This window comes from Paramisgurnus dabryanus, chromosome 24 (genome assembly GCF_030506205.2).
Source record: "Paramisgurnus dabryanus chromosome 24, PD_genome_1.1, whole genome shotgun sequence".
Taxonomy (NCBI): Eukaryota; Metazoa; Chordata; class Actinopteri; order Cypriniformes; family Cobitidae; genus Paramisgurnus; species Paramisgurnus dabryanus.
The window spans coordinates 266,838-325,147 of record NC_133360.1 but is presented as its reverse complement, the minus strand read 5'-3'; the positions used below and the strand labels follow the sequence as shown (position 1 = coordinate 325,147).

General features: G+C 40.4%; 3 protein-coding genes across 4 annotated transcripts; 1 reads left to right on the top strand and 2 right to left on the bottom strand.

Annotated features, from left to right (window-relative positions):
- The first annotated feature begins 843 nt into the window (after positions 1 to 843).
- Positions 844 to 15,029, top strand: dstyk (dual serine/threonine and tyrosine protein kinase). Its single transcript, XM_073813606.1, is given in 15 exon segments — positions 844 to 1,611; positions 4,321 to 4,724; positions 8,517 to 9,014; positions 9,095 to 9,290; positions 10,706 to 10,944; positions 11,024 to 11,107; positions 11,196 to 11,372; positions 12,260 to 12,389; positions 13,337 to 13,493; positions 13,650 to 13,704; positions 13,706 to 13,810; positions 13,878 to 13,970; positions 14,059 to 14,173; positions 14,292 to 14,426; positions 14,529 to 15,029. Coding segments are annotated over 15 exon segments (2,763 nt in total). The 5' UTR covers positions 844 to 1,421; the 3' UTR covers positions 14,714 to 15,029.
- A 2,102-nt stretch (positions 15,030 to 17,131) lies between these two features.
- On the bottom strand, positions 17,132 to 48,370 carry celsr2 (cadherin, EGF LAG seven-pass G-type receptor 2). The gene is made up of 34 exons (XM_065243131.2): positions 44,682 to 48,370; positions 36,611 to 37,300; positions 33,629 to 33,851; positions 32,010 to 32,125; positions 31,524 to 31,612; positions 28,977 to 29,134; positions 28,721 to 28,884; positions 28,515 to 28,640; positions 28,272 to 28,435; positions 27,909 to 28,082; positions 27,717 to 27,830; positions 25,592 to 25,766; positions 25,364 to 25,505; positions 25,162 to 25,282; positions 24,894 to 25,077; positions 24,704 to 24,805; positions 24,527 to 24,621; positions 23,234 to 23,443; positions 22,852 to 23,035; positions 22,409 to 22,727; positions 22,167 to 22,334; positions 21,963 to 22,092; positions 21,646 to 21,846; positions 21,374 to 21,548; positions 21,161 to 21,273; positions 19,373 to 19,455; positions 19,169 to 19,295; positions 18,979 to 19,089; positions 18,774 to 18,892; positions 18,627 to 18,691; positions 18,383 to 18,541; positions 18,149 to 18,301; positions 17,877 to 18,069; positions 17,132 to 17,812 (listed from the first exon to the last, which is right to left on the bottom strand). Exons 1-34 carry the CDS (start codon positions 48,208 to 48,210, stop codon positions 17,806 to 17,808), a joined length of 8,883 nt encoding a protein of 2,960 aa, XP_065099203.1. The 5' UTR covers positions 48,211 to 48,370; the 3' UTR covers positions 17,132 to 17,805.
- Positions 48,371 to 49,473: 1,103 nt separating this feature from the next.
- Positions 49,474 to 57,868, bottom strand: capzb (capping actin protein of muscle Z-line subunit beta). 2 transcript variants are annotated; one of them, XM_065266046.2, is made up of 10 exons: positions 57,713 to 57,868; positions 54,269 to 54,358; positions 53,399 to 53,520; positions 53,130 to 53,243; positions 52,903 to 53,044; positions 52,614 to 52,730; positions 52,287 to 52,352; positions 51,461 to 51,537; positions 51,199 to 51,300; positions 49,474 to 50,266 (listed from the first exon to the last, which is right to left on the bottom strand). In XM_065266046.2, the coding sequence occupies exons 1-9, from the start codon at positions 57,713 to 57,715 to the stop codon at positions 51,207 to 51,209; spliced, it is 825 nt and encodes a 274-aa protein (XP_065122118.1). In that variant the 5' UTR covers positions 57,716 to 57,868; the 3' UTR covers positions 49,474 to 50,266; positions 51,199 to 51,206. The 2 variants fall into 2 exon arrangements, with proteins under 2 accessions (XP_065122118.1, XP_065122120.1); XM_065266048.2 differs by lacking the exon at positions 51,199 to 51,300.
- Between the last annotated feature and the right edge of the window lie 442 nt (positions 57,869 to 58,310).

The following is a 58,310-nucleotide window of genomic DNA, read 5'->3' as shown; positions in this document are numbered from 1 at the left end:
TTTAGAAAGCATTAAAAATATATTTAGCCTTCCATGTATTTCAAACCAAGGAAATATATTCATCTGACTTTAGAAGAAAAACTTTTATTTTATAAACCTGTAAACATAACGGGGACAGGGGATTAGACTAGTCCTAAAACTAGTCCTAGACTAAAAAAAATATAAGAGATGTCCAAACTGAAAACAACTTGCACTGACATCTTAAAATACATCAATGCTTTTTATTTTGCTCAAAAAGCAACAAAAGTAATGTTTTTAGTAAGGCATGTTTGTTAAAACTAAGTTATATTATCTAATTAAACTAAGGCCTAGTCCAGGTTTAAGATAATCCCTGTCTGGGAAACCACCCAAACAACAGGTTTGAAAAGGTTCAAATGAAATATATTTTTAACAAAAATGTTTTACTTGTATTTAGCATATATTCAAAATATATTTAGGCAAAGAATACATTTTTGCTGTAGGGTTGTAAAATTAGAAATGCATTTGTCCTTAAAATACATTTTTAAATATATTCTCATATATCCAAATTGAAAAATATATTAAATTGAGCTTTATTTTCTACAAAATGTATTTTATGCATTTATTTTAAATTATTTTTTTGCCAGATAAATGTATTATTATTATTTTATTTTTTTGGCAGAAGGGCAACTTACTCTTAAAACATTTTTCACCCCCCCCCCCCCCATTATTACTATTAAATCTCATTAGTGGTCATTTAAATGTAATTTTTTTCCAATTAGTTAAAACTATATCTTTGTGTTTTGTAAAAGTTTTTATATCGTGTCACAGTCTATTATGGCCAGACTGCATTTCCCAGCATTCATCAGTCGCGCATTAAGCCCCGCCCACCGCTCATCCCTCCTGCCAAATGGACGAGGAGCAGCAACGACTGGCGGAGCGATTTCCACGAATTTGGTCTGAAATCTGAAACATTCACAACCGAACCGAGTCCGACAGCAGGATTATCAGATCTACTCCTTATTCTGACAGATGATCGACGCTCGTCTGTGTGGATAAACCCGACGAACCTGAAGAAGAGAACCCGGTTCGGCCTCCGGTCCGACCGAGTGTCTGTGTGTGTGTGTGTGTGTGTGTGTGTGTCAGTCTGTGTGTGTGTTTGTGTGTTATTGATCAAAACTTTAGCCCGTGGATTATTCGTGTTTTGATATCTCTCTGCTTAATGTGAGACTGTTGTTTGTTTGTGTGTGTTTGTGTTGATGCACTGACACACACACACACACGCGCGCGCACACACACATACATGTGTTGTTGTGTTGTGGTGGTTCGATCCAGTTATCTGTGATTCGGGCCGTTCAAGTTTATTTTGTGTATTGGGGGTGTAGTTGTGTAGTTTGTATGGATATGCGATAGACACACACACACACATACTGGGTCGGTCCGGGTTCTGCTGCAGAATCAGGATGGAGAACCCGCAGAGATCCGGTCCACTGGTCCGAGACCTGACACGAGTCTTCAGCCACTACAACAAACATAACATCCATCTAAAGAAGAACCTGAAAGAAACCACCTCCTTCTTCAGAGAGATCCGACAGAACCACAGTAACACCTGTACTGGATCTGGATCTGCTCCGTATTCTCCTGTTGAGTTAGGTGAGTCCGGTTCTGATCCAATAAGAATTCAGTGATCCGCTGAGTGCTGACGTCATCTCTGTGGATATCAGATGTGTGTTTGTGTGTTGTTTTCTACTGATCAAAGTCTATATGTTGTTGTCAGTGATTTATGAGTGTGTGTGTGTGTGTGTTTTGATATGAATATGTGTTGCTTTGATGATTGTCATCTGTGTTGTGTTGTGTTGTGTTGTGTTGTGTTGTGTTGTGTTGTGTTGTGTTGTGTTGTGTTGTGTTGTGTTGTGTGAGGGTCAGTGAGTTTGTTGTCATTTCTGCAGGAGATTTTCTGTTAACAGCATAAAGAGTCTGAATTAGGATTTGGTGCAGAATTAAGAAGCTTAATGCCCGTGATCATTAAACACACAACAGACTCACATTCAGCTATAACAACAACAACACACAATCATTATGTTTACATGGACAGCAGTGTGTTATTATACTGAAGTGTTTAGATGAAGTTTTCATCCAACCAAATCTTAAGGCAAGTCACGACTTGCCTTAAGATTGGGTTGGTTGAAAACTTTACAAAATATTTTATTTATTTATTTGTGTTCATGGACAAGATTTTTTCATGTCACTCAGCTCAAATTTTTATAAATAGTTTTTCGTGTCCGTAGCACAACTTTCTTTTTTATGTCATTTTTTACCACTGTCGCTTGGGGTTAAAACGACTTTCTTTTACCTTTCAGACATCCTAACCCAAACCCCAAGCGAAAATAGTTTAAAATTGGAAGAAAAACAAGTTGAAAGTAAACCAATACAAAAAATGACATCCTAACCCAAACCCCATTTCTAACCCCAAGCGATAATGATTTAAAAATAGAAAAAAAATACATAACATGACAAGAAAAAAGTTGCGCTAGGGACAAAAACAAAAACGAATGACACAGAAAAAAGCAGAAAATTGTCTATAAACACAAATCAAATATTTTGTGACTATATCATGAAATTCCTTGATTATAGGGTTGTTTCATCACAGCGTTCACATTCAGTCCCGAGTGAATTCAGTTTCACTCTTAATCCTCTCTGGTTTGTTGGATGATCTGCTGCAGGATTGAATCTCAGTTTATGTTCTACCACAAAATTAAAAGTCAAAGTGATCAGAATGTAATTTCTCTGATTTACTCATTTGTTTTGGAGTTGAATGAGATTCACATGTGAAGAAGATTGTTTGATGTTTCACTTACGTGAGACTCAAGCGTGTTTGTGCAGGTGTGTGTACTGTAGTGTGTGTGTGTGTGTGTGTGTGTGTGTGGTTGTGTAGGTGTGGTTATAATCTTTCCTGTCAGAAAGGAGTTTTGCTTGTTAGGATGACGCAAGTTTCCTTTCTGAATGAAATCATTTTTCAGAGCCACAGAAGAACTCAAATCAAAGCTGTGAACTCTCTGTTAACTCTGTGTTGTGGGGTTTTACCGTGGTAATTATTAGGGCCTCATGACGATATATAGCAAACATATGATACATGTAACTAAACACTATATGTATTGTGTTATATACTTTAGATGCCATCCCAGAGCTTTACAAGAAATCCACCGCATAAATTGATACAGCTTTTTATTTTCCATGAAGATGCATTTCCTTATAAAAACTTAAAAGTTAAAATCATCTTATATATTTGATTTCGCATTTTATTTTATTTCCCAGTTTATTCCCAGAATTGTGCAGCTGTAGTACTGATGAGTGTTGATAAACATCTGATGTTTCACTAAGGTTCTGTCTGGAGAACCCTGAGCTCTTGCAGAACTCTCACGACATCATGACATCATTGATCCTGACTCTCATGACCTTTGACTTTGACCTCTGATCTCAGTTAGGATTTCCCTTGACCCCTCCTCCTCTTATATATTTATACACATGATAGATTTATTTACCCTGCGTAATGTCTGTCATGTATGATGTATGTGTATCATTCTTTAGGGAACTAACTGATCTCAGACCTGTCTGATCTTTTCACAGATGTGCTCAGGTCTGTTTTGGTCATGTTTGCTGTTGTTGTGGGGAAACATTCAGTTAAAATCATTTCTGTGATAAAGAGCAAATCCAGACCTGCTCTGTCTGACGTTCCTATGTACATTTCTGGAGTTTTCCACATAATAAGATGATTAAATGTCATGGAAAACATTACAGCTAATAAAGTTTTAGTCGAGTTTAAGCGGTGAGATCGGCCGCCAGTTCTGAGTTAAATCATTTAAATCTATTCTGCTGTGTGTCTGTGTGCTGAGAGGTGATCTGATATCCCTTCAGAAAGATAATGACAGGTCAAAGGTCACCGCTGGTTTCAAGCCTGTATTCTGATGGATTATATTGATTATTATTGTGGATTATGGGATTGAATCCAGCGTGTGTGTTGTATAACAGAGTGACTCAGCAGCATTCAGTACTCCGGATTATGACCACTTCCTAATAATATCCCGGATGACTGGCGGCTCTTTGTGTTTGTGTGTGTTTGGTCCGGCACAGGGATGGGTCATGAGATGCAGGCCTTAGGACACACGGATCCACAACTACTGGAGAACACAAACACATACAAATTGTCCTTTATTATGTGAATCTGCTCTCTTGTTTGTGTTGATCACATTTTTGAAATATCTAAGAAGTATTTTGTGGATAAAGGGATGAATGTAACTCGTCTCTTGATGTTAGTTTATTTTACACTGTGTAATTGTGTTTCATCTTCTCTCTGTGTCTCAGGTCAGCTCAGCTCTATCTCATTGCCACGCCACGATGAAGAACATCTACAGAATGTTGTCAGCAGCACCCCTTATATTCTGATCCTGGGTCAGGACTGCGCAGCCCGATACCGACTCCTAAACTGTCTGCTGGGCGAGAAGCTCCTCCCACTCGGACCTGAGGCAGGTGGGGCGTGCGGAGAAGAGGGCGGAGCCTGCAGGAGAAGGAAGTTGTGTTTTACGCACGGCCGACAGACCCGTCTGAGTCTTGCGTTACCGGGTCAATATGAGTTGGTGCATCAGCTGGCGGCTCACTGCGGGCGTTGGGAGACGGTACCGCGCGAAGACCTGGAGATCCAGGAGTGTGAAGATCCCGCGCAGCGATTGGCCGAGCTGGAGATCACGCTTCATCATCCACTGTTGCAGGTCAGAAACAGAGAGACTTGTGGGAAATGTAGTTCTTCCTCTCTTCTCTTTCTCTGATGTTTATGTAACTGTTCTTCGGGTCTGGTGCTGTTCACATGACCACTGGAGAAAAAACAGCTCTAGTGTTGCTATGGTGAAGTGTGTCTCCATGGCGATGGGAAAACTGTGTCCCGGGAAACTCCTGTAAATACTTTGTGGATTTGGTCACGGCTGAGTTTCTTGATTTCATTAGTTAGTTTATTTTTGTGTTCCTGTCATCAGTTTGATAGATCAGAGTATCAGCAGTGAGTCTGATCTGTTTTCACAATGTCACTTTGGATTAAAGTGATGAAATGAAGTCAGATCAGTTTTATTAAAGAGGTCTCAGGTCAAACGAGTCTCAGATCAGATTTAATCTCAACCCAGATGTTTGTTAGCTCATATCTCATTTTCCTTCAATATCGTGCAGCCCTACCTCAAGTTGTTTCAAACCTGTATGAATGACGAATGAAGATTTAAAAAAAAGAATGTTTGTAACCAAGCAGATCTGGGGCACCATTGACTTCTATAGCAGGAGAAAATGATACAATGGAAGTGAATGGTGCCCCAAATCTGCTCGGTTTTAAAAATAGTTACAAATATCTTGCATTCAGCAGGACACAGAAACTCAACATGAGGGTGATGAAATGTTTTCTATTTTTGGGTGAACCATCCCTTTAAATATTTAAGTTGTTGACTCATCTGATACTCAGTTGTGTGTTTCTCTCAGTCATCGCACACATTCATGTTTAACTGCTTGTGTGTTCATGTTTACTATCACACACGTGTGTTACAATCACATCTGCTGTCAAATGAAGTCGCTCTGTTTTTGGACGGCACACACTTTAGTACTGAGATGATAATAACACCTCAAACCTCTGCGGCGGTGTTCAGCGTTCACTTACTGACCTGAGATCAGATTCTTTGAATGCCAAGCACACACACATTGATGTTTTGTGTTAAGAGCTAAAGATTGAGCATGTATATTTGATGTTGTTGAATCAGATCTTTGTTGAGTTCAGGTCTGATCCGCCTGCGACTCAGACAAACTCAGAAATCAGACGTTGTGTTTATGAGCAGCTGTGTTTGTAGGCCATCTTTGTTCCAGAGAGACTTCAGCTTTCTTTTACTCTTGTGTATGAGAGACGGCACTGACTGACCCTATTGTCCTACTCTGATTGTGCTCGCTCTTTCTTGCTCACTCGCTCTCACTTTCTCTCTCTTGCTAGCTCGCTCAATCTATCTGTCTCTCACTCTATCTTGCTCTATGTCTCTCGCCCTATCTCTTTCACTCTCTCATTTTATCTTGCGCGCCTGCTCTCTCTCTCGCTATCTCATTTTATCTATTTCACTCACTCGTTCGCCCACTCTCTCTATTTTGCTCACTCTCTATCTTGCTCACTTGCTCTCACTTGCGATCTCATTTTAATTCTCGCCCTATTTCTCGCTCTCACTATTTCTCATTTTGTCTGTCGCTCTCGCTCACTCGTTCGCTCTCTCGCTCGTTCCATCTTGCTCACTCGCGCTCTCGCTCGATGTCTCTCCCCCATCTCTCTCGCTCGCAGTATCTCATTTTATCTTGCTCACTCTCTTTCTCGCTCTCATTTTATCTCATTTTATCTTGCTCACTCTCTATCTCTCTCGCTCACTCATTCACTCACTCGCTCTCTCTTGCTCGCTCTATCTTGCTCGCTCACTGTCTATCTCGCTCTATCTCTCTCCCCCTATCTCTCACGTTCCCTCTATCTCTCTCACTCTATCTCATTTTATCTATTTTACTTGCTCGCCCACTCTCTCTATCTTGCTCACTTGCTCTCTTTCGCTATCTCATTTTATCTTTCGCCCTTTTTCTCTCTCTCACTCTCATTTTCTCATTTTGTCTATCTCTCTCGCTTGTTTGCTTTCTCGCTCGCTCCATCTTGCTCGCTCTCGCTCGATGTCTCTCGCCCTATCTCATTTTGTCTTGCTCTCTCTCTCTCGCTCTCTCGTGCTATCTAATTTTATCTCTCTCACCCTATCTCTCACTCTCTCATTTTGTCGATCTCTCTCGCTTTATCTCGCCCTATCTCTCACGTTCGCTCTCTCACTCTATCTCATTGTATATATTTTACCCACTCTCTCTATCGCTCACCTGCTCTCTCTTGCTCTCTCTCTCGCTATCTCATTTTATCTTTCGCCCTATTTCTCTCTCTCACTCTATCTCATTTTGTCTATCTCTCTCGCTCACTCATTCGGTCTCTCTCTCGTTCGCTCTATCTTGCTCGCTCGCGCTCGATGTCTCTCCCCTATCTCTCTCGCTCGCTCTCTCATTTTATCTTGCTCGCTCTCTCTCTCTACCCATCTCATTTTACCTCTTTCGCCCTATCTCATTTTGTCTATCTCTCTCGCTCATTCGTTCGCTCTCTCTCTCATTCGCTTGCTCTATCTATCTCACCCTATCTCTCACGTTCGCTCTATCTCATTTTATCTATTTCACTCACTCGTTCGCCCACTCTCTCTATTTTGCTCACTCTCTATCTTGCTCACTTGCTCTCACTTGCGATCTCATTTTAATTCTCGCCCTATTTCTCGCTCTCACTATTTCTCATTTTGTCTGTCGTTCTCGCTCACTTGTTCGCTCTCTCGCTCGTTCCATCTTGCTCACTCGCGCTCTCGCTCGATGTCTCTCCCCCATCTCTCTCGCTCGCACTATCTCATTTTATCTTGCTCACTCTCTTTCTCGCTCTCATTTTATCTCATTTTATCTTGCTCACTCTCTATCTCTCTCGCTCACTCATTCACTCACTTGCTCTCTCTTGCTCGCTCTATCTTGCTCGCTCACTGTCTATCTCGCTCTATCTCTCTCCCCCTATCTCTCATGTTCCCTCTATCTCTCTCACTCTATCTCATTTTATCTATTTTACTTGCTCGCCCACTCTCTCTATCTTGCTCACTTGCTCTCTCTCGCTATCTCATTTTATCTTTCGCCCTTTTTCTCTCTCTCACTCTCATTTTCTCATTTTGTCTATCTCTCTCGCTTGTTTGCTTTCTCGCTCGCTCCATCTTGCTCGCTCTCGCTCGATGTCTCTCGCCCTATCTCATTTTGTCTTGCTCTCTCTCTCTCGCTCTCTCTTGCTATCTAATTTTATCTCTCTCACCCTATCTCTCACTCTCTCATTTTGTCGATCTCTCTCGCTTTATCTCGCCCTATCTCTCACGTTCGCTCTCTCACTCTATCTCATTGTATATATTTTACCCACTCTCTCTATCGCTCACCTGCTCTCTCTTGCTCTCTCTCGCTATCTCATTTTATCTTTCGCCCTATTTCTCTCTCTCACTCTATCTCATTTTGTCTATCTCTCTCGCTCACTCATTCGGTCTCTCTCTCGTTCGCTCTATCTTGCTCGCTCGCGCTCGATGTCTCTCCCCTATCTCTCTCGCTCGCTCTCTCATTTTATCTTGCTCGCTCTCTCTCTCTACCCATCTCATTTTACCTCTTTCGCCCTATCTCATTTTGTCTATCTCTCTCGCTCATTCGTTCGCTCTCTCTCTCATTCGCTTGCTCTATCTATCTCACCCTATCTCTCACGTTCGCTCTATCTCATTTTATCTATTTCTCTCACTCACTCTTTATCTCTCTAACTCTCTGTCTGTTTGTACTGCTGTTTTAGATGTTGAGCACTCATAGAGGGTCTATACTGTCAAGTAAACTGTAGCGCCCCCTAGAGTCCTGAGATGCTGAACACATGAAGTGTTAATAATGCCTGATGTTCATAATGTCTTATTTGTGTTTAGGATGTGAAGATCATGGTTCCTCCCTGTCGTAACGTTCAGCCCATCGAGGAGGTTTTAGAGGATTGTAAACACGGCATCCTTCCCATAATCCTCTACGCCGTCAATAAAGACACCTTGAGCTCGGAGCAGGTGAACGACCTGCAGAAAGTTCGTGAGACTCTGTTGTTCCCGGTTTGCTTCATACGAATCCCGAGCGGTCCAGCCAAACCCGAATCCCCGGAACCGTCCCGCTCTGGAGAAGTGGATCGGAGCGCGCTCTATAAGCAGCTGGTGTCTCTGGATCTCATCAGCAGTTCGGCGGGTAACTGCGCCTGCGGAGCTCCTGCGCAGACGCCCGGGGGAGCCGGCAAGATGCAAAGCATTCTGGGAGAGAGTTTAGAGCGGCTTCACCGCGTGCTGGTGCCGTTCACCAGACAAGTGCTGCAGAACCAACAGGCGGACGCCGCTAACCGGCTCAATAGTGTTCACTGTCACAGTCTGGACCTCTTCATTAACCAGGTGACAACTATTCACATCCATCACTGTATCGACCAATCAGCATCTGTTCATTTCCTAATGTAATCTGTGTTTGTGATCAGGCGTTTGACATGCAGCGAGATCTTCAGATCACACCACGCCGTCTGGAGTACACACGTGAGAAAGAAGGCGAGCTCTTCTCCTCTCTCATGGCCATCGCCAACAAAAAACAAGAGGAGATGAAGGAGATGATCGTGGAGACGCTCGCCAGCATGAAGGAGCAGCTGCTGGAGGACGCCGCTAATCTTGAGTTCCAAGGTCAGAGGTTAAAGGATGTGTGTTACATCATCACATGTTTGTGTACACCTACACTCAAACCTTCATTGTTTTTCTATAGTGTGTTGAGTTGTGGCATTAGTGTTTGTGTTATTTATGTTTAGTCTTGACACGCACAACCTTAAAAAAACCTGAATGCTGCACTTCCCACTTCTGCAAAAGCTGCATGTGTCTGCTGCTGAACTGATCTCAAACGTGACTGATTTAAAGGGGAAATCCATTGACGCGTGTGTGCGTTTGTGTGTGTGTGCGCATCTTAAAACATGTGTTTGTGTTGTCTACAGTAAATCATTATTGTTCTGTTAATGTAAAAACAACTACAGCAATTCACAGATGATGAGACTCAATGTAAACAAAAACAAAAGAGTGAAATAACTCTCTCTTTCTCTGTTTCTCTTTCTCTGTTTTGTTTCTCGGTCTGTCTTTCACTTTGTATTTCTTTCGGTCTGTTGATGTCGGCTGTATCCTGTTATATTTTTTCTCTTTGTATTATCTGGGTCAGGTTGCTTTCATGCGTACATAGTTTGGTTTAAGTCTCTCTTGAAATCTAGCAGATTAATGTTATTAAAGGATTACTCCATTTTCTTAAAAAAAAATCCAGATAATTTCCTCACCACCATGTCATCCAAAATGTTGATGTCTTTCTTTGTTCAGTCAAGAAGAAATTTCTTTTTTTTTTTAAGGAAAACATTCCATGATTTTTCTCATTTTAATGGACTTTAATGGACCCCAACACTTAACAGTTTTAATGCAGTTTAAAATTGTAGTTTCAAAGGACTCTAAACAATCTCAAATGAGGCATAAGGGTCTTATCTAGCAAAACGATTGTCATTTCTGGCAAGAAAAATAAAAAATATGCACTTTTAATTGGGCGTAGTTTCGATACATCATCCGTGACCTTTGACGTGATGACGTATTGCGTGAGGTCGCGCTGGCGCATCACAGGACCAGATATAGACGAGAAGTTGTGGTTTAAAAGTGCATGTTTTAAAATGTTTCTTGTCTAAAATGACAGTCGTTTCGCTAGATAAGACCCTTATGCCTCGTTTGGGATCATTTAGAGTCCTTTGAAACTGTAATTTTAAACTGCATTAAAACTGTTAAGTGTTGGGGTCCTGGAATGTTTTCCTCAAAAAACATTATTTCTATCTCGACTGAACAAAGAAAGACATCAACATTTTGGATGACATGGTGGTGAGTAAATTACCTGGATTTTTTTTAAAGAAAATGGACTGATCCTTTAAATACACAACACATAATGTTCACTGAAGTGTTTACTGGTACTTTAGTATTAAATGATTGACAGGTATTGACATGTGTTAAAGTGTTATCTAGGTTGATATCTCAGTAGGGTTTATAAAGAGAGCTGAGGTCTGATTTAATCTGTATGTTTGTAGATATCATCATGACGTCTAACGGAGATCCTGTGAGCTCTAAAGACATTAAGGTTTGTATAAATCAGATTCAGGATCTGATCGTGAACCGACTCAATCAAGCTGTGGCCAATAAACTCACCAGTTCAGTGGATTACCTGAGAGAGAGCTTTGTGGGAACACTGGAGAGATGTCTGGCCAGTCTGGAGAAATCCACCACTGAGTCATGTGTTCATAACGTCACATCTAACCACCTTAAACAGGTACACAACACACACAACACAACACACATCAGTCTCCAGTCATGACTGTTAATAACGCTGTGTGTGTGTCTTCTGTCAGATTCTGAACGCTGCGTATAACGTCGAGGTGACGTTTCGTTCGGGTTCCTCGGTCACGTGGCTGTTCTGGGAGCAGATCAAACAGGTACAATCACAAATACCCACAATGCACCTGAGCCGTGTCAGTCATTAAAGAGTCTGTGGACCAAATATGTTTGTTTGTCTGTGTTAAGATCATTCACAGGATAACTTGGGTCAATCCTCCGTCTATAACTCCAGAATGGAAGCGTAAAGTCGCTCAGGATGCTATAGAGAGTCTCAGCGCTGCCAAACTGGCCAAGAGCATCTGCTCACAGTTCAGGACTCGACTCAACAGCTCACATGAAGCATTCGCTGCTTCACTTAGACAGGTAACACACACATACATGCACACACATATATACACACAATCACACAAACAGACACACACATATATACATACAGGGTTCCCATGGGTCCTTGAAACCCTTGAAAGTTTGTCAATCTGGGGGGAAAATTCAAGGCCCTGTGAAGTTTTTGAAAATATCCATACATAGATACAGGTCATTGAAAGTGCTTGAATTTATTTCATGCAGAAGTTTTCTGGTAAAAAAAATCCATATTATTCCCTGTGTAGTTTAGGATAATATTATAAAAATTCTAGACTTTTTAAGCACACGTGCTAAACTGTTCGCTTTAAATGCTTATATCTTCTGTATGTGAATGTTGATTCAGACCAAAATGCTTTTTGCATATAGTTGTGTTTGACACATGAAAACGTCTCGGGTTACGTATGTAACTGTTGTTCCCTGAGAAGGGAACAAGACGCTGCATCTCCCTTGCCATACTTCCTGCGTCCCTGTAACGCCGTCTTTGGCAATATTTCAGATAGCGATATACTTCCTGGCTCCCGCGTCACCCTGTCTTTGCCATTAAGCCTCACCATTGGTTGAATTTGATATACACATTCAGACGCACTTACCCCTGGAGGCGTCCCCAAAGTGTCACCGCAGTGACGCAGCGCGAGTTCCCTCGAAAGTGAACTGTAACAATGTATCTTAAAAAATAACACGATGTTACCTTGCTCTCACTTGAAATGTGTCCCTACATTTAGTCCTTGAATTTGAGGGTATTGGACCTGGAAAGTCCTTGAATTTGAAGTTAACTAAGGTGTGGAAACCCTGTATATATACACAATCACACAAAAACACACACAGCTTTACAGCTTTATCCACATTTCACATCTCATTATTGTGTATTTCATTGTGTGTGTGTTTAGCTGGAGGAGGGTCACACCGGGCGTTTGGAGCGTACTGAAGATCTCTGGTTGCGAGTGAGGAAGGATCACGCCCCACGACTCGCCCGTCTTTCACTGGAGAGCCGATCGCTCAGAGATATTGTCCTGAATGGTACCACAAACACACAATCATAATAACAACAACACTTCAACACAAAATACTTTAAATAACAGACACACAAGCTGGGTTTCCATTCAAACAGGAAGCCAAACTTTTCAAAATTCGCAAAAAAAGAAAAATTAAAGGTGCAGTGTGTAAATTTTAGCGACATCTAGTGGTGAGGTTGCGAATTGCAACCAACGCTCAGTCCACCATTCAGCAAAACGCATGGAGAAGCTACGGTAGCCGCCACAGGACAAACATGTCATCGTAGGAGAAAACTTAGTAAAAAAAGTTTGTCCGTTAAGGGCTTCTGTATAATCATGGAGGCACAAAATGGCGACTTCCATGTAAGGGGACCCTCTGTGTATGTAGATAAAAACAACTCATTCTAAGGTAATAAAACATAACGGTTCATTATGAAAGGTCTTTATACACCCCTGATAATATAGTTTTGTATATTATTTAGCATTTCTGTCAAGAGATCCTTCTAAAAGTTACACACTGCACCTTTAAGTGGTATCGGTAATCTAGTAACCAGCAGTAAATAAAACAAAGCACGCTTAGACTGTAAGTGTTACATTGAAACACATCTTTATCTCTTCTTCATTTCTAACACTAGTTTAGTCAGACGTTAGGATTCTACTGTACAAAACCACACACACTTACACATCACAACACACCCAAACACTTTTCTCAGAAACACTTTTCCTTTCATATTAACAAACCACTCATTTCATAACCTGACAAAAAGCTCTGATTCATTCTCTCTCTCTCTCTCTCTCTCTCTCTCTCTCTCTCACTCTCTCTCTCTCTCTCTCTCTCTCTCTCCCTCTCTCTCTCTCTCTCTCTCTCTCTCTCTCCTCCTCTTCTCTCTCTCTCTCTCTCTCTCTCGCTCTCCTCTCTCTCTCCCTCTCTCTCTCTCCTCTCTCTCCCTCTCTCTCTCTGTGGTTTTGTAGGAAAGCCCAAGCTTGGTCGTGAGTTGGGTCGTGGTCAGTATGGTGTTGTGTATCTGTGTGATAACTGGGGTGGACATCACCCGTGTGCACTTAAATCTGTGGTGCCACCGGATGACAAACACTGGAACGACCTCGCGCTGGAGTTTCACTACACACGGTAACATCATCACTGCTGCCCCCTAGTGAGGGAACTACAGATGTGCACTACAAATATCATTCACAGACACCCTACACCTAAACAATCGTTTATTTAGCCTTTAGCAGTGCATTGTGGGATTGATAATGACTGAGCTGTGATGTTTTTCTCTCTCAGGTCTCTTCCTAAACATGAGCGGTTGGTGAATCTTCACGGGTCGGTCATCGATCACATCGTATGGTGACGGCTCCAGTACGGCGGTTCTGTTGATTATGGAGCGGTTACACCGAGATCTCTACACGGGACTGAAGGTACCATAACAACTAAATATACCGGCAGTATCTGAGATCAGACCGAGTCTGATAATCGTCCGTGCCTTTCAGGCGGCGTCTGTCTCTGAAGGAGAGGTTACTGATCGCTCTGGATGTGGTGGAAGGCATTCGGTTTCTGCACGGTCAGGGTCTCCTGCATCGTGACATCAAACTCAAGAACGTTCTGGTGAAGAACCGCCATCGATCGTCTCTTTATCTTCATCTCATCAACGTAAAGTTTCTCTAACGACTCTTCTGTGTGTTTGTCTCTGTAGTTGGACAGACAGAACCGGGCCAAGATCACAGATTTGGGTTTCTGTAAACCAGAGGCGATGATGTCAGGCAGTATAGTGGGAACGCCCATACACATGGCACCAGAGCTCTTCACAGGTCTCACACACACACACACACACACACACACACACACACAAACGCTTGTTTCCTGTACACTTACTCACACAAACACAATGATGAAATAACACAAGAGTGTGTGTGTGTGTGTTTTCAGGAAAGTATGATAATTCAGTGGACGTGTATGCGTTTGGGATTCTCTTCTGGTATCTCTGTACTGGGTCTGTCAAGCTCCCAGAAGCCTTTGAGAGATGTGCCAGTAAAGATCAACTGTGGACCAATGTCAAGAAAGGTAAGAGAGACATTTTCCTGACTTGCATATGAGAAAGTATTTCACTTATATATATATATACTTTACCTGTGCTAAAAAAATTGTGTGTTTGCTGTGCTTCAGGATCACGGCCCGAGCGTTTGCCGACGTTTGATGAGGAATGCTGGCAGCTCATGGAAGCGTGCTGGAACGGCAATCCTTCCCAAAGACCTCTGCTAGGAATCGTGCAGCCCAGCCTGCAAAGCATTATGGACCGTTTGTGTGACAATTCTAACCAAAAGAGCGGACAACTCGACGACTCAAACTGACATACACACTCCAACACACACACACACAGTATAGTTTCACACGAGCTGTTAGGTTTGGTATATTTGTACAAAAAAAGTGTATGGACTGAAATGTTTCTCTCTTTGACGGACATCATAGGAAATCATTGCGTGTCATATTTACAGGCAGCGAGCACAGATGAGTTGCGTTGCATGTTTCATAACTGCTGCTTCATAGAGATATTTTACATATTGTTAAGTCTGTGTGTTACATATGAAATATTAATTTTTAGATGCTGTTTAGACTGGTTTACTGTTATCCTGAGACACTTTTTTAATAAAATGATTTGGATCAAGACACTCCTGTCACTTCTTTTAAGTGTTAATTGATGTATGTACATCCTCATATCAAATTATTGCTTTGTTTTGTTTTACAAATGTATGCTTTTGTCAACGCTTTGTTGCTTTCATTGTGTCCAGTCGTATCTTATTAAAAGCTTTACTTGTGTATTTGAAAGAAACACATTTCATTAACAGTGCTGCAGGGATGATGTATTTTTTAAGTTAGCGGGACGCTGTTTCCCTTGCAAAAAAAATAAATACATTTTTCCTCATAAACTTTTGAATTATCACAAAAAATAAAATCTGTGTTTATCAAAAATGTGTGACACTATCACGTTTTGTCCAACAAGGTAATCTTACTTCACAGATGAAAATTACTTTTATGAATTTTAAAGTCTAAATTTGTGTTGTTTTTATTTCTAGTAAGCACACTTAGACTTCAAAAATAATAAAAGATGTTGATTTTTGAAGATTAATTTGTTGGAGAAAACGTGCAAGTGTCGTTAGCTTTTGTTAAAGAGTTTATTTTTTAGCGATAATCCAAAAGTCTGAGAAAAATTAATGGGCTTTTTGGCGGTTCTGACTAGAGGGGATACAGATACTGCCAAATCTCGCGAGATGTTCGGTTTAGAGGCTGGAAAACAGCGCTCACCTGGTGAGATTTTACGAGATTTTTGCACTAGCTGTATCCCTTCTAGCCACGTCGTCCCCTGCGTCACTCTATGAGGGATTTTGATGGCAGATTTGTATGAAAATTGTGTTTGGAAAGTCTGTTAGTTGCGGAGGTAGCGTGTGCACGGAGTTCTGACAGGACAGACTTTTAAGCAGATAATCATTTTGTGGGGTCAACTAACGTTAGTTTACTTGTAAGAAACACACGAGTTATGTGTGTAATGTTTGCTACATATATTTAGATGTTTGTGACATTACAGGTGTGTGTTTGTGTATGGCAGATCGAGTAAAACAGCAGATTTCTGCAGAGTGAGTAAAACATCTGAATATTCAAACGATAAGTTTATGAATACATTCATTAAATAAACACTCGACGTATTTGTGTGTGCGCGCGTGGGTTTAGTGTTGCTCAGATTTCAGATCCTGCGGAAAGGCACGTGAGGTTTGTTGACGTAACCGATGATGATGATGATGATGAAGAAGACGAGGAGGAGGTACAGGCTTTATTATTCATCAGCTCTCACTGTAAAGCACATTTTGGGTTTTTTAAACGATACACTTTTCTCTGGATAGGTGAGGTTGTCGGTGAGCTCCATCATGCAGTTAGAGGCCCTTCAGATTGTACAGGAGATGAAACAATGTAAAGTATAGAAACCTGTCCATGTGTTGTTGAATAAAACTCTGATGTGATCGATCACAGCCCCCGTATGTTTACAGCTTACAGATGGAATCTGGGCTTACGTCATCCTCTCACTGTTGACGCGCGAAAACGAATCCGCACCCTGAGGAAGCAAACAGGCGCAGTGAGACAGAGATCTGGTTTATGGGACACATTGAGAGACTGGATCTCCCGTTTAATCTCACTGCTTACAGGAGGAGGAGGAAGAGTTACAGATGATGAAGAAGAAAGCCCCACAAACCCATAAACACACAGGGTTTGTTCGACCTCATGCGGTGCTGCAAAGACTGAGCGGCGGATGACGTCAAAGTACTGCGATAGCGAGTCGAAATTAACCTTTTCTGTAAGGTTCTCGTTTAGTTCTCGCGGTACTTTGACGTCATCCGGTTCTTAGTCATTGCAGCGCCGCATGAAGTCGAACAAGTCTAGAAGTCACACAACTTTAAATATTTATGTAAAATAAAACTCATAAATATGAAAAACAGAAAACTTTTATTTCAAGTCAGTGTGATGTTTTACAAGGCGTTTCCCACCACGTCTGACGCACCCGTTAAACGCGTTCATAGCGGTGACGTCATGTGTATGAGATGTAAACAGATAAAAGACGGAGTAATATTAATGGATTTACATCAGGAGTTTATCAAATCGCAAAAATAATCTGTGTGGGTTTTCAAATAGACAAAAAACATTTGTGTATTTTTCGTGATATTTTCTGACAGCTCCTCTGTGTGTATCTGTGACTGTCTGAGATTTTGGTTAAATCAAGGTTTCTTAATAGACAGCATCATTCACACGATCACATGCTTGTTATAATCTATCATCACGTGGCTCAGTAGTTTATTTTACAGCTAATAAAAGTGAAATATCATCATCACAATACAATGTCCATAAAACTGTTAGATTGATGAGTGGTGTTGTTGTTTCTTCATAACATCTGTACAACACTGTAACACAACCTCCAAAGATTTTAATGCACATCATTTACAAAATCATTTACAAAGCAACGGCTTTATTTCTAAGCTAAAAAATACAAACGTTTTCCTTCAGTCAAAATGTTTAAAGTTTGTATAAAATTGTCCCCAAAATGTACAAAAAAGCAAATCATATTATTCTCATGTGAAGTGAAGGTCCTGCTGTGTCAGTAGTTTAAGGTTTAAATCTTCTTCAGGATTTCAGTGCAGATTCTTCAGCTGTCCTTCATTCACTCCATGAAAAATTCAAATGTACAACAAGTCTGAGTTTTGATGCAGTGAGAGAGACCGGTCGCCCTCTTCTGGACAAAAGAAATCATAAAAGTGCTTCACTTCAAGTATGTAAACAAAATAAAAACAATGTCAAGTCTCTTGAGCGTTTGGCACGGTGTAGATCAGCTGTGAAGTCCAACAGAGGTACAGATCGCTCATCTTCATCCCCTCATCGTCATAGTAACCTGCACGCAGCATCAGCACCTGCAAAGACAAACAGCACTGAACATCACAGAACCAAATTATTCTCACAAGTCGTGTGACTCACTCAGATTCAGAAGAGTCGCTGTCGAGCGTTTTTCCTCCTACACTCACAGACGCTCCGTTGGAATGATTCGGTTTAGCCCCGCCCCCACCACGCGAGGAGGCGGAGTCCGGTGGGCTGACAGACAGCTGATTGTGGATGCGATTAATAGCGTTTCTCTCAGCGATGGGTGACAGCTGTTTCTTCTTCAAAATTCCTGCAGGTCAAACACAAATATGTTGTTAATATCCGTGTGTCATTAGATGTAGTTTTTGAATAATATTTGTGGTTCAGACCTCTGTACGTCTGTGTGCTTGGGTTTGGTAAATTAGGCAGCAGCAGGAGGTTTTCTGTCCCATGAGCCTCTGCTTTCTCCACGGGTTTGGACACCGTCTCTACTTTCAGACGCCCATCAGCTGATCCTGTCTCACCCTCCCACAATCCAGCATCTGACAGACAGACAGAGGGTCGGATGGGTCAGAGAGACAAACACACAACACAATCAATCACGTATTTGATCCACTTCCTACCGTGCTTCCTGTTGCCATTGGTGATGAGATTTTCCCAGCATTCCTCCTGCTGGAAGTCACCTTCATCTTCCTCACTGTCAGATGAGTGTGTGGAGGCGAATGAGCCGCTCTGATCGTCCTCCAGCTGAGAGAGATCGCTGTCTGAATCTGAATCATCATCTACACACAATTACACAAATCATTATTAACACAACTAATAACAGACAATTCTCTTTTATTGTGTAGCAGTGGATTGTGTGTTTACCGTTGTTCTGCTCTTTTGTGTTGTGTTCATTCAGACTCAAGTGACTGCCGGTCAAATCATCTCCTCTGAAAATAAAACACACAAATTCATCATGAGACTCAGTGTGGGTCTGTGTGTGATTGTGTATTTGTGATTGTGTGTCTGTACCCTAAACTGAAGGGCATGTAGTTTTGAAGGCTTTTGCCGCTTTGAGCTCCGTTCAGTGAGACGCTCGATGACAGATGATACAAACGCCCGTCCAGATAGTTACTGTTACAGATAAACGCCTGACAGACACAAACACAATCAGACGTCACTCATAATAAACAATAACACAAAACTGTGTGTGTGTGTGTGTGTGTGTGAGACTCACTGAAGGTTTAGTTTTGATCACATGATCCGGCTGTTTTCTCCCGCAGCAGTAGCTCATTGCGTCTCGAGCTTCTTTATTAAACACCACACGAAAGAAGAAGATGAAGGGACCCTGTAAACATACACACACACGTCAGATCCGCTCGCACCGACTGATGACATCACAGCCGATGACATCACAGCCGCCATACCTGAACGCAGCTGAATCCAGCGAATAGATAATGAAAGAGAATCACGTCGCTGTTGACTGACATCAGCGCCAGGACACACGTGACCGTCACCAGGAACAACACGGCACACGCTGTCCGGAGCCCCGCCCTGCACAGACCACACCCACAATTAAACACAATGCATTACTGTCGTATAACAGCGTATGATCACAGAAGAAAACTCACGCTGGCATCTCTCTCTTCTCACAACTCTTCTGTCTGAGCAAACATGAAGCTCTCGATGCTGTGATGTACAGGAAAACATTCATCTGAAAAAAACAAAATATTTAACTCACATTGATTTGTAAATGTGTCACAAAGCATCTTGAGTACACATAAAAACTAGATTTATCTTTTTATTTTTTATAAATAAATAAAAGCTTTTGAAAAATGTACACAAATGTTTTTTTTAATAAAAACATATAAAAAGATATTATATATATTTTAAAAATAATAGTAATAAAAAACAAAAATAAAAAAATGTAAAAAAAATAAATAAAACATGAAAAACATTTTTATTAAATGTAATAAAATCATATTAATAAAAATGTAGAAAAAAAATAAAAGCATGAAAATTTATTATTTAAAACAACAAATCTTATTCATATTTTTTTTGAAAAATATATATAAACATGAAAAACATATTTTAAAAATGTTAAAAATTATAGTAATAAAAATGTTTTTAAAATATAAATACAAATAATAAAACATGAAAATATATAATTTAAAACTTAAAAAAATCATATTCATAAAAAGAAAAATTTGGATAATAATAAAAAAATTACGGAGCCCCTAGGGGACATGGAGCAAAAATGAAAAAAGTTTAGTTTTGCGTGCGCACGTGAAACTTTCGCGAAAGCATGCGAAACTAAACTTTTAAAAAATATTCTGCACATGAAAGTTTCATGTGAGCACATGAAACTTGGTAAAAAAATAAATATTTAAAAAATAAAACATGAAAAAAATTATTTAAAAATGTAAAACAATCATAATAATAAAAATGTAGAAAACAATATAAAAAATAAAAACATGAAAATGTTTTATTTAAAATAAAAAATATATAATATAAAAAATAAATAAAAATGTACAAAAATCATAGTAATAAAACATTAGATTTTTTTAAAATATAAAAAAAACATGACAATACATTATTAAAACTTAAAAAAAAAAATTTTCATGTTTTATTTATTTTTTATATTATATTTTTTATTATTATCAACATTTTTATTTTTTATGAATATGATTTTTTTAAGCTTTAAATAATATATTTTCATGTTATATTTAAAAAAATCTACATTTTTTATTACTATGATTTTTTAAACATTTTTTAAATATGTTTTTCATGTTTTTATTTATTTTTTATATTATATTTTTTTTCTATTTTTTATTACTATGATTTTTTACATTTTAAAATATTGTTTTCATGTTTTATTTATTTTTTATATTATATTAATTTTTTATTATTACCAAAATTCATTGTAATAAAAATGTAGATTTTTCTTAATATAAAAAACATGAAAATATATGATTTAAAATAAAAAAAATTTTTGATAATAATAAAAAATTAACATAATATATAAAGAACATGAAAATATATTATTTATTTAAAAATCAGTCATAAAAATATAATTTTTTAGAAAAATTTTATTTTTAGAAAAAAGTAAAAATATAAAAATACATAAAAAACATATTATTTTAAAAATGTAAAAGAAATGATAAGTAATAAAAAATAAACATTTAGAAAAAATGGATAACATATTTAAAAAAAAATCATAGTAATACAAAAATTAAAATGTAGAAACTGTAAAAAATTAAAATAAATAAAAACATAAAAAATAACAAATATAAAAAAACATTCTGTGAACATATAATGTTGATATCTTGAATATTTGCTGAGTAAGTTTGATGTTTGTCATGTTATCATTATGAGACTTTTTGTGAGAAGTGTGTAGCTGAAGTGAAGTAAATACTCACAGACACAACAAAGGCTATTGGTCCTGCAAAGCTCCATATGAGTGTGTCATAGAGAGACAGCCAACAAAAATCTGGATTCCCATAACCCTCAGGATCCAAACCTACAGCAAGACCTGAAAGAAACCACACAGATTACACAGACCGTCACTTCAGTTTCACTTCATCTGATCAACATCAGGTCATGTGTGTGTGTGTGTGTGTGTGTAAGTGTACCTGTCACAAATGCCGGGACGCCCCAGCCAATCAGATAGTAGAATCTCATCGGGCCGTAGTTGATGTCTCTGAGCTCATTTAACATACGATAGACGTGCAGACCCTCCAGAAAGAGCCAAGAGAAGACACACAACCAGAAGAAATGCAGCAGGATCGCTATCAGTGTACACACAAACTACACAAACACACACACACACACAAAGAGTAAAACATCATTATACACAGATGTAAACAAAGCAGAGAGACAGACAGGACGTGTGCGTGTGTGTTACCGGGTTATCAGCATTATTGATGCCAAAGATGAAGATGAGGTTGGAGATGAAGAGCGCCGCTGAGCCGTTGTTGACGATGCTGATCTTGTTGCTGTTCATGGTTCTCAGACAGGTGAGGAAGACGATGGTGAGGAAGAGGAAACCCAGCGTGATGCCCACTGAACTCCACGTGATGATCTTCACCGGCAGAATCTCTCCATTCTGAAGTCAGAGACATTAGTGAAAGTGTGTGTGTGTGTGTGTGTGTGTGTGTGTGTGTGTGTGTGTGTGTGTGTGTGTGTGAGGTTTGTGTTATCATGTGTGTGTGTGTGTCTCACCTCTCTGCGTGAGATGTCCATCAGTACAGCAAAGCTGGTCATGTGATAACACTGACAGCTGATGTGTGTGATGTTCCTGAAGACCACCTCACAACCTTTAGATGACCAACCACCCTGACCCTGCTGACCACTACACAAACACACACACATATGCAGTCATATACATCTATATGTGTACATATATACGTGTGTGTGTGTACTTACACAACTGAATGATTCCAGAAGACACAGATGGGTTTGGATCGCTCCTCACTGCTGATCAGACGAAACTGAACTGTGATTGGTTTATCCAGCGTGTGCTGAAGTAACTCCTCATTATCATGAACCGTTATACTGACAACAGGTGTGTTAATGACCGGACGCTTGGGAACCCTACACACAGACACACACAGTTGTTAGAGTAATTGTCATGTGTTGTGTTGTTGTGTATCTGATGTGTATCTCACCTGAGACTTCTCTTATCTGTGTCGTATCTCTCAGGCAGCAGTGTGGACAGACTGTGAAATATAATCACTCGAGCGATGGCGTCCTGCTCGCTCTCCTCCGGGTGACGTCTCTTACGACTGGACGTCTGGTTTCTCACGGACTCTGTGATTGGCTCGTTCTGCTGACGATGACCTTTACCCTCGGGGGCGGGAATGAAGACGGAGTCAGGAAGAGTGACAGCTGTCTCCAGGTCCAGTGGGCGTGGCCCGCGCAGAGACTGATAACGGGGAAGCTTCGCACCAGCAAAATTCATCTTCTCCAAACGATCGATAGAGACAACTACACACACACACACACACACACACACACACACACACACACACACACAGAGGCAGAAACAATGTTATAAGCATACAGTGAAACTATAAATACTGTGTGTGTTTGTGTGTGTGCCTGTGCTTACCGATGTTAGGTGTGATGATAGTGAACGGGTTGAGGTAAGTCTTCCTCATGTTTTGTGCAAGGGTGTTTGTGTACTCCTCAAACTCTCTGAGCAGCGTCGCTGTGCCGCCGTCCGTCTGCTGAATGAGCTGCCAATGACTGCGAGTGTCAGCTGACAGCACAGCACTGCCCACATGCATCAGATGCTGCAGAAGCGACCAATCACAGATCAGACATCAGGTCAGCAGCTGAACAGGTCTGAAGAATGATAACTAGCACTGAAAGTTAACTAACTAGTTGCTAAAACCATTGCTGGGACCTCCAACATCTACAATCGTCAGCTATTCTGTTATCATTTATTAAATAAGACAGATGAGTGTATTTGTGTATTTGTGTGTGTGTACCTCATTGAACAGTACGTCCTGTGTAGCGGTGAGGTTGAAGCCCTGCTGTCTGCTCTCGTGCTGAAGGATGGAGCAGATCAGCTGATATGTGATCTTCACATCACTACCGTAAAACTCTTTGGTGTTCTGTGTGGCGTTAAACAGAAACGCTGCGGTCTGCTGAACGTTACTGGAGTCTATGAGTGACGCGTTTCTTACTACACGCTCCGCCTGCAACAAAAACACCTGTCAGCACACAGACCAAAGGATTGACAGACAAACAAATGGACAGACAAACAGATGTACAGAACAGATGGACAGACAGACAAACGGATGGACAGACAGACAAACAGACGGACAGACAAACAAACAGACTGAAAAACAAACAAATGGACAGACAAACAAGCGGATGGACAAATGTACAAACTGACGGACAGACAAACGAACGAACAAACAGACGGACAGACAAACAAACAGACGGACAGACAGACAAACGAACAGACGGACAGACAAACGAACAGACTGACAGACAAACAAGCGGACAGACAGACAAACAGACGGACAGACAGACAAACAGACAGACAGAATAGACGGACAAATGTACAAACTGACGGACAGACAAACGAACGAACAAACAGACGGACAGACAAACAAACAGACGGACAGACAAACGAACAGACTGACAGACAAACAGACAGACAGAATAGACGGACAGACAAACGAACAAACAGACGGACAGACAAACAAACGGACAGACAGACAAATAGATGGACAGAAAAACAAACAGACGGACAAATGAACAAACAGACGGACAGAATAGACGGACAGACAAACGAACAAACAGACGGACAGACAAACAAACGGACAGACAGACAAATAGATGGACAGAAAAACAAACAGACGGACAAATGAACAAACAGACGGACAGACAAACGAATGAACAAACAGATGGACAGACAAACAAACAGACGGACAGACAAACGAACAAATAGACGGACGAACAAATATATGAAAAGATGGACGGACAAACAGACAGACAAGCAGACAGACGAACAAACGGATGGACAGACAGAGGGAGAGACAGACGAACAAATAGAAAGACAGACAGACGGATGGACAAACAGACAGAAAAACGGACAGATGGACAAACAGACGGATGGACGAACAGACAGATGGACAGGCGAACAGACAGACGGACAGACAAACAAATAGACGGACAGACGAATCGACGGACAGACAGGCGGATGGACAGACAGACAGAAGGACGAATGGACCGACGGACAGGTGGAGAGACTGCCATCAGCAGATCCTCACCAGTGTTTTGAGTTTGCTGAAGCTGACAGATGTGCAGTTGAAGAGGTTTGGTGACAGCCAGCCTTTGTGTTCATCACAGTGACGGATCGCTGTACCTGCACACAAACACACAACACTGTTTAACAACATCACACACATCTACACTCATAACACTTCAGCTCATTTAGGCACTCGTACCTATAGATCCTTTAGGACATGACACCGCCGCCGGTAAACCAAATTTAGTTCTGGACCACCAGATCCCAGCTTCTATAGCCTGAGGACAGCTGTCATAGATGACTAAAGCACACAAAACACAAACACACGTCAGATTACAACAATCACATAACAACAATCACGTGTGTGTGTATGTGTGTAAAAGTCTGACCTTCACAGCCATTGGATGAGACCTCAGCGAATGGATTATCACATCGGTCACACTGACGGCCGATAACGCCCGGTTTACACTGACACAAACCGCTTTCACGATCACACGTGCGAGAAAACGAACCCACGGAGTAACAGTCACACAACAGACACACATCACTGCCCACCGGCCGATAGTGATTCTCCTGAACAACACACACAACAGACATGACTTAACGTTAAAGCCGAGCAGTTATATTTATACATCTCAATATATAGTTCACAGTTACCTTGCAGCGACACTCTCCAGTCGTCTTATTACAGTCAGAGTCGAATCCTTTCGAGGTCTCACAGTTACACGGACAGCAGGACTTCTCACCCCACCATCCACGAGGACACGGCACATCCATCCTGACACAAACACATAAGACGTTACACACACATCACCTCAGACTAACAACTTCTCAAACACTTCATCAAGTTAATTTTTACTTTTTCTCGCAGTATTGGCCAAAGTAGTTGCTAGGGCAGTTACACACGTATCCATGGGCGGAGCTTGGCTTTCTGCTGCAAGCCGATTGGTGCTCACAAGGGTTAAGAGCACAGACGTCGGTACAGTTGTTGCCATAGTAACCTAAAGACAGAAACATATTAATAAAGACGTGACACATCAGTAACACATATACAGTATAAACACATGACATGACATCACAGACTGACCCGTGTGACACGTGCATGAATATGAGTCCCACTCCTTCATACAGTAACTGTGTGATGGACACGGGTTTGATCCGCAGGGGTCTGGGAGACTACAGCCTGACTCAACGTTTACAACATCAGCCTGATGCATGCTGGGAAATACAGGAGAAGACGAGGATTCACCCAAACGCAAACCCTGTGGATGATACACATACAATAAGTGTTAATCATAAATCATAGATGCTGTTAATCATAGATGCTATAAAATCATAGATGCTGTAAATCATAGATGCTGTAAAATCACAGATGCTATAAATCATAGATGCTGCAAATCATAAATGCTGTTAAATCATAGATGCTGCAAATCATAGATGCTGTAAATCATAGATGCTATAAATCAAAGATGCTATAAATCATAGATGCTGTAAATCATAGATGCTGTAAATCATAGATGCTGTAAATCATAGATGCTATAAATCAAAGATGCTATAAATCATAGATGCTGTAAATCATAGATGCTGTTAAATCATAGATGCTGTAAATCATAGATGCTGTAAATCATAGATGCTGTAAATCATAGATTCTTAAAATCATTGATGCGGAAAAGCATAGATACTGTAAAATCATAGATGCTGTTAAATCATAGATGGTGTAAATCATAGATGCTATAAATCAAAGATGCTATAAATCATAGATGCTGTAAATCATAGATGCTGTAAATCATAGATGCTGTAAATCATAGATGCTATAAATCAAAGATGCTATAAATCATAGATGCTGTAAATCATAGATGCTGTTAAATCATAGATGCTGTAAATCATAGATGCTGTAAATCATAGATTCTTAAAATCATTGATGCGGAAAAGCATAGATACTGTAAAATCATAGATGCTGTTAAATCATAGATGGTGTAAATTATAGATGCTATAAATTCATAAATACTGTTAATCATAGATGCTGTAAAATCATAGATGCTGTAAAATCATAGATGCTATAAATCATAGATGCTGTAAATCATAGATTCCTAAAATCATTGATGCTGAAAAGCATAGATACTGTAAATCATAGATGCTGTTAATCATAGATGCTATAAAATCATAGATGCTGTAAATCATAGATGCTGTAAAATCACAGATGCTATAAATCATAGATGCTGCAAATCATAAATGCTGTTAAATCATAGATGCTGCAAATCATAGATGCTGTAAATCATAGATGCTATAAATCAAAGATGCTATAAATCATAGATGCTGTAAATCATAGATGCTGTAAATCATAGATGCTGTAAATCATAGATGCTATAAATCAAAGATGCTATAAATCATAGATGCTGTAAATCATAGATGCTGTTAAATCATAGATGCTGTAAATCATAGATGCTGTAAATCATAGATGCTGTAAATCATAGATTCTTAAAATCATTGATGCGGAAAAGCATAGATACTGTAAAATCATAGATGCTGTTAAATCATAGATGGTGTAAATCATAGATGCTATAAATCAAAGATGCTATAAATCATAGATGCTGTAAATCATAGATGCTGTAAATCATAGATGCTGTAAATCATAGATGCTATAAATCAAAGATGCTATAAATCATAGATGCTGTAAATCATAGATGCTGTTAAATCATAGATGCTGTAAATCATAGATGCTGTAAATCATAGATTCTTAAAATCATTGATGCGGAAAAGCATAGATACTGTAAAATCATAGATGCTGTTAAATCATAGATGGTGTAAATTATAGATGCTATAAATTCATAAATACTGTAAATCATAGATACTGTAAATCATAGATGTTGTAAATCATAGATGCTTAAAATCATTGATGCTGAAAAGCATAGATGCTGTAATATCATAGATGCTATAAATCATAGATGCTGTTAATCATAGATGCTGTAAAATCATAGATGCTGTAAAATCATAGATGCTATAAATCATAGATGCTGTAAATCATAGATGCTATAAAATCATAGATGCTGTAAATCATAGATGCTGTAAATCATAGATTCCTAAAATCATTGATGCTGAAAAGCATAGATACTGTAAATCATAGATGCTGCAAATCATAGATGCTATAAATCATAGATACTGTTAATCAGAAGTTATTTTAATAGCATTTATTGTGTGTTTGTGTTTATTACCTGAACACATCCTGTGAATCCGTTCATGATTTGATTCTTGTCGTCCGTGACTCCACCGACACTGAGCATCTTTATTTTCACTCCCTGTATCTGTGAGTCCAGCTGCATGGATGACTGCAGACACAATGACACAACATCAGTGTTGAGCTCTGAACCTCACGTGTGAACTCAATCTCTCTCTCTCTCTCTCACCGTATACAGGCCATGATCCAGAGTCAGTACGGCTGTGATCGAACCCTCCGCTGAACCTCTCAGCTCCAGCTCAATGTCATGCCACTGACCATCATCCACTGTGACATCATCAACACGAGACACGGTCGAGTCTTCACCACGCTGGACGACCATCACGACACGACCACCCCGCAGCTAAACACAAGCACCAGAGAAACATTATCATTTACAATCTCTATGTAGTGTTGAGTGGATGAGGTGTAATAACACAACTGTCCAGCAGGTGGAGCTCTAGAGTCAACTGTGCACCTGCTCTTCAATCTCTCTGTGTGTAGAGTCACATAAACAACACAGAGACACAACTGTGTGTGTGTGTGTGTTCACCTGTATGGTCAGGTTGTGATGTCCTGAACTGATGTACAGTATTGTTGCTCTCATTTGTCTGGTGCGGAACATGAACTCCAGATTCCAGGGAATGGTTACCACGACGGCCAGATTATTCCATGACAACAGACTGTTGCCTTGGAAACGCAGAGGGTTTGGCATCACTGCAGACACATAGGGAGAGAGATTTATGATCGATCTGACCGGTGGTTTCATCTCACCGTCCGCAGGTTTTTCTCGTACCTTTCTCACAGTTGCGTCCTCCGAACCCCAGAGGGCAGTGACAGCTGAATGAACCCCACTCATCCACACACGATCCTCCGTTCAAACACGGATTATTACTGCAGATCTGACGCTTCGCTGAACAACCTGACAGATCAACATTCACATCCGTCAACTTCACATCTGTTCGGTATTCAGTCAGTCAATAATCTCTGATGTCTTCTCACCCGGTAACGTTCCATTATTAGCGATGAATCCGGCCATGTCAATCTGTCTGTTGTCGATGCGCAGGTCCTTCATGCAGCCGATGAACTGCCGGTTCTGAACTGGGAATTCCTCTGGAAGTTTGGGAACGCCGCCCAGCAGCAACGGACCCGTTAGATCTAAAGACCTGTGCGGAAAACAAATAAAGTGACACCGCAATCTCTGATTTATTTTTATTAGAAAAGTTAATGTAGTGACATCATAGTCATGTGTCATTACTTCTTAGATCCTGATTGGCTGCCTTGGGCCGAGCACGAATAATTTCCAATCACATGACCGAATCGCAAAGCAACAGATGTGTCGCAGTTATCCACCGTTACCACGACAACCTTCTGATCAGAGGGACCCTGAGGAAGACCAGCACGATTCAGGACGGGCTGAGAGAGAGAGAGAGAGAGATAAACACACCCACAGACACAATAGTGACCCAAAGTTAATGAATGATCTCATCACTAACGGGTCATGACCCTTTTCAGACTGACCTCACTAAACAGGTCACACAAACGCACAGACGCGCGCACACACACAGAATGTGTTTGAATCAACCAATCAGAGCATCTTAGAGTCTAAAAGAGACTTTTAATTGGTTCAAATATAATTTTGGTCACATTATTCTCATAGAGATCTACTGCACTCCATCTGTCATGTGACCCGTATGTCCTTTTACCTACACTCTTAAAACGAATGTGTTAAATTAACACATCTTGTGTCTAGTTAAGGACAACACACCTAGTGTGTTGTCCTTAATTTAACACATCTCTGTGTTATTTTTAGAACAACACACTTTGTGTTGTTTTAACACATCTTGTGTTGTCCCTTTTATTTATATGAACTCTAAATCAGCACGAAATGACACATAATGTGTTAAAATTAACACATAATGTGTTAAATAGTTTAACACAAAGCAATGTGTTAAAATTAACACACCATGGATGTGTTAATTTTAACACATTGCTTTGTGTTAAACTATTTAACACATTATGTGTTGTTTTTAACACATTATGTGTTATTTCGTGCTGATTTAGAGTTCATATAAATAAAAGGGACAACACAAGATGTGTTAAAACAACACAAAGTGTGTTGTTCTAAAAATAACACAGAGATGTGTTAAATTAAGGACAACACACTAGGTGTGTTGTCCTTAACTAGACACAAGATGTGTTAATTTAACACATTCGTTTTAAGAGTGTATGATGTAATCACAACAACTGTGACCATAATTTACTTATGCATTGTTTAACAAGTATGATTCAAATAATGAGGAGGAATACAATTTCTTAAAACCTAAATCACTCAAAATGCCGTCAACTTTAATTTATTGTTTTAATTTGGTGTCTCCTCATCTCGTATGACATCATAGGATAGTAAAGTGTCCATCAAATCTATCTGGAAGTACTGGATCATCCTGGTACTTCATCACTAGTTCAGATACACTACTGACCTCACATACTGACTTTAACACAATGCTTTATTATATGTGTGTGTTTGTGTGCGTCTGCGCTGATCAGACATCAGTCTACATAACACAACACATCTGTCTGTCGCTCTGACTTGCATTTGGTTTTATTTCTTTATTTATGTGTCTTCACAAACACTGACCACGCCTTAAAAAAACACAAATACAGTTCTTAGTGTATGTTTGTAGTTGTAGGCATTGTGTATTGAGTGGTCTTACAGGGGGAGCACAAAGCATGATGTCATTAACACACACACACACACACACACACACAAACGCTGAACCTGTCCTACATTTGATACACGCAAGCCTCCAGCCAGAGACCACACAGCAGTGATCATGACCTACTGTACACATGTGTGTGTGTGTGAGGTTACATGACTAAAATATAGTAAAAAACTGAAGACGTTTTCCTTTTTGTTTTTGATTTCTGTTATTTGAGCTGTTTTCTAAGCTTATACGTGCATTACTTTGGTGTTTGTTGTCATTGTTAAATATGGTACGTGGCCCCTTTAAGAGTAGCAGTATGTTGTGGCTCTGTTTGCTCTCCTTCGGTTTGCGCTAAACGCGTTCTCACTAAAAAGAGTTTATTCTGAGTTTATTTCTTGTAATAATGTTACTGAAACATGAATGGAGATTGTGTAAGTAACAAAGTATGTACTTTACTTTATTAGTTTATTAATCATAAGTGCAGGTTCATGTCTAATATAAACCCTTTGACTGGCAGGTCTGTGTTGAGATAAATAGTATATATATATATATTTCATATTAAACGCGGTGAAGGAGAGGTTTGTGTTGAGATTGTGAGAGAACGGTCATGGATTGAGTTTCTGATAATAAACACAACACAGAGCGAAGGTGCAGAGCGGTCACACAGGCCAGTAGATGGCGACGTTAGTTTGTAAAGAAACACTACACACCTGCACACATACACAGAGAGATAAATACAAACAATCAAGACAACAAAAACATACAGCAGTTTTGTTTATATGGACGATAAGGTCGATTTACAAGTGATCCTGGATTATAAAGCGAAAAAGAAGCGTTAATAAACTCTTGAGTAGCACACCTTCATTGTTTGTTATACTCGCACATGACGTCACCTTTATCACACATTCATGTTTATGTAGTTTACACAGAGATAAGAAGGTGTCGTTATCAAAAACTTGCACTTTAAAACCCGTCTTTAAAAGTTTGCACTTGTAGGAATTTCAGGAATTTGATGTAAACAAACAGGAAAACTTTGCAGTTTATGGTTAAAATCATTGTGTAAACGTCCTCTCAGTCGTGTTTGTTTGAATGATTCTTACCTTATTATAATAATGAACGTGCGCTGTGTGCCATTGGCCGTCAGTGACTCCGCCCGGGATAAAAGGTGACACGGTTGTTTTAGTTTCACCTGCAGGGGGTCAAATGTCACAAAGATATGACATCATACCAATATTCTTATGGAGCGTACACACCAAATGCGAATTCAACCATTTGTGCGAGTAGATTACATACAAAGTCAATGCAAAGACATAAATAAACTAAATTTAAGTGAGGCGATGCAAATGACGTGAATTGTCCGAAAACGCTTCTTCACACAAGTTAAAAATATTCAACTCAAGCAAAAATTCACATGACAAAAAGTAAATTTATCCAGAGCGAGCAATCTGATTGTTTTGGTTTGTACGCAGCATTCAATTCAGACAGATTATTTATTAATTTCTTTAATTTTATTTTTATATATATTTCTACTGTTTTATATTTGAACACTTTCTTGTGTATTAAATCTGTATATGTGTGATGTTTACCTGCAGAGAATGTGAGTTGAATCTGTTGGTTTATGATCTCTAAAGCGATGAAGTCGTGTTTCTCATTAAAGCGACCGTTATACAGCAACAAACCATTCGGCTCTCGAGTCGCAAACCTGAAGAAGAAAACAACAAAGAGATTTAACACAGATTACATGATGTTGTGTGTGTGTGTGTTTGACAGGTATCTCATTTATAAAGTTAAAGTAGGTCAGACGCCAGCTCTGTTTGTGTTGTTCAAACATCTCACAGCGAGTAAAAATAACACAAAACAAGCTGCTGTTAGTCTGAGGATACACACATGATGATGATGATGATGTTTTATTAGAAATACTACAGTCCTGCTGTGGGCTTTAGAGATGTTGACCTGCTTACTGAGGAGAATAATCACATCTCCAGAGACACACAACACACACACGTGCACACACACACATGGACATGGAGCACATATAAGATCTCTTCATGTGACCTTCATTTCTCCTTCACTTCTTGCATTGCAAATGTTGCATTGTTTCAAAGCAGCTTTACCAGACAAGAAACCACAGAAAACTGGAAAACTATGACATAAATATCATAAAGAATAAATAACATAAGAGATTATGATCTAATAAAATGATATATAATATATTCAATAAATATATGATAAATAACATGCATCATATTAAACTCGACATGCCTTTTCATCTTATATTGAAATGGCCCTTAAAAGAGCAGGAGTTTGATGTTACATAAATGATTTGCAATAATATCATGAACAGCAGCGTAAAAAGCACAAATAAATGACATCACCATCATTACAGTGCTTTATAAACATCTTAAAGCTTTAGAATGAAAGTAAATGGTGCTTTACTCTTGTATCACGCGTTGGTCATTACTGTAAGCTAGATATATTAAAATTTATAACGCTTTAAATAACTTTTTTTTACAAAGTCGCATGAATTCCCCTCAGAAGACTTTTATTAACCCACGGATGGAACAAATGATGGATGCACTTTTGAGTTTCAAATCAGAAGCACCATTTACTGCCATTATAAAGCTTGAAACAGTCATGACATTTACTAATATAACTCTTGTGTTTGTCTGATAAAAGAAAATCAAACACATTGAGGATGACTTGATGGTGAGTAAATCATGAGCTCATTTTCATTTTTGAATGAACTATCGCTTTACCACACACCTACAACACTTTCACAGATAGTCGACTCATTATCGTGTCGTTGTAACGTTAAATCTTTGTTCTGATTGGACTGCGGAGAAACTTTTGACTTCTGAACATTACAAGTAAACCAGAATCACTTTAAGCTCCTCTGTGTCGAGTCTACAGCAGACACACAAACACACACAGACACAGAAACGCACACACACAGACACACAGAGTCTCTATAGAGAAACTAAACAGATTACTGACAGAGCATTCATCAGCAAACAGCCGTGAGACAACCAGAGAAAGAGAAGAAGTAAAGCAGAGACAGAAGAGTGACGCTTCAACATGACCTCTGTCAGACGACTTAAAAGACCAAACAACTTCAGATTCATGCTGATTTCACTTCAATAATCTCCTGAGGACATACAAACATTACGTAACAAACACAAAACTATTCATCATGTGTGATACTCACGAGAGCTTCAGTGTGAAGTGAAATCTCTGACGAAGACCTCTGAATGTGATGAAGGATTGTGGTGGGAAGTTTCTGGAGGTCACGGAGCAGAACGGCTTCTCAAATCCTCCAGACGGACACTCGCACTTAAATCCACCAACCAACAGATTGACACACGTCCCACCGTTCCTACAGACCGCATCAGTACAGCGACCGGAGCGAGACGAGATCTCACACCTCTCACCTGTCAGACAGACACACATAGAGACAGACACACAAACACTGTTTTTGACAGAGTATTTTCTCAGACTTTTCTTGTAAAATACCTAAGGAGAAATAAAACAGAAAATGCAGCTTTTCAATTATCTGTTCTTGTGAGTATCTCTGTGTAATTGTGTATGTGTGTGTGTGTGTGTGTGTGTGTTTATGTCAGGACAAAGCCGGCACTGTTAGACACACAAAAGTCAATTTGCTACGCTCATCATCACAGAAAGATTTATCTGTGCCTCAATCAAACAATGTTTCCTGTTTACACACACACACACGCACGCACGCACGCACGCACACACATAGTTTAACATGGTGATAAAGTGTGTGTAATGAAATATTAATGTGTTGTGTGTTGGATTGTAAAGGTCTTTGATGTGAAATGAGGTCAGGGTTTTACATCAAACAGATCTGTGCTCATAAATATTCATCTGAGAGAGTTGAACCCATCGACTGTGAGATTCACTGAACAATAAAAACTCAATCCTTACACCTGTCTGTGACCTTTAACACTCAATACAACACTTACAAACACATTTACATCACAACACTTCATTCATTCAACAATCATCAGTCATGATCAGTGATCACTGCTACAGCAAATCATTCAACACAACTACAACTAAACACCTGAGATTCACTACAACAGATGAGCTCATGTAAAAGATTCAGACTGAGTGAATCAATTGAATCATTTCTTCACAATCAGTGTTCAGAGAGAGAGAGAGACAGTGAGAGAGAGACTCTTGTGTTGTGTGAAGTGAAGTTCATCATGAGCTCATCTGGAGTTCAGTGTGAGATATGAGATGTTCAACATCTACACAACATCTACATCAATTATTAACACACTTTAACTCCACTGCCGAGTATAAATCATTCATCTTATCAAACTGAACAAATCTCATGAGAGATGAGACTGTCACTGACACACATACTCCTACACAACATACGCACGCATGCACACACACACACACACACACACACACACACACACACACACACACACACACACACACACACACACACACACACACACACACACACACACACACACACACACACACACACACACACACACACACACACACACACACACACACACACACACTCATGGACTTACACTGTTTTATATCAGGCTAAAGATAGTTTATATCAACTGAACCTGAATCAGTGTACATTATGAAATCATGTATCATGAAAATGAATAGTGAGGACAAAACTCTGGCCCACACACCTGAACACCTACACATAGACTCTTGTGTGAAAGAAACCACCTACACACACACAGAAAATACACTTTATCTAGAGGATTATGTTTAGAATAAGAGCTGGTGTGTTAAAATGAACACAAGACTCAGCAATCACATCAGAAGACAAAGATTTGCTTCCACTAAATCTCAAAATTACTGTCACTTTCTCTCTCTCCTCTCTCATTTCATCTCACAATCATATACGTCTCATCACATCATCACATCTCAAATCACATTTCATCATCACATCACATCATTACATCTCACATCACATCACATTTCATCATCACATCTCATCATCACATCTCGTATCATCATATCTCATCTCATCTCACATTTTATCATCACATCTCATCATCACATCATAACATCTCATATCATCATCATCATCACATCACCTCATCTCATCTGATCTCATCATTACATCTCATCACATCACATCATCACATCTCATCTCATCATTACATCTCATCATCTCATCTCATCACATCACATCACATCACATCTCATCTCATCATTACATCTCATCATCACATCTCATCATCACATCTCATCTCATCATTACATCTCATCATCTCATCTCATCTCATCACATCACATCACATCACATCACATCATCACATCATCTCATCACATCTCATCATTACATCTCATCACATCTCATCATCACATCTCATCATCACATCTCATCTCATCATTACATCTCATCACATCTCATCTCATCATTACATCTCATCACATCACATCTTCTCATCTCATCTCATCTCATCACATCACATCACATCTTCTCATCTCATCACATCACATCACATCTTCTCATCTCATCACATCACATCACATCACATCTCATCATTACATCTCACATAACATCACATTTCATCATCACACCTCACATTACATCTCACAACACATCTCATCATCACATCTCATCTTATCATAATATCAAATCTCATCATCACATTACATCTCATAATCACATGTCCTTATATCCTCTCTTTTTCTTCTGATCAGCTCACCTGATCGCCCATCACCTCAAATCTGACTTTTCACTTTGTGATTTCATCTGTAAATGTCTCATCTTTGACCATTATCATCTCAGATCAAAATCTCACCACATCTCTCATCATGTATTATTTCCCATGAAAACGCCCTGATGGATATAAACCCTCAAACACGTCTGAACCAGTTCTGAGAGAAACCCTATAATCTAGCTGTTATTAGTGTGTGTGTGTGTGTGTGTGTGTGTGTGTGTGTGTGTCTGGAATATAAAGCTGTGAGTCCTTCATAACATCCACAGTGCTAAAGCAATCAAAATAGACCTGCAGGACACCAGAGAGAGAGACAGAGAGAAATACTCCATACATATGATCCCTCTTTTATTGTGTCTTTGGGGTAAGAAGTATTTCATATGAATATTTCAGAGGTGTGCATTCTAACCAAATATAAAGACACGTGTGTGTGTGGAGGCTCCGCCCCCTCTCCTTACCTGTGTAGTCATGGAGACACTCACAGGTGAAGCCTCCTTCATGACTGCGACAGATGCCGTGAGGACCGCAGGGTTTGGAGTAACACAGGTCGATTTCAGTCTCGCAGTAATCACCCGTGAACCCGAGCGGACAGCGACACCTCAGTCCGCCGATGGGATGGATGGGTCGGAACAGGATGGTGTCCGAGGCCACGAACGGTGCCAGACTGTCAAACTTCAGGACGGACACACACTTCATGTAGTTCTCGCACGGCTCGCGCAGGCAAATGTTGTCGTCGAACGGCAGGACCTCCTGCGAGGAGATCTGAGCCAGCAGACTGCGGTTCAAATACAAGCGCTCCTGTAACTCCTCCGATCCGAAGAACTCCACCTCACCTCCTCCGCTCCGACCCAAACGAGCCGGACTGACCCCGTGACCCCGCGAACCCTCACCCGGCACCGCCACCGACAGACTGACGTTCAGGATCCCGGCGCTGACGTCCGTGTCGTCCTGGATGTTGAAGACCACCACGTCCTCGCGAGAGGCCGAGAGCACACGGGCCACGCCCTCCAGGAACTGAGCCAATAAGAGTGAGAGGAAGCGCTCCTGTGATGTGTTGGCCAATCGCAGCGTGATGCTGTTGGAGAGCATTTCATCTGTGATGATGGTGACCTGCAGCAGACATTGAGCTGATACAGAATGAACTCCATCTACAGAAACACAGATAAATCACCGTTAGCGCTCACATAATCACAATCAACATAACATTCACATCAACGTTTAGTAAAAAAGCTTCCTCCGAGTGAGCGAACGTAACCAAAGGGGGCGGAGCTTCAAAGGGTCAACTCAAGTCTAATGAGGCTGAGGGGTGAAGTGACTTCCTGTTTGGCTCAAACGAGCAGCTCTAACAGTGATCACTAATTAACCAGACACACATACAACCCATTAGCATGCAAATAAACCTCATTAATCCGCCTCTCTCAACCGCCAGCCAATAATGAGCCAGAACAGCATTCCAAACACAACCAGAGGAATCCTGGGAACTGTGCTGCCTGAGCCGAAATTACGAACACACATACACACACACAATACACTTAATGAAATCAAAGCCATCCTTAAACAAACATTACTGCCAAAACACAACAACATGCTTTGTGTGATGGAGCCCTGAGTGATTATTACACAACTACACAATGAAAAGAGAAATAACACAACACAACACATCATTAGCATCATTCATTTCAAACACATGGTCACCAATAAACTTCAACAAGGCCTGAAATTCACTAACTGGATGAGTATTGTTTGTTAGCAGCAAAAGGTCGTGGGTTCAAATCTCCGGATACAAACTACAGGTCTCGGGTCTAAAGAAATTTACCCGACCCAAAATGACCCGAATCACTTTTTACCCAAACCTTACATGCATTAATCAAACCCGAGAACAGTCGACTCGAGTCCGAACCAAACCAGTGGCCATTTTTTTATCCCGACTGGACCCAAATGTAGACAACAGTGCCGTGTGTTCAGTCTGAAGCACCGCACGCATCAGTCGGACAGAAATAAACCCAGTGGCCTCTTAACCTGTTTAGCCCACTGCTCCATTTATTTTTACTTTCTTATCAGATGACGACACAGAGGTAATCACTACAGTGTGCATTCAAAAATGATTGACAGGTCTGTCTCAATGACAATTAACCTACCGCCAGCCACACGATGTCACAGGCGCTCTTGGCAAACAGAGGAGGGGTCAGAAAAGGACTTGATGCAGACATGGGATAGTTCGGGTTGTCTCGGGTCCATTCAGCAAAAACACAATCATTTTAAATTACCTGAGACCTGATGCCACTTATAATGTAAAACTTTTAGACCCAAACCAGCTTGGTCGGACCTCTGGTTTTTGGATCTAAGTGGACCCGTGAAGACCTCTAACACACATACTGACAAAATGAAGATCTTGAATGCACTGTAAGTCACTTATATATGTACGTAAATCTAAAAAAAACTTAATCTCATATCACCTCACAATATTAATCTGACCACTGTACACATAGACTCAACGTCAGCCAATCAGATGATGTTATACAACATACATCACACAATCACTACTGTCTGCTTATACGGACACTTTAACATGATAGATAGATGTTTGTGTGTCTGTGCGTGTGTTTGTGTGTGTGTGTGTGTGTGTGTGTGTGTGTGTGTGTGTGTTATACTTCATGACCTCACACAAACCTCATTTTTCTCACTGTAAGAATGTCAATGGAAATGTGAAACCTACAAACTCATGAATCTGCAGGAAAACCTGAGGAGACTTAAACCTCTGTGATGACTGGAAATGATGCTGACATTATTATAATGTGTGTGTTGTGTTATTATTACATGTGTACACAATCTCATGTTTATTATTATTATTATTTTACAGTTACATTGAGCTTTGAAGATGTGATGATCTGTATGTCCACACACGCACACACGAGGCTGGATATATTTGAGAATCAGCGACTTTAACATGAACTACAGCGTTTTTACCCATAATGCACCACTGCATGTGAACACTATAATCATCTTGTCAAGAGTCTCATCCAGCCGTCTCTCTCTCTCTGTGTGTGTATAGACTGTAGATATGAACAGAATAAATCTAGAGAGTAGTTTTATATCACAGTAACAGTGTCTATTATTATATAGTTCATATTTAATAGAGGTGTGGGTCCAAAACATTTCCTGGAGCAGGTGCCATTCCGGTGCCTTTTAATTAAACAACTGCTTTTGTTTGACCTTACGACAGCAATGTTAATACTATAAGTCCTCTTCACAAGAGCGATCCCAGAAGATTTACAGGACGTGTTTGTGTTCACACAAAAGACTCACTGACAATTTTTCAGAAATTTTCTGGGACCAAAGTGCCGTGAGAATGATGTTTTTCAGTCCATTTCTACTGTTGCATGAATTAAACTGTCACACTGCCCAAATAAACACAAAATCATTTGTGTTTAAAGACAAACAAGAAAACACAAAGCACTTGAGTATAAGCAACATTTAAATTCATGATGAATTCAGCACGAGGTCCTGTGACAATGAAACTCTGAAACTCTGTGAATCTACATGAGGAGGAAGATCTCAAAGAGAATCTATAATCATACTTCAAACACAATCTGTGACCTACATATCACACAGATAGATAGATAGATAGAGAGATATAGATAGAGAGAGAGAGAGAGTTAATGTTACTAATGTATCTATTCGACTCATTCAAACACTATCAGTGCTCTCTAAATGACATTAAGTGTCAGATGCTCTGATTAAACTGATCTTGTTGCTATGGTAACTATATTTGATCGAAACCCACACTGCACTTTGAGCCACGCCCCTCGCTGAGTCTGGACCAATCATAGGCTCTCAGACACACCTGCTATATTTAAAACACCTGCATATTTATAAGTTCTTAAAGCTGGAGCCAATCACAGCAGGTAGTGGTGTGTGTGTTTGTGTGTGTGCGCGCGCGTGTGTGTGTGTGTGTGTGTGTGTGTGTGCACGTGTGTGTGTGTGAGGTAGCAGTGTTGCCGCGGGCGCCTGCTGTCATGGGAACCAGATGAGCATTTCCTCCACCTGAGCTAAGAATAAAGTGTTCTCAGCAGGGGGTGGGGCTAAACATGACAGAACAGCCAATCAGAGCACAGGAGCCCTCTCTGATCAAATGTCATTCAATCAAACAAACTTTATTCTTTATTTTACATCATAAACAACCAAATAATAATCTCCTTACAATGAAGGAATAATCCTGAAACTACTGAATGAATAACTTCTGTATATAACACACACGCACACACACACACACACACACACACACACACACACACACACACACACCTCCTACGCAACACATTTCCCTGCTGTTACACACAGACTAATGCTTTTCATCTCCAACAATCACAAATCAAGCTCATCACTTCAGTTTAACATCTAAAGGCTGATTTATACTTCTGTGTAGGACTTACGCCATAAGCTGTACGTATGCTGTGCGTAGTCAAGCGCTGTGATTGGTCTGCTAGAACCCCTCCCGCCGCCCCGTCATATAAAAAACTTGTCGCAGGTGCGTCGATGTGTGTGTTGTAGTTTTAGTTTAGGAAGGAAACAAGAAGACAGACTCACACACTGACATGAGGTTTCCTGGGTCATTTATATTTATTTACAGTCACTCACCAGCCACACACACACACACACACACACACACACACACACACACACACACACACACACACACACACACACACACATACACATTCCTCTCATTGCTCTTTATTATGGATGTTGTCCAGAAGGTCTGAGACTCCTCAAACCATTAGCATGTTAAAAGCCCTGCGGCCTGCGGTGCGCACACACACACACACACACAAACACGCAAACACACACACACACACACACAATGGCAGCCAGCGTTTGTGTCACAGTGGGAGTGTGTGAAACTACAAGCACAATTTAAGGATGAGATTAACACAACACACATATCACATCTCAGCTTATTAGAAGACACACAACACTACACACACTATTAACAACACAACAACACACAAGTTCATTCAGTACATAAATTATTACTGTAACACACATCAACACACAATGAGATGATTTATATTTATATACACAGATTATACATTCAATACTCTGTATGCTTTATATCACAAAACTAACTTATTTATTTTATTGGTATGAATCAACACATCGATAACATTTCTTTTTTATATTTTTAGGGCCTTTTATGCCTTTATTTTGGATAGTGTGATAGTAGAGAGTTGACAGGAAAGTGTTGGGTGGAGACAGGGGAGTTGGACCGGCAAAGGACCACAGAGCCGGGAATCGAACTCGGGTCGCTACGAGCGCACTGGAGCTACACGTCGGCACACCAAATGCAGGGCTATTGGCGCTGACATCGATAAAATTTCAAACGATACCATGCATCAATGCCACACATAAAGTATCGATATCAGATACCTTTATTTTAACACTCCACATCCTCATTTCTTGATGTAATATCTACACATTTGACCTAACATCAGCCAAAGAGCACATTTTTGTTTATTTTCCTGTCAGTAAGTGAATCCAATGCAGTGGTTGTAGCAGCGAAAACACAGCGAAAAGACAGAAGATATTGTGACTGCTATCCAACACAAATCATGGGTTTGGAAATGTTTTGTTTTTGTAAAATGAATTGGACCAACAGATAACCTTTGTCAGCAAAGACTTTGACTGCTTGATTTTATCTGACATTTTTTCCCTCATTATTATTTTTTTTATTAAAAAAAGTGATTTTTGTTGTAAATGTCCTAGTTGGGACAGAGATTGTGCCTTTTTTTAAAGAGTTTAATTAAATATTCACGCTTTATATTTTGATTGCATTCATAAGTTATAAAAAATTTAACTGCTTAAAGGTATAGCAGAGGATTTTCTCTACTTTAAAAAAAAATTGACAACTAGGAGGACCAATAGTCTTGATGATCCACCCGGAAAAAGAAAATCCGCCGCAAAACCTTTAACTAGGCTCGTTACATAAGAAATTCATAAATTAATCAAATCAAAACTTGCAGAAGAATATTGCCTCACTAGCAGATTTAATCAATACTGTTTTGCATCGTAATGAACGCTCCAATTTACACCCCTAGGTTTAATTAAGTCGTTATTTTTTTATACAAATATCAGAATAACTGATAAGAACACAGCCAAATTACAAGACCCATTAGCGGTATCAGCAGGACAAATGCACACAGCTACAAAATTAAATCACAAATTGAATCACAATTAGATTTTTTCCCAAATCACACAGCCCAGTTTCAGTCATTCTCACAGATCTCTGTAAACATGGATTTATTGACAGCGTTGTTGCAAGTAAGTGAAATGTATTGAAAATGCAAAGAAAAACTTTATGTGTTTGTGTGCGCATGCACTCCTTCCAGTCCAGAGATCCTTACAACACACACACAGACACACACACACACACACACACACACACACACACACACACACACACACACACACACACACACAAACACAGCGAGCCGCCCCACCCAGCAGGCATTTCTCAGGCTCTAATGAGGTCGTCATGACGACTCACTGCTTAACAAAAGTATTTCTCACTGGCATTATTCACACATACACACACACACACACACACACACACACACACACGAGAAAAGTGTAAGAACAAGGAGAAGGAGGGAGAGAAAGAACGAAAGAGAGAGAGGGAGACACTGATGCTTGGGGGTCCCTTATGGTTGCTAGGTGGTTGTTAGGTGCTTGCTATGATGTTCTGGGTGGTAAATTAGCTCCACCCCCTATATTTAGAGTTTATTCACATGTTTCATTGCACACAGAAATAATGTCATGAAGATCTTCAGCTCTGAAGTCACACCATCAACAATGAATATTTCATCTTCTCCAACTACTAACTAACTACTAATGTTGGACAAGAACTTATGCTGCGTTCCAGGCAACCTGTAACCCGTAACTCACGACTTCAAAACCACGACTCACGACTTTGAACTGGGAGTACATCGATCTAGTACGAGTTCACGGGTGGGAAGTCACGGGTTTGACTGCCGTTCCAGAGCACTTTCACCGGTAGAAGGTTGTAAAAACACGAGTTACAGGCTGCCTGGAACGCATAGGGTCGTGAGTCGTGGTTTTGAAGTCGTAACTCACGGGTTTAAAAACCTGCCTGGAACGCACCATTAAAGACAAAGGTATTTCATTCATGAGCGCTGAAAGAGCAAACGGGTCAAATTACAAACAGACCGAACTAAACCAACCACTCAAGAAACTTCTACTACTACAAACCCTAATCTGTGTTTAAATACACAACAGTGTTATCACAGTTTAGTCAAATCATAAACACTGACTGTCTGTTTATCCAAACAATGGACGACGGTCTGAGACAGTGAGGTGTTTGGGAAAATGGTTTACAACATCTACAGCAAACAGCAGTGAAGACCAGAGGAGATGTAACTGATTTCAGATCAGCAGAACATGGACAGACATCTCTATCACATCTTACCATCTCATTACTGACAGATTCACTTCTGTTTGCCTCCTAATCTCGCAATCAGATGTAGAAAAGCTCACACATGACTGTATGAATATCTAATCATTCACATCTGTCTGAGATCAAACACAGATATCAATCCCAGAATGCACTGCAACATTTCATTTAATAATAAACAAATTTTTACTGATAAATAATGTTGCAAAGCTTGGAAATTTTGGAAATATTTCAATTCTAAAACTTAAGGAATTAAAGAAAATGATGTGTAAAATTTCAAAACTGCATCACATACAAACATTAGCTTCCTTAACATCTGACTTCATCTGTGTGCCATAATTCCCATATATTCCTCTGTAATTTACATGGAAAGTTTCCAAAATTCCCAGAATTTTGCAACCCTACTCATAAATGAAGATAATTAATCACACACTTCAGTTTAGTGATACACACTCGTCATCTTAACTCTTCTGTTGTATCAGCGTGAGCACTGACACACGTCTCAGCAGGTGTGATGCGAGCACTGTGTTCTGCTCTCTGATTGGCTGACACAGAGCACCAGCTGTTACACACGTTTGAACTGATCTATAACACACACACACACTTGACTCATGTATCATCAGGGGTTTAACACACAAGAGACTGAAGAGAACAAAACAAAGTCACGGACTTGGGTTAACCAACACTAACACTGATGGGTGATCATGCAGTACAGACCACAGCGACACACACTTAACTCAGATGATACATAACAGATGTCAGTACAGAAGAGCTCTGTTATGTTTCTGTCGTTCTAAACAAACTAAAATCCCACAGATCCAGCCAAGCGTGATGTTTCCCATCGCATATATATTCAGTGACAACCTGAGATCTACTAAACCAACACTTCTTCTATCCCACAGAGACACGAGGACAACTTTCCCTGTTCATTTATTAATACTGAAACCCTCTGTGTAAGAGCAAAGGTCATCTATTATACATCACTGAGAGGCACACAATCAGACTGTAAATGCAAGACTGTCACGCAAGCGTTCAAGACAGAGAAACAAGCAGATTCTCACCTGTGACTGAGATCCTCATGGACGCTTCCAGTGGCCTGTTGTTATCCAGGGCTTGGCTGAGTCGAATCTCACCGGTGCTCCGATTCAGAATCACCAAGTTCAGTTCATTTCCGGCCTCAAAGCTGTAGCGAAGCTGATCTGAGACGTCTGGGTCGCTGGCCGGGATTCGTCCGATGACCCCAGATGGGAAGCTGTTGGTTTTATCGGTCACGTAATTGTTGAATATAATCTGGAAGTTCTTGAGGATGGGGACGTTGTCGTTTTTATCAATAAGTTTGATGTGGACCGTGGCTCTGCTGACGAGTGGAGCGGACGTGGCCTGGACCACGATAACGTACTCCGAACGCGTCTCATAGTCAAGGTCAGTCAGAGCGGTGAGCTCTCCAGAGAAAATGTCCAGCTGGAAGATCTCAGGGATGTTGCCTTCCACGATCTGGTACATGATTTGAGCATTGCTGCCTTCGTCTGGGTCTGATGCGGAGATGTAGGCCACCACGAGCCCGATGGGGCTGTTCTCTTCCACGAAGATATCAAACTCATCCTTCTCAAATACAGGCGGGTTGTCATTTACATCCAGAATGGTCACTTGAATATCCACTGGGGTTTTGAGTGCCGGCACTCCTTTATCAACAGCGAATGCTTGGAGATTATAGATGGGTGTGTTTTCTCGATCCAGACGTCGTAGCGATCGCACGGTCCCTGATGTGGACTCGATAATGAAGTCGCCATCGCCATCTTCTCCCCCTTGAAACGTATAAAACACTCTTCCATTAAGGCCGGAATCTCGATCGGTTGCGGACACCTGCAGAACGCTGGTGAACACAGGGATGTCCTCCAGGACAGAGCCGAAGTAACGGTCTCGCTGGAACACAGGTGAGTTATCGTTCACGTCATTCACCAGGATCTCCAGATAGGTGGTGTCTGACTTCTGCGGGATGCCGTTGTCTCGAGCTGTGATGGCCAGCGTGTACGAGACTTGGTCCTCGTAGTCCAATTCCATCTGGGTGGTCACAGCTCCACTGTCCGGGTCGATGTTAAACTGCGGAATGCTGTCGTCCATGAAGTATGTAATTCGAGCATTTTCACCCGTGTCCTCATCTGTGGCGCTGATCATAACCACAGTCGTGCCCACGGGTCGATCTTCATTGATGTTGACCGTGTAATGGGAGCTCTGGAAAACAGGCCTGTGTGTGTTGGCGTCCGTGACATTGACGTAAACTTTGGCCGTGTCGACGCGTGTACCGTCAGACGCCGTGACCGTGAGGACATACTGTCTTTCCAGTTTGTAGTCCAGCGGCAGCGCGAGTGTGATCAGGCCTCCGCCACTCTGACTGGTGATGGAGAAGCGGTTTCTTGTATTTCCGCTGGAGATCTGATACGTCACCACGCTGTTAATATCTTGATCGACAGCGGACACCGTGACGACACTCGTTCCTACGGCCGCATCCTCGTTCAGACGCATGTAATAGGCCTTCTGCGTGAACTCAGGGTTGTTGTCATTGACATCTAAAATAGTCATGCTAATACTGGCAGACGAAGACATGGCCGGCGTTCCGTGGTCACGAGCTTGCACCCCAAAGTTATAAAAATCCACGCTCTCTCTGTCCAGTTCCGAAGCCACAACGATCCATCCTGTGCTGTTATTGATAGTGAACGGGAAGTTGGGCGTGGTCTCTGTGAGATGGTATTCCAGACGTGAATTATCTCCAGCGTCAGCATCCACGGCCTGAATATGGATGACAGAATATCCCACGGGAACGTTCTCCAGCACCGTGGCCTGAAACGGTGTGCTGACGAAAATGGGGGCGTTATCGTTGATGTCCAGCACCTGCACTGTGACAAGGCCAGTGATATTGGACAGAGGTGGACGTCCACCATCTTGCACTCGAATGCGAAGCGTGTACTCCTTATTCATCTCGTAGTCCAGTTGACTCACCAGGTCTAGTTTACCTGTCTGAGCATCGATGTAGAACTGACCCCGGGTGTTACCGCTCATGATGCTAAAATGGACCATGGCGTTGTTCCCTCTGTCCTGGTCAGTGGCGGTCACTTGCAGGATTTCAGTGTTGGGCGTTTGATCTTCAGGAACCTGAACCACGTAGCGCTTCTCACTGAATTGCGGTGCGTTGTCATTATCGTCCTCCACAACGATGTGCACAGTGGCCGTTGCGCTGCGAGGAGCGGGGTCACGACCTTGGTCATTCGCTTCGACCAGCAGTACATAGGCTTCAACTGTTTCCCTGTCGACTGGCCCTCGCGTGCGTATGACGCCTGACCGGGAATCGATCTCAAACACGCCATTAGTGCCGTTGTTGTTGAGCAAATGATAAAGGATATTTCCGTTAACGGGAGCGTCTCCATCCGTAGCGCGTACGGTCAGGACCTCATACCCGATCTCCAGATTCTCCCTCACGCTCTCTTTATAGTCCTGCTGTTCAAACACAGGGTCATGATCATTCGTGTCGCTCACAAGCACCGTAAGAGTGGCCATCGCAGTGCGGCGTGGTGTCCCATGATCCACAGCCATCACCCTAAACACATGCGTGTCCTTGGTTTCTCTGTCAAGTATGTCAACGGTGGAAACGACTCCACTGACCGGGTCGACCGTAAAGAGACTACTGGAGCGACTGTCAAAAAGTGCTTCCAAAAAATACTCCAGCCGCCCGGCATCGCCCTCATCCTGGTCAACCGCTTTCAAAACAACAACAGAAGTCCTGGCTGGCTGATTCTCTGGGATGGACACCTGATACATGGGGGGTTTAAACTGAGGGTTATTGTTGACGGCTCTCCTGCGCCTACTCAACAAACCTGAGTCTGAGCGCGCGGCCCGCTCCAGTAACTTCATCAGGTGAGTTTGAGTAAAGGGGCCGCGACCCGCGCGCCAATGCGCATGCACGAGGCGCGTTTGTTCGCCTGGCTCTAGTCCCGCGCATAGCAGGTGAAACTCAATCAGAGAGTCCCGGGAGAAACAGAACGGCGCGGAGGCGAGCATCCGTCCATCATCAAAGTGAAGCGCTGAAGTCCCGCTCACGTTACAGGATAACCTGTGCGACGGGTAACCGGGTAACACATCAGACACCCGGAAGACAGCGGAGCCCGCCTCGCGGCACACCGATCCACCTGATAAACTTATAACTTCCACGTCCACTTGTTCTTTACGTTTGCGTTTGTTTGCACAGTTCCTGCCGTGCACGTGCACATCATATTGACTGGTTAAGAGGTGTCTGAAACCGGACTCGTTGTCCGCGCAGTCCACAACCGCGTACACCGGGAACGGGTTCGAGGTAAGCTCGTGGCACTTCACAGAGTCCGAAAGCGCGAGCACTCCCGCATCCAGGCGCAAAAAACTCTCGGCGAATCCGGGCAGGATGAGCTGCTCCAGTGCGCAAGACGCGCCGCTCTCCAGCGCGATGAGCGCGGCGCCCGGTCTCGCATCTTCACTCAGATGAACAACAAAACAATCCGCGACCCACGGGAGTTTAAAGAAACCGAAAACAAAGAGCAACAAATCCCACGGTGTGCCGAACATCGCTCCTGTGTGTCGCGCGTCCACGGCGAGTGAATTAAACGCAGTTTATCGCCTCAAACTTTGCGTGTGGAGTCTCCATGCTGATCTGCGGGCGCGCGCACACCTTCAGTGAATGTGGCTCGTGAGAGTGGGGAAGGGGGGCATCTCATTTACATAAACCTGGAAATAAAGAGAGAGAGAGGGGGTGGTGTGGGGTTTGGTATGGATGGGGGCAGATCTTAAAAGGGTGAATGAAACTGCCCCAGCACGCACGAGCTCAACAATTCCTTTTAGTGATTCAAAGCGAGATCCGAATCAAAAACTAAACGATAAGACTCACTTTTGAATTTGAATCTTCATTTATTTACATTTAATTTTCTTTATTAACAATGAGGAACTTATTAAAACAAATGCACAAAACAGGCAAATAACAAAGATCAGACAGAAATAGACACATAGATATTTGTGTTTTAAGACTTTTATGAAACGGTAATGATAATCTCAATAAATCGAAATAATCAATTCAGTTTTAAGTTATTTCGCCCTGCAGTAAAACACAAAATAGATCTTGTATAAAACAATGGAAATGTCTAACATACAACAAAACTAAACGCACCATTTTGTATTTATATTGACGAAATAATAAATCAATTAATATGATCAAATATCTTCAAAGCAACTTTTACTTTGGATTCTAGTCGTGTTTGTTTATAGTTCTTAAAGCTTCAATATGATGTTCAGATAAAAAAAATATATGATGTTCAGATGATGTGACGTCACTCCAGCGCCATCTGCTGTCAGCTCTCTGTCACTGCACATCACTCATTTATTTACTATAGTTTACGCGTGCGCTGATAAAAGGCTTATAAAATGCCTAAAAACGTCACTTATTGTACCTGCTGTGTTGATTTTATCTTAAAAGGGTTTTCATCATTTTAAACACAAACATTTCAGCTTTCCAAAGATGTGTGACATGTTTAGCTTTTGGTTTTATGTCATGAAGTTTTCTGTCAAATAAGGCAGTGTTTATCTTACGGTACATTGGTTAAGTGCTTAAATGTACTTTATTTTTACCTCTTCAGTGTAATTGAAGTTAAAAACAGCTTAATTTATATTTTACTTAACAAATCACTCAAATTAAACAAGATGAAAGAATTAAAATATTTCCTCATCAAAACAATGATGTAAATGTGAAAATTGGGTTAATACACACTCATAAGTTCTTAAATACACAATTAAATAAGATCAAGTTGAGAAATCTGTGAAGTAAAAACAAAGGCACTGTGAGTTTTCTGATTTTATTGTTGCTGGAGGCCCCTAATACAACATAAACCGTAAAGCTTTTACAAAACAAATAAACAAAAAAGAAAAAAACAAATATTATTGATAATCCACCCAGATGAAAACAATGAAACTGTGTCTGATGCTCCCAAAGAGAGAGAGATCGAGCGAGTGAGAGAAAGAGAGACAGCAGGAATATATGTGTGCTGTTTTTGCATGTTACACACAGATTCACAACACGCACCCAAACACACACACTCACACAAACGCACATCAACACACGCTTATCTGTGTGGACTCAAGCAGAAAGTTTAATATTAACAGCAAGATTATTAAATGTCATAATACATACATGTGTGTGTATATTTATATTTATATATATTTATATAATCACCGCCTCTCTGGAGCTCCTCATTCATTTCTTACGTGTACACATGACGGGTGGTTCAAACCAAACAAATAAACTTGTTCTGATGAGCGGAGAGAAGCCCCGCCCCCATGTAATGATGTCACTGAGAGCCAATCAGACAGAAACAACCAGCACTGTCTTAATACTAAATGATTACAGAGAGAGAGACAGGTGCGTTAAAACTTAAGCCGAAAATACAAAAACAAAAAGCGTGGTGTTTTTCTCCTGTTGATGAACAGACAGATGTGAGGCAGACAGACAGACAGACAGAGAGTGAGACGGACTGATGATGGTTTCTAGCTTTGCTGTTTGCGTTGGATAAGTGCGTTCCTCAGATCGTTCTTCAGAGCCTCCTGCTTCGATTTATCCGCCAGCGTCTGAACGCTCCTGAAAAACAACAACAAAGCGATTACAACACAGACAGACAAACAGAGCTCAACACATCTCAGAGGTTTATAACACACAGAAAGTTATTCATTCACTGACATCAAATCAAATACACAAAAACACATCCAGGTCAGATTTCACTCAAGATCAAACATTATTGCACAAAGAAAATGAAAGGAATAAGAAGAGTAAGAGTAAGTACTTTCATGACAATTAAATCTTTGATTTTAATTAAATCAACAGCAAACTGCATTACAGGGATGAGAAAACAAACAATTTAACAAAACAATATTGACTCAGGAAATCTCTGAAAAGATATTTTTTTGTTAAGTGCATGCTTTATTTCAGAAGATGGGAATATTCTCTGTAATTCGCCTCTCATCCTGAAGATGTCGCCATCGTTCGAGTTGCTTCACTTAAAAATGAGAAATGTTTCAGTAGCCAATGCCAGAGATATTAAATTAATTTCATGTTCAAAAGCAATGATGGTAAAGATGAGGTGCACACATATTTAAATATGCCATGTAAAGGCTTTATGGGCCTGTTGATGTTAAATGTATGAAAACTTGGATTTAGATTGTGTTCACTATGGAGTTGTTCATGAATGCTTTAAACATTTAATAGTAATGTTTAAACATCTAAAATGACATATTAATAAAAAAAGAGAAATTTTTTAGACTTTGATGTGAAATAAGCCCGGCAGATGATCACGTACCCTACACGAGAGAGACAGGGTTCAAACCAAATAAAGTTTTGAGATCCACTGCATTACGTTCATCGATCAAACAGAAGCTTCAGATTAAAATCAAACCTTTACTGATCCCAGACCAGATCACTGGAGGTTTGTGTCGTACCCAGAATGCACCTGCATGCGGTTAGTCTAAACCGTTTGTTAATAAAAGTCACGCGCACACACCGATGGGTCTCTGTACCTCTGACCCTAGTCAATGTAGATCTGACGCTGGGTCAGAACCTGAGATAATTCCCTCTGCAACTGACGATACTTTTGATTATCAGGAAGAGATTCAATAGATCTGCAGCCCAACCATCAAACAAAGAAAAAAGGAATGAAGATGGTCAAACAAAAAGAGAGAAAGTGAAAGTAGACATAACTATAGATGAGGAATCATATTGAATTGAACGGACGCACAGTCACATGACCCACACATAAACACAAACACACAGTTGTCGTACCTCAGACCGTTGACGATGTCTTTAGTCTTGCCGAAGTAAATCTCATTCAGGGTGGATCGGATCTTATTTTCCATATCCTGAGACACACAGAGACATCAGCAGGTCTAAGAGGGTTTCTTCAGTAGTTTAAAGGTAAGATGAAACCTACTTGACTTGATTATTTAATAAATCAATAGACAGCAGACTTCATCTTCATCTAGCACGGTTTCAATCTTTATCTCATATCATTCATGCAACTTCGTTTAAAGGTGCAGTGTGTAAATTTCATCCAGTGGTGAGGTTGTAAATTACAACCAACAGCTCAGTCCACTGCTCACCTCTCGCTTTTGAAATGCATAGAGAAGCTACGGTAGCCGCCACAGGAAAAACATGTGATTGACGGAGACAACTTAGTAAAAAAAGTTTGTCCGTTAAGGGCTCCTGTAGAAACATGGCAGCACAAAATGGCGACTTCCACATAAGTGGACCCTCAGTATGTAGATAAAAACATCTCATTCTAAGGTAATAAAAACATAGCGGTTCATTATAAAAAGGTCTTTACACACCCCTGATAATATAGCTTTGTGTATTATTTTGCATTTCTGTCAAGAGATCCTTTAAAAATAACACACTGCACCTTTAAAACTTTACGTCAAAACCTACATGGATTGTAGAAGTGTGTTTGAGTACCGTGGAGACATTTTGAGTTTATCTGGTTAAAATTAACCAGTAGTTCATGTGAACATAATGATGTCAGTCAGTAAGACCACCACACATCTACACAAATATAATCAACACTGATCATTATCAGTTAAAGTGTGTGTGTGTGTTTGTGTGTGTGCATTACCTCCACCAGACGCCCAATGTTTGCAATGTGAGGAGAAGACTCTCCAACCGTCTCATCTTTCTCCATCTGAAGAGAGAGAGACAGAGAGAGGCATTGGTCAGTAACAGTAAACCGCGTGGTCACATGACCTGATGAGTATGTGCTGAATCAGTTACTGTCACTGCTGCTATAAATAGATGAAAACTTCTCACTGCTGTGGGTCTCATTATCTTCTTAAACATCACACAACATCTGTAGAAACATCTGCTATCATCATCATCATCATCGCATAACTGTCTCTCTGCATCACCTGCCTATCTGTCTCACTGTCATACTCATCTGTCTCACCTGTCTGGTAAGACTTCCTCCCAGGTTCATGGTTCCAGAGCCGGTTTTGGTGGTTTGCAGCCACAGCATGACAGTCGATGTGAGTTTGTAATGAGCCGTACGACCGCTGGATTTCTCCTGAAACACAAAATTCAACATCACTGCTGCTCTCCACAATCATCACAAACCCTAACCCAGCTCTTAATTCATTCAGGTGAAGGTCAGAAGGGTTGTAAATAAACATACAGTAAGAGATTTAAGGAGAGAAAGTGTTGATGAGATGATTAAATGTTTAATTCTTCTGTGTTACCTGCACCTCCACCACATGAATGGAGTCCCAGCAGCCCTTGATCTTTTTAGAGCCGTCTCCCGCTTTCTTAATGAGGATTACACCAGCAAATCCATGATCCAGATCCCACAGATAGACAGAGGAAACACCGCCCTCAAAATACCTGACAGGAGCAGAACAGATGTCAATCACAGGCATCTGACCAATCACAGCGCTTCATACATGTGTAGATGTGTGTCTGTACTCACAGGTCTCTGTATTGGTCAAAAGCGTTGTTTGCTTCAACCTCCAGCTTACGAAGTCGAGCGGACGGCATGGCGCCATCATCTATCGGAGGCTCATATTTATTACTCCAGGGAGATCTGAGATCAGACACAATACAGTTACGCAAAACACACCGCAGACTTTACATCACAACTCATTTAATCATCTGTAGTGTCACAATAAAACAATCATTAACAAAAAAATGATGAACATTATAATATAAGCAGAAGAACTGAAGAGTTCTGATTCTGACCTGTAGGAGTCGCCATCGCGGTTATAATCACACAACAGATAATCTTTCCCAACAACTTTATCACGAGCGATTTTCAGAGGCTGATCCACAGACGACAGGAGATCTTCACACAGACTGGGCACCTACACAAACACACACAGACGCACACACGGATGAAATGATTAAGCTGCCGTGTGAATGTTATCTGGATCTATTCAAACATCAACAGTTATGAGCGTCACAGACACAGAAGTCATTTCCTCCTCATTAAAGATGTGTGAAGGTGAAAATCACACATTCACTAAACACAGCGGACGGGAAACATCTCATCCAACCCTGCTGTGTGACTGACACATACAATAATAATCCCTAACAACACACAGAAAGAGAGACAGACAGACGGGTGGAGGAGCTGTGACAGGTGTATGTGAGAGTAACACAACTGTGAAAATGAAGGAAAGGCTCAAGATCTTAGCTGTGGAAGTTTAATCTATAAAGAAGTGAAGAACTTTAAACACAAATGAAGCAGAGAAACTGGTTTCACTCAATCAAATCAGATAAAGGATAAAGTTTAACTTTACACTTTAACTTTGATTTAAAGCAAACAATGAGTTCACAATGAGCTTTGTGTTATACTGAAGATCTGAGTCTGTAACTGTGTGTTCACACCAGACGTGAAAGAAGACAATAAATCACACACAGTTGGAAACGTTAAAATTTTGAGTTAACTCTCGTCATTCACACGTGAAATTCAGACACAAATACACTTAATGTGCCAGCTTTACCTAGTGTGTAGTCTATATATATATATATATAGCTCAAATTGACCACATTGACACAACACACACACACACACACACACACACACACACAACACACACACACACTCACCAGGTCGATGAGGTCACTGAGATTCTTCTCAATCTGTTGTGGAGGCAAACGCCTCATCAGATCCAGAGCACAATCCAACTGCTGGTCATTCTGTGGACACACAAACAACATTAACAACAACAATAACAACACAACTCATACTCATGTGATAATATCAACCCTTATATTCTCTTATGAGATGTTATTATTTCTATCTGTCTTCATTATGTTTATATAAAATATGCGTGCACACAATCATAACACAACTGGAGAAACTAACACAAACACACATCAGATGAATCCTCACTGATCACAATCACAACAATCACTCAGAGACCAGAACCAAACTGAACCCAGACCAGTCTCAACAACACCTTCTGCTTCTGACACTGGGTTTACATGTGTTTGTGTGTGTGTGTGTGTGTGTGTGTGTGTGTGTGTGTGTGTGTGTGTGTGTGTGTGTGTGTGTGTCTCTCTGTGTGTGTGTGGTGACCTGAGATTGAGCCCACCTGCTCAGAGTCTGTTCAAGTCTCTTCAGTGTAAACGTGTTGTGATCTGTAGTGTGTGTGTGTTGTGTAGTGTAATGTGTGTAGTTAGTGTAGATGTTTAAGAGTCTGTCACAGCAGTGGATGTAAATATGAGGTGCTGCTGATGTAAAGAGGAGAAATTCAGTATTAACTGGCTGTTAATGCACAAATCCTTTGATAAATATTTGGGTTAGTGAAGAACAGAAGAGTCGTTCAGTGTTTTAAACTAGATCAGTGTTTCTTTACTTTAACCTAAAGAGACGTGAAGCATGATCTGATCCAACTACAAACATTTAATCTGATCTCATAACAAACCTCACAGCTACAAAACACTCATCAATATGTGTGAGAATAAACACCAGCACAAATTACAACACAAAGATGATCTTTAATGTATTCGTTTATAAATCATCTAAAACTAACACAGATGAAACAACACGTCACTAAAATCCTCACTACACCAAATCTTTAAACCTGCTTTAGTGTTGTTCAATGTTTTGTTAAGTGTCTGTTGTTGTGTGCATTGCAGTGTATATATTCAGGTGTTGTGTGTGTGTGTTATGTTAGGGTCTAGTGTTGCAGTGTCTAGTAAATGTTTGTGCACATCTGAATTGACCGACTGTCCAAACTGCATATCATAACTGTTCAGGTCCAGTATGTGTCCTGTAGCACTTTTTTGTTTTCCAGAATAGTTAAGCATTGGTTTCTATAGACGGTTTCAGCAGTAACAACATAATCAAACAGCTTCTGTGGAACAAACTTAACTTCCGGTAAACTACACAAAGTATTAATAATACGAGTCCTTTTAGAGTAGTTTATTTCTAATAACAAGCTAAATAGACAACAAGTAGACTTCCTTAATTCAAATATCAGACCTAAAGAGTATCAAAAACTACACTGAGCTAATGTTGCTGTGTAAACTATATAATTATACAATTTGGCAAACCTCCCTTCACATAGCGCTGATCTATGATTGCAGTCTTCCCTCGTCTTTACAAAACCTTAAACATTCAATTAAGTACAATGCTAAAAACAAAGTTGTGACTGCTGGGTTAGCGCTATATGCTAGTTAATGCTATATGCTAGCGTTTAGGCTAAAGTTCTACTATTGACATTACAGTTACGTTTTGCAGGTCCATACTGAAAAAAACACAAACTGACCACTCAGAAACGTCGATTAACAATCTACAAACAATTGATTATTCCTCAAATTCTGATACAGACTCAAACATAAGATGTGTTTACACACACACACACAGAGCTACTGAAGGAGAAACAGCCAATCAGAGCAGAGCTCAACATTATTATTCATGATGCGTTTAAACTGACTGCTTGTGTTGTTACTGAAGATGCTCAAAGGGTTTTCTCAGATATTTCAGAGCAATTGATTAAATACACTTGTGTGCAACTTTCACATCCTCACTAAATGAAAGAGGCGGAGAGCAAACGCTTTAATTTTATAAAAGTCTAAAGTCCACTGTGTGTTTGTGTTATAAGGACATTACACATTAGATCAGTATGTTGTCAGTCAAGCATTGTCTTCTTAATGGTAAGTTGCTAAATAATTTGTGATGTACATAACTTACTGTAAAGCTAATAAACAATGACTTCATAAGTCATATCATCATCTTCCTTAATTATTTGCCCAAGTCATTTTTTGACACAAATGTTTTAGGCCGTTTTATTTTGCCTAAGTCAAGACAATTTTACAAGTTTTTCTAAATGGCAGCTCCATCAAGAGCAACACAAATCTCCTCAACCTCTGAAGTTAGTTTCATTTATTTGTGTTTTCTGAGAAACCTGAAAAAATGACTTGGCAATTAGTTTAGGAAGGTGACGATATAACTTATTCTCTTCAAAACTACCAATGATTTTTTTTTTTGTAATTTATAATAAGTTATGTTTACTGTTCAGTGCACTGATTCAGACTCATTTTAGATAATAAAGTTTATTGTTAACTTGTTAAACACACCTGCCTATATTAAATATCTTTGTCACATCAACATAAGTGTTTGATCACCACATTTCAGTGATAACTGCAAATTTTATATTTATTTATATGTAGTGCTGGCCAAAGATTATTGCATAGTGCATACAAAATAAAAGTGCATTTCTGCATATTATATACAAACATTTCAGAACATAATATAAAATATAAATAAATATATACACACATGAATGTAATAAAATCATTACACACAGCACACACTCATATATTATACAAAAACAAACTTTTATTTTGTATTTGAATAATCTTTGCCCAGCACTATTTATAAACAGTATATTGTGTTAATGTATTATATCCATAAAGAATATCGCCCGATATAACGTTATATGTCCTTTTCACGGCATAATATCGGCTGAACATATTGGATATCGGTCGAGCTCTATTAGAAAAATCTGATTTGGACTAACAATGTGAACACAGACAAAATGATTTATATTTATCAACCCAAGCAGCAAATCAATCCTTAGTGTGTATTGCTAATAGTAGCAATAACTTTTTACAATAATTACTAGTATCTATTTTTTAAAGAAACACTGAAAGCAACACCAGCAGTTTCAAGTTTAGTTTAAATGCCAAATATGCATTCATGCAGTTTTAGTATTTAAGGAGTTTATCACAAACATGAGCTGATCTCGAGGATAAAAATAAAAACTGTGCATCAGTCTGGCGAGTAAACTAAAAATATTAACAACTAATTGCGCTCGTATTGCCAAGCAGTGTGTAGTGTGTGTATCAGTCAGGGTCTTGTGTGTGTGTGTCAATATTTCTGAGGTGTGTAATTGTTAGATTAGTTATTATTATAGTGTGTGTTGCTGAGTTAGTGTGTGTGTGTGTGTGTGTTGTGGGGTTTGTGTATCAGGTTCTGGGAGGCGCTCCTCGTCTCTTCCTAAAACGGGCATCGACCCAGAGTGCCAATAATGTTCCTCTTACCATCTCTGCTGCGTCTGTGGAGCTCGAGCCTGCGGCGGGGTTCGGTTCGGTTGTGTTTTTCTGTGTTTATGGACGAGATTCGGCTTCGACTCTGTGACGGAACCCAGCCCTGTCAGCGCTTCACTTCCTCATCCGGGACACTGTGGGGGGAGGGGCGGACACACACGCAGACGCTTGCATATCCGGGTCATTCCGCTCCTGCAACCCACCAACCAATCACTGGCGCTTTAGTAAGGCATGGCCAAATATAGAAGAAGAGGGGCGTGGCATTTATGAGGCGAGCGGAGCGGACGGCAGGGGGCGACAGACAGCAGCTCTGAGATCAGTAACTGATGTGAACTCTTTAAAGTAACATTACACAATATAAACATACAATAAACAAACAACACAATATACAAACAGTCACAATATACAAAACATTCATTCATTTATAATCAAATGTAGAGAATAATTAATACTGGTAAAGTTATCAAAGAGACAGATCTAGATAGATTGATTTATTAAAGTATTCATTATTATCGTGTAATTAAGTCTTTATTTTGTGCTGAACCATTATAATGATTCAAAATGATCTTGTGCGGTGGTTTAATTACACAGA

Coding starts and splice junctions, on each gene's coding strand:
- celsr2 (XM_065243131.2), bottom strand. CDS start 48,210: ATGTTCGGCACACCGTGGGATTTGTTGCTCTTTGTTTTCGGTTTCTTT. Junction 28,083..28,271: donor ATCACAACCTGACCATACAG/GTGAACACACAC, acceptor GCTTGTGTTTAG/CTGCGGGGTGGTCGTGTCGT. Junction 18,542..18,626: donor CACAAAAGAGCAGAACAACG/GTAAACACACAA, acceptor AATTGTGTGTAG/ATGATGATTCAGATTCAGAC.
- capzb (XM_065266046.2), bottom strand. Junction 53,521..54,268: donor TCAGTGACCTCATCGACCTG/GTGAGTGTGTGT, acceptor GTGTTTGTGTAG/GTGCCCAGTCTGTGTGAAGA. Junction 52,353..52,613: donor GAGGAAGTCTTACCAGACAG/GTGAGACAGATG, acceptor CTCTCTCTTCAG/ATGGAGAAAGATGAGACGGT.